The sequence below is a fragment of the Eubalaena glacialis genome, chromosome 1 (assembly GCF_028564815.1).
Source record: "Eubalaena glacialis isolate mEubGla1 chromosome 1, mEubGla1.1.hap2.+ XY, whole genome shotgun sequence".
Lineage (NCBI taxonomy): Eukaryota > Metazoa > Chordata > Mammalia > Artiodactyla > Balaenidae > Eubalaena > Eubalaena glacialis.
In genome coordinates this window covers 107,952,599-108,022,254 of record NC_083716.1, presented here as the reverse complement: position 1 = coordinate 108,022,254, position 69,656 = coordinate 107,952,599, and positions in this window count along the sequence as shown.

Below are 69,656 nucleotides of genomic sequence, written 5' to 3'. Positions count from 1 at the left end.
ATATGTTCCCGAGGTGTTTGTACGCTGTGTCAACCTGGTTCTCCAAGGAAGGGAGCCGTGTGTCGCCCTGGATTCTGCACGCCCAGAAGTGTTCCGAAGGGCCTACACGGCTGTCTGTCGATCAGCAGGCAGACAGGACACTTGGGGTACTCAGTGTATTTGCACGGGAAGCGGTGCCGACGCGAGAGCCCTAGGAGACCCGAAAGGCCTCCTCGCCTTCCTTTTAAGCGGAACAACGACCGAGACCTCATGGAAACTGCTGCACGCAGAGCTTGCCAGGGGGACAAGTGGGTCCTTACCATGAGACTAGTGGTCACCTTGTGGCTTCCCAGAACACACGAGGGCTGTGGGATTAGCTCCCCCTAAGAATTGAGAGCACCTGACTTCTCTGGGCAAAGTACTCGTTCCCCTCACAGGCGTGCCTGCAGTGAAAAGCCGCTGGGCAATTCCACACTTCTGCACACAGGTTCTAGGCCGCCAAGAATCCAGCTTTCGAAAAGGGAAAAAAGACTGCTTTGGTGCGCTGATGCTAGGGGTCACCTTGCGATTGCCCAGAACGAACGTGGGCCGCAGCTTAGCTCTCCTCTGAAAGGGCAGGCACCCCGTTTGTCTGGGGGACATACTGGTTTCCTCCCCAGCTGTGCCTGCAGTGAGTAGAAGCTGGACATAGTTAGCGTTTCAGAAACAGCTCCGAGGCTACCTGTATCCAGCTTTCCAAAGGGGGAAAACACTGGTTTTCTAAGCAGTGCCACCTACCCTCGTTAAACCCACCAGAAGTACGTGCAGAACTGGACGTGCAAAGGGAGACCGTCGCGACACACTGGGCCCTTGGCTAAATAGTTTTCACTGCGCAGGCGTCTGCGTGTGGCAAGATCCCTAACCGAGTGAAGGCCTGAGGCACTGCACCTTCCAAGGGCCTGCCAGTGTAAAGTGAGGAATTGTGCTCTTGGCTCAGGTTGGATCTCACCTCGACTTCCTGCTTGAGGCAGAGAGCGGGGAGGTATGAGTTCCAAGAAGGAACGCGGGGGAGACGTTTCTCTCAGGGTAAGTCCCTTTTCCGCACTGAGTCCAATTGGCCCAGCCCAGGAGACCGTGTAGGACTGTGTTCCGGGGCTCTTTGCAAGCTGTGTCAACCTAGGTTTCTAAGGAAGAGAACGGTGTGTCGCTTGGACTCTGCATGCCAAGGAGTGTTCCGAAGGGCCTACGCGGCTGTCTGTTGCTCAGCAGGCAGAGAGGAGGCCCGGCGGACTCAGTGTAGTTGCCCGGGAAACGGTGCGGACGCGAGAGCCCATCGCGTCCTGAAAGGCATCCTCGAGTTCCAGCTAGGCAGCACATCGACGCACACTTCCTGGAAACTGCTGTATGCCCCCACATGCCCGTTGGCGAAAGTGGAACTTACGGGGAGCCCAGTGATCACACCTGCGGTTTCCCCGAACGAACGAGGGCCGCGGCATTAGTGCCCCCCCAAGGATTGCAAGCACCCAGTTCCTCTGTGGAAATGAGTCCTTTACTCCCAAGGCGTTGCTGCAGTGAAGAGACGCAGGGCCTTTTCAGGGTTTGGCCGAGAGCTCCGTGGTTGCGAGGATGCAGCTTCCAAACGGTAAAAGACTGCTTTTCTGAACAGGGCCCCCTATGGTAGCTACCAGCAGCGTAAGTACCTGCAGTATTTGAGGGGCGAAGGCAGACAAACGCGGCACACTGGGCCCTTCGCTGAATCCGTTTGAATGAGCGGGTGTCGAAGTGTGGCAAGCTCCCTAACCGAGTGAAGGCCTGAGGAAGGCCTTGCTGGCCCTGCATCTCCCAGAGGCCTACCAGTGTAAAGTGGTGACTTGTGGTCTTCTTTGAGCAGGTTGGATGTCACGTCGAGTGCCTGCATGAGGTAGAGGCCCGGCAGGTGTGAGTTCCCAGAAGGAACGCGGAGCCGAGGGTGTCTCTTATGGCACGTCACTGCTCTGCACTGAGTCAAAGTTGCCCAGCCCATTAGACCGGCTAGGAATATGTTCCCGAGGTGTTTGTACGCTGTGTCAACCTGGTTCTCCAAGGAAGGGAGCCGTGTGTCGCCCTGGATTCTGCACGCCCAGAAGTGTTCCGAAGGGCCTACACGGCTGTCTGTCGATCAGCAGGCAGACAGGACACTTGGGGTACTCAGTGTATTTGCACGGGAAGCGGTGCCGACGCGAGAGCCCTAGGAGACCCGAAAGGCCTCCTCGCCTTCCTTTTAAGCGGAACAACGACCGAGACCTCATGGAAACTGCTGCACGCAGAGCTTGCCAGGGGGACAAGTGGGTCCTTACCATGAGACTAGTGGTCACCTTGTGGCTTCCCAGAACGCACGAGGGCTGTGGGATTAGCTCCCCCTAAGAATTGAGAGCACCTGACTTCTCTGGGCAAAGTACTCGTTCCCCTCACAGGCGTGCCTGCAGTGAAAAGCCGCTGGGCAATTCCACACTTCTGCACACAGGTTCTAGGCGCCCAGAATCCAGCTTTCGAAAAGGGAAAAAAGACTGCTTTGGTGCGCTGATGCTAGGGCTCACCTTGCGATTGCCCAGAACGAACGTGGGCCACAGCTTAGCTCTCCTCTGAAAGGGCAGGCACCCCGTTTGTCTGGGGGACATACTGCTTTCCTCCCCAGCTGTGCCTGCAGTGAGTAGAAGCTGGACATAGTGAGCGTTTCAGAACAGCTCCGAGGCTACCTGTATCCAGCTTTCCAAAGGGGGAAAACACTGGTTTTCTAAGCAGTGCCACCTATCCTCGTTAACACCCACCAGAAGTACGTGCAGAACTGGACGTGCAAAGGGAGACCGTCGCGACACACTGGGCCCTTGGCTAAATAGTTTTCACTGCGCAGGCGTCTGCGTGTGGCAAGATCCCTAACCGAGTGAAGGCCTGAGGCACTGCACCTTCCAAGGGCCTGCCAGTGTAAAGTGAGGAATTGTGCTCTTGGCTCAGGTTGGATCTCACCTCGACTTCCTGCTTGAGGCAGAGAGCGGGGAGGTATGAGTTCCAAGAAGGAACGCGGGGGAGACGTTTCTCTCAGGGTAAGTCCCTTTTCCGCACTGAGTCCAATTGGCCCAGCCCAGGAGACCGTGTAGGACTGTGTTCCAGGTCTCTTTGCAAGCTGTGTCAACCTAGGTTTCTAAGGAAGAGAACGGTGTGTCGCCTTGGACTCTGCATGCCAAGGAGTGTTCCGAAGGGCCTACGCGGCTGTCTGTTGCTCAGCAGGCAGAGAGGAGGCCCGGCGGACTCAGTGTAGTTGCCCGGGAAACGGTGCGGACGCGAGAGCCCATCGCGTCCTGAAAGGCATCCTCGAGTTCCAGCTAGGCAGCACATCGACGCACACTTCCTGGAAACTGCTGTATGCCCCCACATGCCCGTTGGCGAAAGTGGAACTTACGGGGAGCCCAGTGATCACCCTGCGGTTTCCCCGAACGAACGAGGGCCGCGGCATTAGTGCCCCCCCAAGGATTGCAAGCACCCAAGTTCCTCTGTGGAAATGAGTCCTTTACTCCCAAGGCGTTGCTGCAGTGAAGAGACGCAGGGCCTTTTCAGGGTTTGGCCGAGAGCTCCGTGGTTGCGAGGATGCAGCTTTCCAAACGGTAAAAGACTGCTTTTCTGAACAGGGCCCCCTATGGTAGCTACCAGCAGCGTAAGTACCTGCAGTATTTGAGGGGCGAAGGCAGACAAACGCGGCACACTGGCCCTTCGCTGAATCCGTTTGAATGAGCGGGTGTCGAAGTGTGGCAAGCTCCCTAACCGAGTGAAGGCCTGAGGAAGGCCTTGCTGGCCCTGCATCTCCCAGAGGCCTACCAGTGTAAAGTGGTGACTTCTGGTCTTCTTTGAGCAGGTTGGATGTCACGTCGAGTGCCTGCATGAGGTAGAGGCCCGGCAGGTGTGAGTTCCCAGAAGGAACGCGGAGCCGAGGGTGTCTCTTATGGCACGTCACTGCTCTGCACTGAGTCAAAGTTGCCCAGCCCATTAGACCGGCTAGGAATATGTTCCCGAGGTGTTTGTACGCTGTGTCAACCTGGTTCTCCAAGGAAGGGAGCCGTGTGTCGCCCTGGATTCTGCACGCCCAGAAGTGTTCCGAAGGGCCTACACGGCTGTCTGTCGATCAGCAGGCAGACAGGACACTTGGGGTACTCAGTGTATTTGCACGGGAAGCGGTGCCGACGCGAGAGCCCTAGGAGACCCGAAAGGCCTCCTCGCCTTCCTTTTAAGCGGAACAACGACCGAGACCTCATGGAAACTGCTGCACGCAGAGCTTGCCAGGGGGACAAGTGGGTCCTTACCATGAGACTAGTGGTCACCTTGTGGCTTCCCAGAACGCACGAGGGCTGTGGGATTAGCTCCCCCTAAGAATTGAGAGCACCTGACTTCTCTGGGCAAAGTACTCGTTCCCCTCACAGGCGTGCCTGCAGTGAAAAGCCGCTGGGCAATTCCACACTTCTGCACACAGGTTCTAGGCCGCCAAGAATCCAGCTTTCGAAAAGGGAAAAAAGACTGCTTTGGTGCGCTGATGCTAGGGGTCACCTTGCGATTGCCCAGAACGAACGTGGGCCGCAGCTTAGCTCTCCTCTGAAAGGGCAGGCACCCCGTTTGTCTGGGGGACATACTGGTTTCCTCCCCAGCTGTGCCTGCAGTGAGTAGAAGCTGGACATAGTGAGCGTTTCAGAAACAGCTCCGAGGCTACCTGTATCCAGCTTTCCAAAGGGGGAAAACACTGGTTTTCTAAGCAGTGCCACCTACCCTCGTTAACACCCACCAGAAGTACGTGCAGAACTGGACGTGCAAAGGGAGACCGTCGCGACACACTGGGCCCTTGGCTAAATAGTTTTCACTGCGCAGGCGTCTGCGTGTGGCAAGATCCCTAACCGAGTGAAGGCCTGAGGAAGACCTAGTTGGCACTGCACCTTCCAAGGGCCTGCCAGTGTAAAGTGAGGAATTGTGCTCTTGGCTCAGGTTGGATCTCACCTCGACTTCCTGCTTGAGGCAGAGAGCGGGGAGGTATGAGTTCCAAGAAGGAACGCGGGGGAGACGTTTCTCTCCGGGTAAGTCCCTTTTCCGCACTGAGTCCAAGTGGCCCAGCCCAGGAGACCGTGTAGGACTGTGTTCCAGGGCTCTTTGCAAGCTGTGTCCACCTAGGTTTCTAAGGAAGAGAACGGTGTGTCGCCTTGGACTCTGCATGCCAAGGAGTGTTCCGAAGGGCCTACGCGGCTGTCTGTTGCTCAGCAGGCAGAGAGGAGGCCCGGCGGACTCAGTGTAGTTGCCCGGGAAACGGTGCGGACGCGAGAGCCCATCGCGTCCTGAAAGGCATCCTCGAGTTCCAGCTAGGCAGCACATCGACGCACACTTCCTGGAAACTGCTGTATGCCCCCACATGCCCGTTGGCGAAAGTGGAACTTACGGGGAGCCCAGTGATCACCCTGCGGTTTCCCCGAACGAACGAGGGCCGCGGCATTAGTGCCCCCCCAAGGATTGCAAGCACCCAGTTCCTCTGTGGAAATGAGTCCTTTACTCCCAAGGCGTTGCTGCAGTGAAGAGACGCAGGGCCTTTTCCGGGTTTGGCCGAGAGCTCCGTGGTTGCGAGGATGCAGCTTTCCAAACGGTAAAAGACTGCTTTTCTAAACAGGGCCCCCTATGGTAGCTACCACGCAGCGTAAGTACCTGCAGTATTTGAGGGGCGAAGGCAGACAAACGCGGCACACTGGGCCCTTCGCTGAATCCGTTTGAATGAGCGGGTGTCGAAGTGTGGCAAGCTCCCTAACCGAGTGAAGGCCTGAGGAAGGCCTTGCTGGCACTGCATCTCCCAGAGGCCTACCAGTGTAAAGTGGTGAATTGTGGTCTTCTTTGAGCAGGTTGGATGTCACGTCGAGTGCCTGCATGAGGTAGAGGCCCGGCAGGTGTGAGTTCCCAGAAGGAACGCGGAGCCGAGGGTGTCTCTTATGGCACGTCACTGCTCTGCACTGAGTCAAAGTTGCCCAGCCCATTAGACCGGCTAGGAATATGTTCCCGAGGTGTTTGTACGCTGTGTCAACCTGGTTCTCCAAGGAAGGGAGCCGTGTGTCGCCCTGGATTCTGCACGCCCAGAAGTGTTCCGAAGGGCCTACACGGCTGTCTGTCGATCAGCAGGCAGACAGGACACTTGGGGTACTCAGTGTATTTGCACGGGAAGCGGTGCCGACGCGAGAGCCCTAGGAGACCCGAAAGGCCTCCTCGCCTTCCTTTTAAGCGGAACAACGACCGAGACCTCATGGAAACTGCTGCACGCAGAGCTTGCCAGGGGGACAAGTGGGTCCTTACCATGAGACTAGTGGTCACCTTGTGGCTTCCCAGAACGCACGAGGGCTGTGGGATTAGCTCCCCCTAAGAATTGAGAGCACCTGACTTCTCTGGGCAAAGTACTCGTTCCCCTCACAGGCGTGCCTGCAGTGAAAAGCCGCTGGGCAATTCCACACTTCTGCACACAGGTTCTAGGCCGCCCAGAATCCAGCTTTCGAAAAGGGAAAAAAGACTGCTTTGGTGCGCTGATGCTAGGGCTCACCTTGCGATTGCCCAGAACGAACGTGGGCCACAGCTTAGCTCTCCTCTGAAAGGGCAGGCACCCCGTTTGTCTGGGGGACATACTGCTTTCCTCCCCAGCTGTGCCTGCAGTGAGTAGAAGCTGGACATAGTGAGCGTTTCAGAAACAGCTCCGAGGCTACCTGTATCCAGCTTTCCAAAGGGGGAAAACACTGGTTTTCTAAGCAGTGCCACCTATCCTCGTTAACACCCACCAGAAGTACGTGCAGAACTGGACGTGCAAAGGGAGACCGTCGCGACACACTGGGCCCTTGGCTAAATAGTTTTCACTGCGCAGGCGTCTGCGTGTGGCAAGATCCCTAACCGAGTGAAGGCCTGAGGCACTGCACCTTCCAAGGGCCTGCCAGTGTAAAGTGAGGAATTGTGCTCTTGGCTCAGGTTGGATCTCACCTCGACTTCCTGCTTGAGGCAGAGAGCGGGGAGGTATGAGTTCCAAGAAGGAACGCGGGGGAGACGTTTCTCTCCGGGTAAGTCCCTTTTCCGCACTGAGTCCAAGTGGCCCAGCCCAGGAGACCGTGTAGGACTGTGTTCCAGGGCTCTTTGCAAGCTGTGTCAACCTAGGTTTCTAAGGAAGAGAACGGTGTGTCGCCTTGGACTCTGCATGCCAAGGAGTGTTCCGAAGGGCCTACGCGGCTGTCTGTTGCTCAGCAGGCAGAGAGGAGGCCCGGCGGACTCAGTGTAGTTGCCCGGGAAACGGTGCAGACGCGAGAGCCCATCGCGTCCTGAAAGGCATCCTCGAGTTCCAGCTAGGCAGCACATCGACGCACACTTCCTGGAAACTGCTGTATGCCCCCACATGCCCGTTGGCGAAAGTGGAACTTACGGGGAGCCCAGTGATCACCCTGCGGTTTCCCCGAACGAACGAGGGCCGCGGCATTAGTGCCCCCCCAAGGATTGCAAGCACCCAGTTCCTCTGTGGAAATGAGTCCTTTACTCCCAAGGCGTTGCTGCAGTGAAGAGACGCAGGGCCTTTTCAGGGTTTGGCCGAGAGCTCCGTGGTTGCGAGGATGCAGCTTTCCAAACGGTAAAAGACTGCTTTTCTGAACAGGGCCCCCTATGGTAGCTACCAGCAGCGTAAGTACCTGCAGTATTTGAGGGGCGAAGGCAGACAAACGCGGCACACTGGGCCCTTCGCTGAATCCGTTTGAATGAGCGGGTGTCGAAGTGTGGCAAGCTCCCTAACCGAGTGAAGGCCTGAGGAAGGCCTTGCTGGCCCTGCATCTCCCAGAGGCCTACCAGTGTAAAGTGGTGACTTCTGGTCTTCTTTGAGCAGGTTGGATGTCACGTCGAGTGCCTGCATGAGGTAGAGGCCCGGCAGGTGTGAGTTCCCAGAAGGAACGCGGAGCCGAGGGTGTCTCTTATGGCACGTCACTGCTCTGCACTGAGTCAAAGTTGCCCAGCCCATTAGACCGGCTAGGAATATGTTCCCGAGGTGTTTGTACGCTGTGTCAACCTGGTTCTCCAAGGAAGGGAGCCGTGTGTCGCCCTGGATTCTGCACGACCAGAAGTGTTCCGAAGGGCCTACACGGCTGTCTGTCGATCAGCAGGCAGACAGGACACTTGGGGTACTCAGTGTATTTGCACGGGAAGCGGTGCCGACGCGAGAGCCCTAGGAGACCCGAAAGGCCTCCTCGCCTTCCTTTTAAGCGGAACAACGACCGAGACCTCATGGAAACTGCTGCACGCAGAGCTTGCCAGGGGGACAAGTGGGTCCTTACCATGAGACTAGTGGTCACCTTGTGGCTTCCCAGAACGCACGAGGGCTGTGGGATTAGCTCCCCCTAAGAATTGAGAGCACCTGACTTCTCTGGGCAAAGTACTCGTTCCCCTCACAGGCGTGCCTGCAGTGAAAAGCCGCTGGGCAATTCCACACTTCTGCACACAGGTTCTAGGCCGCCAAGAATCCAGCTTTCGAAAAGGGAAAAAAGACTGCTTTGGTGCGCTGATGCTAGGGGTCACCTTGCGATTGCCCAGAACGAACGTGGGCCGCAGCTTAGCTCTCCTCTGAAAGGACAGGCACCCCGTTTGTCTGGGGGACATACTGGTTTCCTCCCCAGCTGTGCCTGCAGTGAGTAGAAGCTGGACATAGTGAGCGTTTCAGAAACAGCTCCGAGGCTACCTGTATCCAGCTTTCCAAAGGGGGAAAACACTGGTTTTCTAAGCAGTGCCACCTACCCTCGTTAACACCCACCAGAAGTACGTGCAGAACTGGACGTGCAAAGGGAGACCGTCGCGACACACTGGGCCCTTGGCTAAATAGTTTTCACTGCGCAGGCGTCTGCGTGTGGCAAGATCCCTAACCGAGTGAAGGCCTGAGGAAGACCTAGTTGGCACTGCACCTTCCAAGGGCCTGCCAGTGTAAAGTGAGGAATTGTGCTCTTGGCTCAGGTTGGATCTCACCTCGACTTCCTGCTTGAGGCAGAGAGCGGGGAGGTATGAGTTCCAAGAAGGAACGCGGGGGAGACGTTTCTCTCCGGGTAAGTCACTTTTCCGCACTGAGTCCAAGTGGCCCAGCCCAGGAGACCGTGTAGGACTGTGTTCCAGGGCTCTTTGCAAGCTGTGTCCACCTAGGTTTCTAAGGAAGAGAACGGTGTGTCGCCTTGGACTCTGCATGCCAAGGAGTGTTCCGAAGGGCCTACGCGGCTGTCTGTTGCTCAGCAGGCAGAGAGGAGGCCCGGCGGACTCAGTGTAGTTGCCCGGGAAACGGTGCGGACGCGAGAGCCCATCGCGTCCTGAAAGGCATCCTCGAGTTCCAGCTAGGCAGCACATCGACGCACACTTCCTGGAAACTGCTGTATGCCCCCACATGCCCGTTGGCGAAAGTGGAACTTACGGGGAGCCCAGTGATCACCCTGCGGTTTCCCCGAACGAACGAGGGCCGCGGCATTAGTGCCCCCCCAAGGATTGCAAGCACCCAGTTCCTCTGTGGAAATGAGTCCTTTACTCCCAAGGCGTTGCTGCAGTGAAGAGACGCAGGGCCTTTTCCGGGTTTGGCCGAGAGCTCCCTGGTTGCGAGGATGCAGCTTTCCAAACGGTAAAAGACTGCTTTTCTAAACAGGGCCCCCTATGGTAGCTACCACGCAGCGTAAGTACCTGCAGTATTTGAGGGGCGAAGGCAGACAAACGCGGCACACTGGGCCCTTCGCTGAATCCGTTTGAATGAGCGGGTGTCGAAGTGTGGCAAGCTCCCTAACCGAGTGAAGGCCTGAGGAAGGCCTTGCTGGCACTGCATCTCCCAGAGGCCTACCAGTGTAAAGTGGTGAATTGTGGTCTTCTTTGAGCAGGTTGGATGTCACGTCGAGTGCCTGCATGAGGTAGAGGCCCGGCAGGTGTGAGTTCCCAGAAGGAACGCGGAGCCGAGGGTGTCTCTTATGGCACGTCACTGCTCTGCACTGAGTCAAAGTTGCCCAGCCCATTAGACCGGCTAGGAATATGTTCCCGAGGTGTTTGTACGCTGTGTCAACCTGGTTCTCCAAGGAAGGGAGCCGTGTGTCGCCCTGGATTCTGCACGCCCAGAAGTGTTCCGAAGGGCCTACACGGCTGTCTGTCGATCAGCAGGCAGACAGGACACTTGGGGTACTCAGTGTATTTGCACGGGAAGCGGTGCCGACGCGAGAGCCCTAGGAGACCCGAAAGGCCTCCTCGCCTTCCTTTTAAGCGGAACAACGACCGAGACCTCATGGAAACTGCTGCACGCAGAGCTTGCCAGGGGGACAAGTGGGTCCTTACCATGAGACTAGTGGTCACCTTGTGGCTTCCCAGAACGCACGAGGGCTGTGGGATTAGCTCCCCCTAAGAATTGAGAGCACCTGACTTCTCTGGGCAAAGTACTCGTTCCCCTCACAGGCGTGCCTGCAGTGAAAAGCCGCTGGGCAATTCCACACTTCTGCACACAGGTTCTAGGCAGCCAGGAATCCAGCTTTCGAAAAGGGAAAAAAGACTGCTTTGGTGCGCTGATGCTAGGGCTCACCTTGCGATTGCCCAGAACGAACGTGGGCCGCAGCTTAGTTCTCCTCTGAAAGGGCAGGCACCCCGTTTGTCTGGGGGACATACTGGTTTCCTCCCCAGCTGTGCCTGCAGTGAGTAGAAGCTGGACATAGTGAGCGTTTCAGAAACAGCTCCGAGGCTACCTGTATCCAGCTTTCCAAAGGGGGAAAACACTGGTTTTCTAAGCAGTGCCACCTACCCTCGTTAACACCCACCAGAAGTACGTGCAGAACTGGACGTGCAAAGGGAGACCGTCGCGACACACTGGGCCCTTGGCTAAATAGTTTTCACTGCGCAGGCGTCTGCGTGTGGCAAGATCCCTAACCGAGTGAAGGCCTGAGGAAGACCTAGTTGGCACTGCACCTTCCAAGGGCCTGCCAGTGTAAAGTGAGGAATTGTGCTCTTGGCTCAGGTTGGATCTCACCTCGACTTCCTGCTTGAGGCAGAGAGCGGGGAGGTATGAGTTCCAAGAAGGAACGCGGGGGAGACGTTTCTCTCAGGGTAAGTCCCTTTTCCGCACTGAGTCCAAGTGGCCCAGCCCAGGAGACCGTGTAGGACTGTGTTCCAGGGCTCTTTGCAAGCTGTGTCCACCTAGGTTTCTAAGGAAGAGAACGGTGTGTCGCCTTGGACTCTGCATGCCAAGGAGTGTTCCGAAGGGCCTACGCGGCTGTCTGTTGCTCAGCAGGCAGAGAGGAGGCCCGGCGGACTCAGTGTAGTTGCCCGGGAAACGGTGCGGACGCGAGAGCCCATCGCGTCCTGAAAGGCATCCTCGAGTTCCAGCTAGGCAGCACATCGACGCACACTTCCTGGAAACTGCTGTATGCCCCCACATGCCCGTTGGCGAAAGTGGAACTTACGGGGAGCCCAGTGATCACCCTGCGGTTTCCCCGAACGAACGAGGGCCGCGGCATTAGTGCCCCCCCAAGGATTGCAAGCACCCAGTTCCTCTGTGGAAATGAGTCCTTTACTCCCAAGGCGTTGCTGCAGTGAAGAGACGCAGGGCCTTTTCAGGGTTTGGCCGAGAGCTCCGTGGTTGCGAGGATGCAGCTTTCCAAACGGTAAAAGACTGCTTTTCTAAACAGGGCCCCCTATGGTAGCTACCACGCAGCGTAAGTACCTGCAGTATTTGAGGGGCGAAGGCAGACAAACGCGGCACACTGGGCCCTTCGCTGAATCCGTTTGAATGAGCGGGTGTCGAAGTGTGGCAAGCTCCCTAACCGAGTGAAGGCCTGAGGAAGGCCTTGCTGGCACTGCATCTCCCAGAGGCCTACCAGTGTAAAGTGGTGAATTGTGGTCTTCTTTGAGCAGGTTGGATGTCACGTCGAGTGCCTGCATGAGGTAGAGGCCCGGCAGGTGTGAGTTCCCAGAAGGAACGCGGAGCCGAGGGTGTCTCTTATGGCACGTCACTGCTCTGCACTGAGTCAAAGTTGCCCAGCCCATTAGACCGGCTAGGAATATGTTCCCGAGGTGTTTGTACGCTGTGTCAACCTGGTTCTCCAAGGAAGGGAGCCGTGTGTCGCCCTGGATTCTGCACGCCCAGAAGTGTTCCGAAGGGCCTACACGGCTGTCTGTCGATCAGCAGGCAGACAGGACACTTGGGGTACTCAGTGTATTTGCACGGGAAGCGGTGCCGACGCGAGAGCCCTAGGAGACCCGAAAGGCCTCCTCGCCTTCCTTTTAAGCGGAACAACGACCGAGACCTCATGGAAACTGCTGCACGCAGAGCTTGCCAGGGGGACAAGTGGGTCCTTACCATGAGACTAGTGGTCACCTTTTGGCTTCCCAGAACGCACGAGGGCTGTGGGATTAGCTCCCCCTAAGAATTGAGAGCACCTGACTTCTCTGGGCAAAGTACTCGTTCCCCTCACAGGCGTGCCTTCAGTGAAAAGCCGCTGGGCAATTCCACACTTCTGCACACAGGTTCTAGGCCGCCAAGAATCCAGCTTTTGAAAAGGGAAAAAAGACTGCTTTGGTGCGCTGATGCTAGGGGTCACCTTGCGATTGCCCAGAACGAACGTGGGCCACAGCTTAGCTCTCCTCTGAAAGGGCAGGCACCCCGTTTGTCTGGGGGACATACTGCTTTCCTCCCCAGCTGTGCCTGCAGTGAGTAGAAGCTGGACATAGTGAGCGTTTCAGAAACAGCTCCGAGGCTACCTGTATCCAGCTTTCCAAAGGGGGAAAACACTGGTTTTCTAAGCAGTGCCACCTACCCTCGTTAACACCCACCAGAAGTACGTGCAGAACTGGACGTGCAAAGGGAGACCGTCGCGACACACTGGGCCCTTGGCTAAATAGTTTTCACTGCGCAGGCGTCTGCGTGTGGCAAGATCCCTAACCGAGTGAAGGCCTGAGGCACTGCACCTTCCAAGGGCCTGCCAGTGTAAAGTGAGGAATTGTGCTCTTGGCTCAGGTTGGATCTCACCTCGACTTCCTGCTTGAGGCAGAGAGCGGGGAGGTATGAGTTCCAAGAAGGAACGCGGGGCAGACGTTTCTCTCCGGGTAAGTCCCTTTTCCGCACTGAGTCCAAGTGGCCCAGCCCAGGAGACCGTGTAGGACTGTGTTCCAGGGCTCTTTGCAAGCTGTGTCCACCTAGGTTTCTAAGGAAGAGAACGGTGTGTCGCCTTGGACTCTGCATGCCAAGGAGTGTTCCGAAGGGCCTACGCGGCTGTCTGTTGCTCAGCAGGCAGAGAGGAGGCCCGGCGGACTCAGTGTAGTTGCCCGGGAAACGGTGCGGACGCGAGAGCCCATCGCGTCCTGAAAGGCATCCTCGAGTTCCAGCTAGGCAGCACATCGACGCACACTTCCTGGAAACTGCTGTATGTCCCCACATGCCCGCTGGCGAAAGTGGAACTTACGGGGAGCCCAGTGATCACCCTGCGGTTTCCCCGAACGAACGAGGGCCGCGGCATTAGTGCCCCCCCAAGGATTGCAAGCACCCAGTTCCTCTGTGGAAATGAGTCCTTTACTCCCAAGGCGTTGCTGCAGTGAAGAGACGCAGGGCCTTTTCAGGGTTTGGCCGAGAGCTCCGTGGTTGCGAGGATGCAGCTTTCCAAACGGTAAAAGACTGCTTTTCTAAACAGGGCCCCCTATGGTAGCTACCACGCAGCGTAAGTACCTGCAGTATTTGAGGGGCGAAGGCAGACAAACGCAGCACACTGGGCCCTTCGCTGAATCCGTTTGAATGAGCGGGTGTCGAAGTGTGGCAAGCTCCCTAACCGAGTGAAGGCCTGAGGAAGGCCTTGCTGGCACTGCATCTCCCAGAGGCCTACCAGTGTAAAGTGGTGAATTGTGGTCTTCTTTGAGCAGGTTGGATGTCACGTCGAGTGCCTGCATGAGGTAGAGGCCCGGCAGGTGTGAGTTCCCAGAAGGAACGCGGAGCCGAGGGTGTCTCTTATGGCACGTCACTGCTCTGCACTGAGTCAAAGTTGCCCAGCCCATTAGACCGGCTAGGAATATGTTCCCGAGGTGTTTGTACGCTGTGTCAACCTGGTTCTCCAAGGAAGGGAGCCGTGTGTCGCCCTGGATTCTGCACGCCCAGAAGTGTTCCGAAGGGCCTACACGGCTGTCTGTCGATCAGCAGGCAGACAGGACACTTGGGGTACTCAGTGTATTTGCACGGGAAGCGGTGCCGACGCGAGAGCCCTAGGAGACCCGAAAGGCCTCCTCGCCTTCCTTTTAAGCGGAACAACGACCGAGACCTCATGGAAACTGCTGCACGCAGAGCTTGCCAGGGGGACAAGTGGGTCCTTACCATGAGACTAGTGGTCACCTTGTGGCTTCCCAGAACGCACGAGGGCTGTGGGATTAGCTCCCCCTAAGAATTGAGAGCACCTGACTTCTCTGGGCAAAGTACTCGTTCCCCTCACAGGCGTGCCTGCAGTGAAAAGCCGCTGGGCAATTCCACACTTCTGCACACAGGTTCTAGGCAGCCAGGAATCCAGCTTTCGAAAAGGGAAAAAAGACTGCTTTGGTGCGCTGATGCTAGGGCTCACCTTGCGATTGCCCAGAACGAACGTGGGCCGCAGCTTAGCTCTCCTCTGAAAGGGCAGGCACCCCGTTTGTCTGGGGGACATACTGGTTTCCTCCCCAGCTGTGCCTGCAGTGAGTAGAAGCTGGACATAGTGAGCGTTTCAGAAACAGCTCCGAGGCTACCTGTATCCAGCTTTCCAAAGGGGGAAAACACTGGTTTTCTAAGCAGTGCCACCTACCCTCGTTAACACCCACCAGAAGTACGTGCAGAACTGGACGTGCAAAGGGAGACCGTCGCGACACACTGGGCCCTTGGCTAAATAGTTTTCACTGCGCAGGCGTCTGCGTGTGGCAAGATCCCTAACCGAGTGAAGGCCTGAGGAAGACCTAGTTGGCACTGCACCTTCCAAGGGCCTGCCAGTGTAAAGTGAGGAATTGTGCTCTTGGCTCAGGTTGGATCTCACATCGACTTCCTGCTTGAGGCAGAGAGCGGGGAGGTATGAGTTCCAAGAAGGAACGCGGGGGAGACGTTTCTCTCAGGGTAAGTCCCTTTTCCGCACTGAGTCCAAGTGGCCCAGCCCAGGAGACCGTGTAGGACTGTGTTCCAGGGCTCTTTGCAAGCTGTGTCCACCTAGGTTTCTAAGGAAGAGAACGGTGTGTCGCCTTGGACTCTGCATGCCAAGGAGTGTTCCGAAGGGCCTACGCGGCTGTCTGTTGCTCAGCAGGCAGAGAGGAGGCCCGGCGGACTCAGTGTAGTTGCCCGGGAAACGGTGCGGACGCGAGAGCCCATCGCGTCCTGAAAGGCATCCTCGAGTTCCAGCTAGGCAGCACATCGACGCACACTTCCTGGAAACTGCTGTATGCCCCCACATGCCCGTTGGCGAAAGTGGAACTTACGGGGAGCCCAGTGATCACCCTGCGGTTTCCCCGAACGAACGAGGGCCGCGGCATTAGTGCCCCCCCAAGGATTGCAAGCACCCAGTTCCTCTGTGGAAATGAGTCCTTTACTCCCAAGGCGTTGCTGCAGTGAAGAGACGCAGGGCCTTTTCAGGGTTTGGCCGAGAGCTCCGTGGTGGCGAGGATGAAGCTTTCCAAACGGTAAAAGACTGCTTTTCTAAACAGGGCCCCCTATGGTAGCTACCACGCAGCGTAAGTACCTGCAGTATTTGAGGGGCGAAGGCAGACAAACGCGGCACACTGGGCCCTTCGCTGAATCCGTTTGAATGAGCGGGTGTCGAAGTGTGGCAAGCTCCCTAACCGAGTGAAGGCCTGAGGAAGGCCTTGCTGGCACTGCATCTCCCAGAGGCCTACCAGTGTAAAGTGGTGAATTGTGGTCTTCTTTGAGCAGGTTGGATGTCACGTCGAGTGCCTGCATGAGGCAGAGGCCCGGCAGGTGTGAGTTCCCAGAAGGAACGCGGAGCCGAGGGTGTCTCTTATGGCACGTCACTGCTCTGCACTGAGTCAAAGTTGCCCAGCCCATTAGACCGGCTAGGAATATGTTCCCGAGGTGTTTGTACGCTGTGTCAACCTGGTTCTCCAAGGAAGGGAGCCGTGTGTCGCCCTGGATTCTGCACGCCCAGAAGTGTTCCGAAGGGCCTACACGGCTGTCTGTCGATCAGCAGGCAGACAGGACACTTGGGGTACTCAGTGTATTTGCACGGGAAGCGGTGCCGACGCGAGAGCCCTAGGAGACCCGAAAGGCCTCCTCGCCTTCCTTTTAAGCGGAACAACGACCGAGACCTCATGGAAACTGCTGCACGCAGAGCTTGCCAGGGGGACAAGTGGGTCCTTACCATGAGACTAGTGGTCACCTTTTGGCTTCCCAGAACGCACGAGGGCTGTGGGATTAGCTCCCCCTAAGAATTGAGAGCACCTGACTTCTCTGGGCAAAGTACTCGTTCCCCTCACAGGCGTGCCTTCAGTGAAAAGCCGCTGGGCAATTCCACACTTCTGCACACAGGTTCTAGGCCGCCAAGAATCCAGCTTTTGAAAAGGGAAAAAAGACTGCTTTGGTGCGCTGATGCTAGGGGTCACCTTGCGATTGCCCAGAACGAACGTGGGCCACAGCTTAGCTCTCCTCTGAAAGGGCAGGCACCCCGTTTGTCTGGGGGACATACTGCTTTCCTCCCCAGCTGTGCCTGCAGTGAGTAGAAGCTGGACATAGTGAGCGTTTCAGAAACAGCTCCGAGGCTACCTGTATCCAGCTTTCCAAAGGGGGAAAACACTGGTTTTCTAAGCAGTGCCACCTACCCTCGTTAACACCCACCAGAAGTACGTGCAGAACTGGACGTGCAAAGGGAGACAGTCGCGACACACTGGGCCCTTGGCTAAATAGTTTTCACTGCGCAGGCGTCTGCGTGTGGCAAGATCCCTAACCGAGTGAAGGCCTGAGGCACTGCACCTTCCAAGGGCCTGCCAGTGTAAAGTGAGGAATTGTGCTCTTGGCTCAGGTTGGATCTCACCTCGACTTCCTGCTTGAGGCAGAGAGCGGGGAGGTATGAGTTCCAAGAAGGAACGCGGGGGAGACGTTTCTCTCCGGGTAAGTCCCTTTTCCGCACTGAGTCCAAGTGGCCCAGCCCAGGAGACCGTGTAGGACTGTGTTCCAGGGCTCTTTGCAAGCTGTGTCCACCTAGGTTTCTAAGGAAGAGAACGGTGTGTCGCCTTGGACTCTGCATGCCAAGGAGTGTTCCTAAGGGCCTACGCGGCTGTCTGTTGCTCAGCAGGCAGAGAGGAGGCCCGGCGGACTCAGTGTAGTTGCCCGGGAAACGGTGCGGACGCGAGAGCCCATCGCGTCCTGAAAGGCATCCTCGAGTCCCAGCTAGGCAGCACATCGACGCACACTTCCTGGAAACTGCTGTATGCCCCCACATGCCCGTTGGCGAAAGTGGAACTTACGGGGAGCCCAGTGATCACCCTGCGGTTTCCCCGAACGAACGAGGGCCGCGGCATTAGTGCCCCCCCAAGGATTGCAAGCACCCAGTTCCTCTGTGGAAATGAGTCCTTTACTCCCAAGGCGTTGCTGCAGTGAAGAGACGCAGGGCCTTTTCAGGGTTTGGCCGAGAGCTCCGTGGTTGCGAGGATGCAGCTTTCCAAACGGTAAAAGACTGCTTTTCTAAACAGGGCCCCCTATGGTAGCTACCACGCAGCGTAAGTACCTGCAGTATTTGAGGGGCGAAGGCAGACAAACGCAGCACACTGGGCCCTTCGCTGAATCCGTTTGAATGAGCGGGTGTCGAAGTGTGGCAAGCTCCCTAACCGAGTGAAGGCCTGAGGAAGGCCTTGCTGGCACTGCATCTGCCAGAGGCCTACCAGTGTAAAGTGGTGACTTGTGGTCTTCTTTGAGCAGGTTGGATGTCACGTCGAGTGCCTGCATGAGGTAGAGGCCCGGCAGGTGTGAGTTCCCAGAAGGAACGCGGAGCCGAGGGTGTCTCTTATGGCACGTCACTGCTCTGCACTGAGTCAAAGTTGCCCAGCCCATTAGACCGGCTAGGAATATGTTCCCGAGGTGTTCGTACGCTGTGTCAACCCGGTTCTCCAAGGAAGGGAGGCGTGTGTCGCCCTGGATTCTGCACGCCCAGAAGTGTTCCGAAGGGCCTACACGGCTGTCTGTCGATCAGCAGGCAGACAGGACACTTGGGGTACTCAGTGTATTTGCACGGGAAGCGGTGCCGACGCGAGAGCCCTAGGAGACCCGAAAGGCCTCCTCGCCTTCCTTTTAAGCGGAACAACGACCGAGACCTCATGGAAACTGCTGCACGCAGAGCTTGCCAGGGGGACAAGTGGGTCCTTACCATGAGACTAGTGGTCACCTTGTGGCTTCCCAGAACGCACGAGGGCTGTGGGATTAGCTCCCCCTAAGAATTGAGAGCACCTGACTTCTCTGAGCAAAGTACTCGTTCCCCTCACAGGCGTGCCTGCAGTGAAAAGCCGCTGGGCAATTCCACACTTCTGCACACAGGTTCTAGGCCGCCAAGAATCCAGCTTTCGAAAAGGGAAAAAAGACTGCTTTGGTGCGCTGATGCTAGGGGTCACCTTGCGATTGCCCAGAACGAACGTGGGCCGCAGCTTAGCTCTCCTCTGAAAGGGCAGGCACCCCGTTTGTCTGGGGGACATACTGGTTTCCTCCCCAGCTGTGCCTGCAGTGAGTAGAAGCTGGACATAGTGAGCGTTTCAGAAACAGCTCCGAGGCTACCTGTATCCAGCTTTCCAAAGGGGGAAAACACTGGTTTTCTAAGCAGTGCCACCTACCCTCGTTAACACCCACCAGAAGTACGTGCAGAACTGGAAGTGCAAAGGGAGACCGTCGCGACACACTGGGCCCTTGGCTAAATAGTTTTCACTGCGCAGGCGTCTGCGTGTGGCAAGATCCCTAACCGAGTGAAGGCCTGAGGAAGACCTAGTTGGCACTGCACCTTCCAAGGGCCTGCCAGTGTAAAGTGAGGAATTGTGCTCTTGGCTCAGGTTGGATCTCACCTCGACTTCCTGCTTGAGGCAGAGAGCGGGGAGGTATGAGTTTCAAGAAGGAACGCGGGGGAGACGTTTCTCTCAGGGTAAGTCCCTTTTCCGCACTGAGTCCAAGTGGCCCAGCCCAGGAGACCGTGTAGGACTGTGTTCCAGGGCTCTTTGCAAGCTGTGTCCACCTAGGTTTCTAAGGAAGAGAACGGTGTGTCGCCTTGGACTCTGCATGCCAAGGAGTGTTCCGAAGGGCCTACGCGGCTGTCTGTTGCTCAGCAGGCAGAGAGGAGGCCCGGCGGACTCAGTGTAGTTGCCCGGGAAACGGTGCGGACGCGAGAGCCCATCGCGTCCTGAAAGGCATCCTCGAGTTCCAGCTAGGCAGCACATCGACGCACACTTCCTGGAAACTGCTGTATGCCCCCACATGCCCGTTGGCGAAAGTGGAACTTACGGGGAGCCCAGTGATCACCCTGCGGTTTCCCCGAACGAACGAGGGCCGCGGCATTAGTGCCCCCCCAAGGATTGCAAGCACCCAGTTCCTCTGTGGAAATGAGTCCTTTACTCCCAAGGCGTTGCTGCAGTGAAGAGACGCAGGGCCTTTTCAGGGTTTGGCCGAGAGCTCCGTGGTTGCGAGGATGCAGCTTTCCAAACGGTAAAAGACTGCTTTTCTAAACAGGGCCCCCTATGGTAGCTACCACGCAGCGTAAGTACCTGCAGTATTTGAGGGGCGAAGGCAGACAAACGCGGCACACTGGGCCCTTCGCTGAATCCGTTTGAATGAGCGGGTGTCGAAGTGTGGCAAGCTCCCTAACCGAGTGAAGGCCTGAGGAAGGCCTTGCTGGCACTGCATCTCCCAGAGGCCTACCAGTGTAAAGTGGTGAATTGTGGTCTTCTTTGAGCAGGTTGGATGTCACGTCGAGTGCCTGCATGAGGTAGAGGCCCGGCAGGTGTGAGTTCCCAGAAGGAACGCGGAGCCGAGGGTGTCTCTTATAGCACGTCACTGCTCTGCACTGAGTCAAAGTTGCCCAGCCCATTAGACCGGCTAGGAATATGTTCCCGAGGTGTTCGTACGCTGTGTCAACCTGGTTCTCCAAGGAAGGGAGCCGTGTGTCGCCCTGGATTCTGCACGCCCAGAAGTGTTCCGAAGGGCCTACACGGCTGTCTGTCGATCAGCAGGCAGACAGGACACTTGGGGTACTCAGTGTATTTGCACGGGAAGCGGTGCCGACGCGAGAGCCCTAGGAGACCCGAAAGGCCTCCTCGCCTTCCTTTTAAGCGGAACAACGACCGAGACCTCATGGAAACTGCTGCACGCAGAGCTTGCCAGGGGGACAAGTGGGTCCTTACCATGAGACTAGTGGTCACCTTGTGGCTTCCCAGAACGCACGAGGGCTGTGGGATTAGCTCCGCGTAAGAATTGAGAGCACCTGACTTCTCTGGGCAAAGTACTCGTTCCCCTCACAGGCGTGCCTGCAGTGAAAAGCCGCTGGGCAATTCCACACTTCTGCACACAGGTTCTAGGCCGCCAAGAATCCAGCTTTCGAAAAGGGAAAAAAGACTGCTTTGGTGCGCTGATGCTAGGGGTCACCTTGCGATTGCCCAGAACGAACGTGGGCCGCAGCTTAGCTCTCCTCTGAAAGGGCAGGCATCCCGTTTGTCTGGGGGACATACTGGTTTCCTCCCCAGCTGTGCCTGCAGAGAGTAGAAGCTGGACATAGTGAGGGTTTCAGAAACAGCTCCGAGGCTACCTGTATCCAGCTTTCCAAAGGGGGAAAACACTGGTTTTCTAAGCAGTGCCACCTACCCTCGTTAACACCCACCAGAAGTACGTGCAGAACTGGACGTGCAAAGGGAGACCGTCGCGACACACTGGGCCCTTGGCTAAATAGTTTTCACTGCGCAGGCGTCTGCGTGTGGCAAGATCCCTAACCGAGTGAAGGCCTGAGGAAGACCTAGTTGGCACTGCACCTTCCAAGGGCCTGCCAGTGTAAAGTGAGGAATTGTGCTCTTGGCTCAGGTTGGATCTCACCTCGACTTCCTGCTTGAGGCAGAGAGCGGGGAGGTATGAGTTTCAAGAAGGAACGCGGGGGAGACGTTTCTCTCAGGGTAAGTCCCTTTTCCGCACTGAGTCCAAGTGGCCCAGCCCAGGAGACCGTGTAGGACTGTGTTCCAGGGCTCTTTGCAAGCTGTGTCCACCTAGGTTTCTAAGGAAGAGAACGGTGTGTCGCCTTGGACTCTGCATGCCAAGGAGTGTTCCGAAGGGCCTACGCGGCTGTCTGTTGCTCAGCAGGCAGAGAGGAGGCCCGGCGGACTCAGTGTAGTTGCCCGGGAAACGGTGTGGACGCGAGAGCCCATCGCGTCCTGAAAGGCATCCTCGAGTTCCAGCTAGGCAGCACATCGACGCACACTTCCTGGAAACTGCTGTATGCCCCCACATGCCCGTTGGCGAAAGTGGAACTTACGGGGAGCCCAGTGATCACCCTGCGGTTTCCCCGAACGAACGAGGGCCGCGGCATTAGTGCCCCCCCAAGGATTGCAAGCACCCAGTTCCTCTGTGGAAATGAGTCCTTTACTCCCAAGGCGTTGCTGCAGTGAAGAGACCCAGGGCCTTTTCAGGGTTTGGCCGAGAGCTCCGTGGTTGCGAGGATGCAGCTTTCCAAACGGTAAAAGACTGCTTTTCTAAACAGGGCCCCCTATGGTAGCTACCACGCAGCGTAAGTACCTGCAGTATTTGAGGGGCGAAGGCAGACAAACGCGGCACACTGGGCCCTTCGCTGAATCCGTTTGAATGAGCGGGTGTCGAAGTGTGGCAAGCTCCCTAACCGAGTGAAGGCCTGAGGAAGGCCTTGCTGGCACTGCATCTCCCAGAGGCCTACCAGTGTAAAGTGGTGAATTGTGGTCTTCTTTGAGCAGGTTGGATGTCACGTCGAGTGCCTGCATGAGGTAGAGGCCCGGCAGGTGTGAGTTCCCAGAAGGAACGCGGAGCCGAGGGTGTCTCTTATGGCACGTCACTGCTCTGCACTGAGTCAAAGTTGCCCAGCCCATTAGACCGGCTAGGAATATGTTCCCGAGGTGTTCGTACGCTGTGTCAACCTGGTTCTCCAAGGAAGGGAGCCGTGTGTCGCCCTGGATTCTGCACGCCCAGAAGTGTTCCGAAGGGCCTACACGGCTGTCTGTCGATCAGCAGGCAGACAGGACACTTGGGGTACTCAGTGTATTTGCACGGGAAGCGGTGCCGACGCGAGAGCCCTAGGAGACCCGAAAGGCCTCCTCGCCTTCCTTTTAAGCGGAACAACGACCGAGACCTCATGGAAACTGCTGCACGCAGAGCTTGCCAGGGGGACAAGTGGGTCCTTACCATGAGACTAGTGGTCACCTTGCGGCTTCCCAAAACGCACGAGGGCTGTGGGATTAGCTCCCCCTAAGAATTGAGAGCACCTGACTTCTCTGGGCAAAGTACTCGTTCCCCTCACAGGCGTGCCTGCAGTGAAAAGCCGCTGGGCAATTCCACACTTCTGCACACAGGTTCTAGGCCGCCAAGAATCCAGCTTTCGAAAAGGGAAAAAAGACTGCTTTGGTGCGCTGATGCTAGGGGTCACCTTGCGATTGCCCAGAACGAACGTGGGCCGCAGCTTAGCTCTCCTCTGAAAGGGCAGGCACCCCGTTTGTCTGGGGGACATACTGCTTTCCTCCCAGCTGTGCCTGCAGTGAGTAGAAGCTGGACATAGTGAGCGTTTCAGAAACAGCTCCGAGGCTACCTGTATCCAGCTTTCCAAAGGGGGAAAACACTGGTTTTCTAAGCAGTGCCACCTACCCTCGTTAACACCCACCAGAAGTACGTGCAGAACTGGAAGTGCAAAGGGAGAGCGTCGCGACACACTGGGCCCTTGGCTAAATAGTTTTCACTGCACAGGCGTCTGCGAGTGGCAAGATCCCTAACCGAGTGAAGGCCTGAGGAAGACCTAGTTGGCACTGCACCTTCCAAGGGCCTGCCAGTGTAAAGTGAGGAATTGTGCTCTTGGCTCAGGTTGGATCTCACCTCGACTTCCTGCTTGAGGCAGAGAGCGGGGAGGTATGAGTTCCAAGAAGGAACGCGGGGGAGACGTTTCTCTCCGGGTAAGTCCCTTTTCCGCACTGAGTCCAAGTGGCCCAGCCCAGGAGACCGTGTAGGACTGTGTTCCAGGGCTCTTTGCAAGCTGTGTCCACCTAGGTTTCTAAGGAAGAGAACGGTGTGTCGCCTTGGACTCTGCATGCCAAGGAGTGTTCCGAAGGGCCTACGCGGCTGTCTGTTGCTCAGCAGGCAGAGAGGAGGCCCGGCGGACTCAGTGTAGTTGCCCGGGAAACGATGCGGACGCGAGAGCCCATCGCGTCCTGAAAGGCATCCTCGAGTTCCAGCTAGGCAGCACATCGACGCACACTTCCTGGAAACTGCTGTATGCCCCCACATGCCCGTTGGCGAAAGTGGAACTTACGGGGAGCCCAGTGATCACCCTGCGGTTTCCCCGAACGAACGAGGGCCGCGGCATTAGTGCCCCCCCAAGGATTGCAAGCACCCAGTTCCTCTGTGGAAATGAGTCCTTTACTCCCAAGGCGTTGCTGCAGTGAAGAGACGCAGGGCCTTTTCAGGGTTTGGCCGAGAGCTCCGTGGTTGCGAGGATGCAGCTTTCCAAACGGTAAAAGACTGCTTTTCTGAACAGGGCCCCCTATGGTAGCTACCACGCAGCGTAAGTACCTGCAGTATTTGAGGGGCGAAGGCAGACAAACGCGGCACACTGGGCCCTTCGCTGAATCCGTTTGAATGAGCGGGTGTCGAAGTGTGGCAAGCTCCCTAACCGAGTGAAGGCCTGAGGAAGGCCTTGCTGGCACTGCATCTCCCAGAGGCCTAACAGTGTAAAGTGGTGAATTGTGGTCTTCTTTGAGCAGGTTGGATGTCACGTCGAGTGCCTGCATGAGGTAGAGGCACGGCAGGTGTGAGTTCCCAGAAGGAACGCGGAGCCGAGGGTGTCTCTTATGGCACGTCACTGCTCTGCACTGAGTCAAAGTTGCCCAGCCCATTAGACCGGCTAGGAATATGTTCCCGAGGTGTTCGTACGCTGTGTCAACCTGGTTCTCCAAGGAAGGGAGCCGTGTGTCGCCCTGGATTCTGCACGCCCAGAAGTGTTCCGAAGGGCCTACACGGCTGTCTGTCGATCAGCAGGCAGACAGGACACTTGGGGTACTCAGTGTATTTGCACGGGAAGCGGTGCCGACGCGAGAGCCCTAGGAGACCCGAAAGGCCTCCTCGCCTTCCTTTTAAGCGGAACAACGACCGAGACCTCATGGAAACTGCTGCACGCAGAGCTTGCCAGGGGGACAAGTGGGTCCTTACCATGAGACTAGTGGTCACCTTGTGGCTTCCCAGAACGCACGAGGGCTGTGGGATTAGCTCCGCCTAAGAATTGAGAGCACCTGACTTCTCTGGGCAAAGTACTCGTTCCCCTCACAGGCGTGCCTGCAGTGAAAAGCCGCTGGGCAATTCCACACTTCTGCACACAGGTTCTAGGCCGCCAAGAATCCAGCTTTCGAAAAGGGAAAAAAGACTGCTTTGGTGCGCTGATGCTAGGGGTCACCTTGCGATTGCCCAGAACGAACGTGGGCCGCAGCTTAGCTCTCCTCTGAAAGGGCAGGCAACCCGTTTGTCTGGGGGACATACTGGTTTCCTCCCCAGCTGTGCCTGCAGTGAGTAGAAGCTGGACATAGTGAGCGTTTCAGAAACAGCTCCGAGGCTACCTGTATCCAGCTTTCCAAAGGGGGAAAACACTGGTTTTCTAAGCAGTGCCACCTACCCTCGTTAACACCCACCAGAAGTACGTGCAGAACTGGACGTGCAAAGGGAGACCGTCGCGACACACTGGGCCCTTGGCTAAATAGTTTTCACTGCGCAGGCGTCTGCGTGTGGCAAGATCCCTAACCGAGTGAAGGCCTGAGGAAGACCTAGTTGGCACTGCACCTTCCAAGGGCCTGCCAGTGTAAAGTGAGGAATTGTGCTCTTGGCTCAGGTTGGATCTCACCTCGACTTCCTGCTTGAGGCAGAGAGCGGGGAGGTATGAGTTCCAAGAAGGAACGCGGGGGAGACGTTTCTCTCCGGGTAAGTCCCTTTTCCGCACTGAGTCCAAGTGGCCCAGCCCAGGAGACCGTGTAGGACTGTGTTCCAGGGCTCTTTGCAAGCTGTGTCCACCTAGGTTTCTAAGGAAGAGAACGGTGTGTCGCCTTGGACTCTGCATGCCAAGGAGTGTTCCGAAGGGCCTACGCGGCTGTCTGTTGCTCAGCAGGCAGAGAGGAGGCCCGGCGGACTCAGTGTAGTTGCCCGGGAAACGGTGCGGACGCGAGAGCCCATCGCGTCCTGAAAGGCATCCTCGAGTTCCAGCTAGGCAGCACATCGACGCACACTTCCTGGAAACTGCTGTATGCCCCCACATGCCCGTTGGCGAAAGTGGAACTTACGGGGAGCCCAGTGATCACCCTGCGGTTTCCCCGAACGAACGAGGGCCGCGGCATTAGTGCCCCCCCAAGGATTGCAAGCACCCAGTTCCTCTGTGGAAATGAGTCCTTTACTCCCAAGGCGTTGCTGCAGTGAAGAGACGCAGGGCCTTTTCAGGGTTTGGCCGAGAGCTCCGTGGTTGCGAGGATGCAGCTTTCCAAACGGTAAAAGACTGCTTTTCTGAACAGGGCCCCCTATGGTAGCTACCACGCAGCGTAAGTACCTGCAGTATTTGAGGGGCGAAGGCAGACAAACGCGGCACACTGGGCCCTTCGCTGAATCCGTTTGAATGAGCGGGTGTCGAAGTGTGGCAAGCTCCCTAACCGAGTGAAGGCCTGAGGAAGGCCTTGCTGGCACTGCATCTCCCAGAGGCCTACCAGTGTAAAGTGGTGAATTGTGGTCTTCTTTGAGCAGGTTGGATGTCACGTCGAGTGCCTGCATGAGGTAGAGGCCCGGCAGGTGTGAGTTCCCAGAAGGAACGCGGAGCCGAGGGTGTCTCTTATGGCACGTCACTGCTCTGCACTGAGTCAAAGTTGCCCAGCCCATTAGACCGGCTAGGAATATGTTCCCGAGGTGTTCGTACGCTGTGTCAACCTGGTTCTCCAAGGAAGGGAGCCGTGTGTCGCCCTGGATTCTGCACGCCCAGAAGTGTTCCGAAGGGCCTACACGGCTGTCTGTCGATCAGCAGGCAGACAGGACACTTGGGGTACTCAGTGTATTTGCACGGGAAGCGGTGCCGACGCGAGAGCCCTAGAGACCCGAAAGGACTCCTCGCCTTCCTTTTAAGTGGAACAACGACCGAGACCTCATGGAAACTGCTGCACGCAGAGCTTGCCAGGGGGACAAGTGGGTCCTTACCATGAGACTAGTGGTCACCTTGTGGCTTCCCAGAACGCACGAGGGCTGTGGGATTAGCTCCCCCTAAGAATTGAGAGCACCTGACTTCTCTGGGCAAAGTACTCGTTCCCCTCACAGGCGTGCCTGCAGTGAAAAGCCGCTGGGCAATTCCACACTTCTGCACACAGGTTCTAGGCCGCCAAGAATCCAGCTTTCGAAAAGGGAAAAAAGACTGCTTTGGTGCGCTGATGCTAGGGGTCACCTTGCGATTGCCCAGAACGAACGTGGGCCGCAGCTTAGCTCTCCTCTGAAAGGGCAGGCACCCCGTTTGTCTGGGGGACATACTGCTTTCCTCCCAGCTGTGCCTGCAGTGAGTAGAAGCTGGACATAGTGAGCGTTTCAGAAACAGCTCCGAGGCTACCTGTATCCAGCTTTCCAAAGGGGGAAAACACTGGTTTTCTAAGCAGTGCCACCTACCCTCGTTAACACCCACCAGAAGTACGTGCAGAACTGGAAGTGCAAAGGGAGAGCGTCGCGACACACTGGGCCCTTGGCTAAATAGTTTTCACTGCACAGGCGTCTGCGAGTGGCAAGATCCCTAACCGAGTGAAGGCCTGAGGAAGACCTAGTTGGCACTGCACCTTCCAAGGGCCTGCCAGTGTAAAGTGAGGAATTGTGCTCTTGGCTCAGGTTGGATCTCACCTCGACTTCCTGCTTGAGGCAGAGAGCGGGGAGGTATGAGTTCCAAGAAGGAACGCGGGGGAGACGTTTCTCTCCGGGTAAGTCCCTTTTCCGCACTGAGTCCAAGTGGCCCAGCCCAGGAGACCGTGTAGGACTGTGTTCCAGGGCTCTTTGCAAGCTGTGTCCACCTAGGTTTCTAAGGAAGAGAACGGTGTGTCGCCTTGGACTCTGCATGCCAAGGAGTGTTCCGAAGGGCCTACGCGGCTGTCTGTTGCTCAGCAGGCAGAGAGGAGGCCCGGCGGACTCAGTGTAGTTGCCCGGGAAACGATGCGGACGCGAGAGCCCATCGCGTCCTGAAAGGCATCCTCGAGTTCCAGCTAGGCAGCACATCGACGCACACTTCCTGGAAACTGCTGTATGCCCCCACATGCCCGTTGGCGAAAGTGGAACTTACGGGGAGCCCAGTGATCACCCTGCGGTTTCCCCGAACGAACGAGGGCCGCGGCATTAGTGCCCCCCCAAGGATTGCAAGCACCCAGTTCCTCTGTGGAAATGAGTCCTTTACTCCCAAGGCGTTGCTGCAGTGAAGAGACGCAGGGCCTTTTCAGGGTTTGGCCGAGAGCTCCGTGGTTGCGAGGATGCAGCTTTCCAAACGGTAAAAGACTGCTTTTCTGAACAGGGCCCCCTATGGTAGCTACCACGCAGCGTAAGTACCTGCAGTATTTGAGGGGCGAAGGCAGACAAACGCGGCACACTGGGCCCTTCGCTGAATCCGTTTGAATGAGCGGGTGTCGAAGTGTGGCAAGCTCCCTAACCGAGTGAAGGCCTGAGGAAGGCCTTGCTGGCACTGCATCTCCCAGAGGCCTAACAGTGTAAAGTGGTGAATTGTGGTCTTCTTTGAGCAGGTTGGATGTCACGTCGAGTGCCTGCATGAGGTAGAGGCCCGGCAGGTGTGAGTTCCCAGAAGGAACGCGGAGCCGAGGGTGTCTCTTATGGCACGTCACTGCTCTGCACTGAGTCAAAGTTGCCCAGCCCATTAGACCGGCTAGGAATATGTTCCCGAGGTGTTCGTACGCTGTGTCAACCTGGTTCTCCAAGGAAGGGAGCCGTGTGTCGCCCTGGATTCTGCACGCCCAGAAGTGTTCCGAAGGGCCTACACGGCTGTCTGTCGATCAGCAGGCAGACAGGACACTTGGGGTACTCAGTGTATTTGCACGGGAAGCGGTGCCGACGCGAGAGCCCTAGGAGACCCGAAAGGCCTCCTCGCCTTCCTTTTAAGCGGAACAACGACCGAGACCTCATGGAAACTGCTGCACGCAGAGCTTGCCAGGGGGACAAGTGGGTCCTTACCATGAGACTAGTGGTCACCTTGTGGCTTCCCAGAACGCACGAGGGCTGTGGGATTAGCTCCGCCTAAGAATTGAGAGCACCTGACTTCTCTGGGCAAAGTACTCGTTCCCCTCACAGGCGTGCCTGCAGTGAAAAGCCGCTGGGCAATTCCACACTTCTGCACACAGGTTCTAGGCCGCCAAGAATCCAGCTTTCGAAAAGGGAAAAAAGACTGCTTTGGTGCGCTGATGCTAGGGGTCACCTTGCGATTGCCCAGAACGAACGTGGGCCGCAGCTTAGCTCTCCTCTGAAAGGGCAGGCAACCCGTTTGTCTGGGGGACATACTGGTTTCCTCCCCAGCTGTGCCTGCAGTGAGTAGAAGCTGGACATAGTGAGCGTTTCAGAAACAGCTCCGAGGCTACCTGTATCCAGCTTTCCAAAGGGGGAAAACACTGGTTTTCTAAGCAGTGCCACCTACCCTCGTTAACACCCACCAGAAGTACGTGCAGAACTGGACGTGCAAAGGGAGACCGTCGCGACACACTGGGCCCTTGGCTAAATAGTTTTCACTGCGCAGGCGTCTGCGTGTGGCAAGATCCCTAACCGAGTGAAGGCCTGAGGAAGACCTAGTTGGCACTGCACCTTCCAAGGGCCTGCCAGTGTAAAGTGAGGAATTGTGCTCTTGGCTCAGGTTGGATCTCACCTCGACTTCCTGCTTGAGGCAGAGAGCGGGGAGGTATGAGTTCCAAGAAGGAACGCGGGGGAGACGTTTCTCTCCGGGTAAGTCCCTTTTCCGCACTGAGTCCAAGTGGCCCAGCCCAGGAGACCGTGTAGGACTGTGTTCCAGGGCTCTTTGCAAGCTGTGTCCACCTAGGTTTCTAAGGAAGAGAACGGTGTGTCGCCTTGGACTCTGCATGCCAAGGAGTGTTCCGAAGGGCCTACGCGGCTGTCTGTTGCTCAGCAGGCAGAGAGGAGGCCCGGCGGACTCAGTGTAGTTGCCCGGGAAACGGTGCGGACGCGAGAGCCCATCGCGTCCTGAAAGGCATCCTCGAGTTCCAGCTAGGCAGCACATCGACGCACACTTCCTGGAAACTGCTGTATGCCCCCACATGCCCGTTGGCGAAAGTGGAACTTACGGGGAGCCCAGTGATCACCCTGCGGTTTCCCCGAACGAACGAGGGCCGCGGCATTAGTGCCCCCCCAAGGATTGCAAGCACCCAGTTCCTCTGTGGAAATGAGTCCTTTACTCCCAAGGCGTTGCTGCAGTGAAGAGACGCAGGGCCTTTTCAGGGTTTGGCCGAGAGCTCCGTGGTTGCGAGGATGCAGCTTTCCAAACGGTAAAAGACTGCTTTTCTGAACAGGGCCCCCTATGGTAGCTACCACGCAGCGTAAGTACCTGCAGTATTTGAGGGGCGAAGGCAGACAAACGCGGCACACTGGGCCCTTCGCTGAATCCGTTTGAATGAGCGGGTGTCGAAGTGTGGCAAGCTCCCTAACCGAGTGAAGGCCTGAGGAAGGCCTTGCTGGCACTGCATCTCCCAGAGGCCTACCAGTGTAAAGTGGTGAATTGTGGTCTTCTTTGAGCAGGTTGGATGTCACGTCGAGTGCCTGCATGAGGTAGAGGCCCGGCAGGTGTGAGTTCCCAGAAGGAACGCGGAGCCGAGGGTGTCTCTTATGGCACGTCACTGCTCTGCACTGAGTCAAAGTTGCCCAGCCCATTAGACCGGCTAGGAATATGTTCCCGAGGTGTTCGTACGCTGTGTCAACCTGGTTCTCCAAGGAAGGGAGCCGTGTGTCGCCCTGGATTCTGCACGCCCAGAAGTGTTCCGAAGGGCCTACACGGCTGTCTGTCGATCAGCAGGCAGACAGGACACTTGGGGTACTCAGTGTATTTGCACGGGAAGCGGTGCCGACGCGAGAGCCCTAGAGACCCGAAAGGACTCCTCGCCTTCCTTTTAAGTGGAACAACGACCGAGACCTCATGGAAACTGCTGCACGCAGAGCTTGCCAGGGGGACAAGTGGGTCCTTACCATGAGACTAGTGGTCACCTTGTGGCTTCCCAGAACGCACGAGGGCTGTGGGATTAGCTCCCCCTAAGAATTGAGAGCACCTGACTTCTCTGGGCAAAGTACTCGTTCCCCTCACAGGCGTGCCTGCAGTGAAAAGCCGCTGGGCAATTCCACACTTCTGCACACAGGTTCTAGGCCGCCAAGAATCCAGCTTTCGAAAAGGGAAAAAAGACTGCTTTGGTGCGCTGATGCTAGGGGTCACCTTGCGATTGCCCAGAACGAACGTGGGCCGCAGCTTAGCTCTCCTCTGAAAGGGCAGGCACCCCGTTTGTCTGGGGGACATACTGCTTTCCTCCCAGATGTGCCTGCAGTGAGTAGAAGCTGGACATAGTGAGCGTTTCAGAAACAGCTCCGAGGCTACCTGTATCCACCTTTCCAAAGGGGGAAAACACTGGTTTTCTAAGTAGTGCCACCTACCCTCGTTAACACCCACCAGAAGTACGTGCAGAACAGGACGTGCAAAGGGAGACCGTCGCGACACACTGGGCCCTTGGCTAAATAGTTTTCACTGCGCAGGCGTCTGCGTGTGGCAAGATCCCTAACCGAGTGAAGGCCTGAGGAAGACCTAGTTGGCACTGCACCTTCCAAGGGCCTGCCAGTGTAAAGTGAGGAATTGTGCTCTTGGCTCAGGTTGGATCTCACCTCGACATCCTGCTTGAGGCAGAGAGCGGGGAGGTATGAGTTCCAAGAAGGAACGCGGGGGAGACGTTTCTCTCCGGGTAAGTCCCTTTTCCGCACTGAGTCCAAGTGGCCCAGCCCAGGAGACCGTGTAGGACTGTGTTCCAGGGCTCTTTGCAAGCTGTGTCCACCTAGGTTTCTAAGGAAGAGAACGGTGTGTCGCCTTGGACTCTGCATGCCAAGGAGTGTTCCGAAGGGCCTACGCGGCTGTCTGTTGCTCAGCAGGCAGAGAGGAGGCCCGGCGGACTCAGTGTAGTTGCCCGGGAAACGGTGCGGACGCGAGAGCCCATCGCGTCCTGAAAGGCATCCTCGAGTTCCAGCTAGGCAGCACATCGACGCACACTTCCTGGAAACTGCTGTATGCCCCCACATGCCCGTTGGCGAAAGTGGAACTTACGGGGAGCCCAGTGATCACCCTGCGGTTTCCCCGAACGAACGAGGGCCGCGGCATTAGTGCCCCCTCAAGGATTGCAAGCACCCAGTTCCTCTGTGGAAATGAGTCCTTTACTCCCAAGGCGTTGCTGCAGTGAAGAGACGCAGGGCCTTTTCAGGGTTTGGCCGAGAGCTCCGTGGTTGCGAGGATGCAGCTTTCCAAACGGTAAAAGGCTGCTTTTCTAAACAGGGCCCTCTATGGTAGCTACCACGCAGCGTAAGTACCTGCAGTATTTGAGGCGCGAAGGCAGACAAACGCGGCACACTGGGCCCTTCGCTGAATCCGTTTGAATGAGCGGGTGTCGAAGTGTGGCAAGCTCCCTAACCGAGTGAAGGCCTGAGGAAGGCCTTGCTGGCACTGCATCTCCCAGAGGCCTACCAGTGTAAAGTGGTGAATTGTGGTCTTCTTTGAGCAGGTTGGATGTCACGTCGAGTGCCTGCATGAGGTAGAGGCCCGGCAGGTGTGAGTTCCCAGAAGGAACGCGGAGCCGAGGGTGTCTCTTATGGCACGTCACTGCTCTGCACTGAGTCAAAGTTGCCCAGCCCATTAGACCGGCTAGGAATATGTTCCCGAGGTGTTCGTACGCTGTGTCAACCTGGTTCTCCAAGGAAGGGAGCCGTGTGTCGCCCTGGATTCTGCACGCCCAGAAGTGTTCCGAAGGGCCTACACGGCTGTCTGTCGATCAGCAGGCAGACAGGACACTTGGGGTACTCAGTGTATTTGCACGGGAAGCGGTGCCGACGCGAGAGCCCTAGGAGACCCGAAAGGCCTCCTCGCCTTCCTTTTAAGCGGAACAACGACCGAGAGCTCATGGAAACTGCTGCACGCAGAGCTTGCCAGGGGGACAAGTGGGTCCTTACCATGAGACTAGTGGTCACCTTGTGGCTTCCCAGAACGCACGAGGGCTGTGGGATTAGCTCCCCCTAAGAACTGAGAGCACCTGACTTCTCTGGGCAAAGTACTCGTTCCCCTCACAGGCGTGCCTGCAGTGAAAAGCAGCTGGGCAATTCCACACTTCTGCACACAGGTTCTAGGCCGCCAAGAATCCAGCTTTCGAAAAGGGAAAAAAGACTGCTTTGGTGCGTTGATGCTAGGGGTCACCTTGCGATTGCCCAGAACGAACGTGGGCCGCAGCTTAGCTCTCCTCTGAAAGGGCAGGCACCCCGTTTGTCTGGGGGACATACTGGTTTCCTCCCCAGCTGTGCCTGCAGTGAGTAGAAGCTGGACATAGTAAGCGTTTCAGAAACAGCTCCGAGGCTACCTGTATCCAGCTTTCCAAAGGGGGAAAACACTGGTTTTCTAAGCAGTGCCACCTACCCTCGTTAACACCCACCAGAAGTACGTGCAGAACTGGAAGTGCAAAGGGAGAGCGTCGCGACACACTGGGCCCTTGGCTAAATAGTTTTCACTGCACAGGCGTCTGCGTGTGGCAAGATCCCTAACCGAGTGAAGGCCTGAGGAAGACCTAGTTGGCACTGCACCTTCCAAGGGCCTGCCAGTGTAAAGTGAGGAATTGTGCTCTTGGCTCAGGTTGGATCTCACCTCGACTTCCTGCTTCAGGCAGAGAGCGGGGAGGTATGAGTTCCAAGAAGGAACGCGGGGGAGAAGTTTCTCTCCTGGTAAGTCACCTTTCCGCACTGAGTCCAAGTGGCCCAGCCCAGGAGACCGTGTAGGACTGTGTTCCAGGGCTCTTTGCAAGCTGTGTCCACCTAGATTTCTAAGGGAGAGAACGGTGTGTCGCCTTGGACTCTGCATGCCAAGGAGTGTTCCGAAGGGCCTACGCGGCTGTCTGTTGCTCAGCAGGCAGAGAGGAGGCCCGGCGGACTCAGTGTAGTTGCCCGGGAAACGGTGCGGACGCGAGAGCCCATCGCGTCCTGAAAGGCATCCTCGAGTTCCAGCTAGGCAGCACATCGACGCACACTTCCTGGAAACTGCTGTATGCCCCCACATGCCCGCTGGCGAAAGTGGAACTTACGGGGAGCCCAGTGATCACCCTGCGGTTTCCCCGAACGAACGAGGGCCGCGGCATTAGTGCCCCCCCAAGGATTGCAAGCACCCAGTTCCTCTGTGGAAATGAGTCCTTTACTCCCAAGGCGTTGCTGCAGTGAAGAGACGCAGGGCCTTTTCCGGGTTTGGCCGAGAGCTCCGTGGTTGCGAGGATGCAGCTTTCCAAACGGTAAAAGACTGCTTTTCTAAACAGGGCCCCCTATGGTAGCTACCACGCAGCGTAAGTACCTGCAGTATTTGAGGGGCGAAGGCAGACAAACGCGGCACACTGGGCCCTTCGCTGAATCCGTTTGAATGAGCGGGTGTCGAAGTGTGGCAAGCTCCCTAACCGAGTGAAGGCCTGAGGAAGGCCTTGCTGGCACTGCATCTCCCAGAGGCCTACCAGTGTAAAGTGGTGAATTGTGGTCTTCTTTGAGCAGGTTGGATGTCACGTCGAGTGCCTGCATGAGGTAGAGGCCCGGCAGGTGTGAGTTCCCAGAAGGAACGCGGAGCCGAGGGTGTCTCTTATGGCACGTCACTGCTCTGCACTGAGTCAAAGTTGCCCAGCCCATTAGACCGGCTTGGAATATGTTCCCGAGGTGTTTGTACGCTGTGTCAACCTGGTTCTCCAAGGAAGGGAGCCGTGTGTCGCCCTGGATTCTGCACGCCCAGAAGTGTTCCGAAGGGCCTACACGGCTGTCTGTCGATCAGCAGGCAGACAGGACACTTGGGGTACTCAGTGTATTTGCACGGGAAGCGGTGCCGACGCGAGAGCCCTAGGAGACCCGAAAGGCCTCCTCGCGTTCCTTTTAAGTGGAACAACGACCGAGACCTAATGGAAACTGCTGCACGCAGAGCTTGCCAGGGGGACAAGTGGGTCCTTACCATGAGACTAGTGGTCACCTTGTGGCTTCCCAGAACGCACGAGGGCTGTGGGATTAGCTCCGCCTAAGAATTGAGAGCACCTGACTTCTCTGGGCAAAGTACTCATTCCCCTCACAGGCGTGCCTGCAGTGAAAAGCAGCTGGGCAATTCCACACTTCTGCACACAGGTTCTAGGCCACCAAGAATCCAGCTTTCGAAAAGGGAAAAAAGACTGCTTTGGTGCGCTGATGCTAGGGGTCACCTTGCGATTGCCCAGAACGAACGTGGGCCGCAGCTTAGCTCTCCTCTGAAAGGGCAGGCACCCCGTTTGTCTGGGGGACATACTGGTTTCCTCCCCAGCTGTGCCTGCAGTGAGTAGAAGCTGGACATAGTGAGCGTTTCAGAAACAGCTCCGAGGCTACCTGTATCCAGCTTTCCAACGGGGGAAAACACTGGTTTTCTAAGCAGTGCCACCTACCCTCGTTAACACCCGCCAGAATTACGTGCAGAACTGGAAGTGCAAAGGGAGACCGTCGCGACACACTGGGTCCTTGGCTAAATAGTTTTCACTGCGCAGGCGTCTTCGTGTGGCAAGATCCCTACCCGAGTGAAGGCCTGAGGAAGACCTAGTTGGCACTGCACCTTCCAAGGGCCTGCCAGTGTAAAGTGAGGAATTGTGCTCTTGGCTCAGGTTGGATCTCACCTCGACTTCCTGCTTGAGGCAGAGAGCGGGGAGGTATGAGTTCCAAGAAGGAACGCGGGGGAGACGTTTCTCTCCGGGTAAGTCCCTTTTCCGCACTGAGTCCAAGTGGCCCAGCCCAGGAGACCGTGTAGGACTGTGTTCCAGGGCTCTTTGCAAGCTGTGTCCACCTAGGTTTCTAAGGAAGAGAACGGTGTGTCGCCTTGGACTCTGCATGCCAAGGAGTGTTCCGAAGAGCCTACGCGGCTGTCTGTTGCTCAGCAGGCAGAGAGGAGGCCCGGCGGACTCAGTGTAGTTGCCCGGGAAACGGTGCGGACGCGAGAGCCCATCGCGTCCTGAAAGGCATCCTCGAGTTCCAGCTAGGCAGCACATCGACGCACACTTCCTGGAAACTGCTGTATGCCCCCACATGCCCGTTGGCGAAAGTGGAACTTACGGGGAGCCCAGTGATCACCCTGCGGTTTCCCCGAACGAACGAGGGCCGCGGCATTAGTGCCCCCCCAAGGATTGCAAGCACCCAGTTCCTCTGTGGAAATGAGTCCTTTACTCCCAAGGCGTTGCTGCAGTGAAGAGACGCAGGGCCTTTTCAGGGTTTGGCCGAGAGCTCCGTGGTTGCGAGGATGCAGCTTTCCAAACGGTAAAAGACTGCTTTTCTAAACAGGGCCCCCTATGGTAGCTAACACGCAGCGTAAGTACCTGCAGTATTTGAGGGGCGAAGGCAGACAAACGCGGCACACTGGGCCCTTCGCTGAATCCGTTTCAATGAGCGGGTGTCGAAGTGTGGCAAGCTCCCTAACCGAGTGAAGGCCTGAGGAAGGCCTTGCTGGCACTGCATCTCCCAAAGGCCTACCAGTGTAAAGTGGTGAATTGTGGTCTTCTTTGAGCAGGTTGGATGTCACGTCGAGTGCCTGCATGAGGTAGAGGCCCGGCAGGTGTGAGTTCCCAGAAGGAACGCGGAGCCGAGGGTGTCTCTTATGGCACGTCACTGCTCTGCACTGAGTCAAAGTTGCCCAGCCCATTAGACCGGCTAGGAATATGTTCCCGAGGTGTTTGTACGCTGTGTCAACCTGGTTCTCCAAGGAAGGGAGCCGTGTGTCGCCCTGGATTCTGCACGCCCAGAAGTGTTCTGAAGGGCCTACACGGCTGTCTGTCGATCAGCAGGCAGACAGGACACTTGGGGTACTCAGTGTATTTGCACGGGAAGCGGTGCCGACGCGAGAGCCCTAGGAGACCCGAAAGGCCTCCTCGCGTTCCTTTTATGTGGAACAACGACCGAGACCTCATGGAAACTGCTGCACGCAGAGCTTGCCAGGGGGACAAGTGGGTCCTTACCATGAGACTAGTGGTCACCTTGTGGCTTCCCAGAACGCACGAGGGCTGTGGGATTAGCTCCGCCTAAGAATTGAGAGCACCTGACTTCTCTGGGCAAAGTACTCGTTCCCCTCACAGGCTTGCCCGCAGTGAAAAGCAGCTGGGCAATTCCACACTTCTGCACACAGGTTCTAGGCCGCCAAGAATACAGCTTTCGAAAAGGGAAAAAAGACTGCTTTGGTGCGCTGATGCTAGGGGTCACCTTGCGATTGCCCAGAACGAACGTGGGCCGCAGCTTAGCTCTCCTCCGAAAGGGCAGGCACCCCGTTTGTCTGGGGGACATACTGGTTTCCTCCCCAGCTGTGCCTGCAGTGAGTAGAAGCTGGACATAGTAAGCGTTTCAGAAACAGCTCCGAGGCTACCTGTATCCAGCTTTCCAAAGGGGAAAACACTGGTTTTCTAAGCAGTGCCACCTACCCTCGTTAACACCCACCAGAAGTACGTGCAGAACTGGAAGTGCAAAGGGAGACCGTCGCGACACACTGGGCCCTTGGCTAAATAGTTTTCACTGCACAGGCGTCTGCGTGTGTCAAGATCCCTAACCGAGTGAAGGCCTGAGGAAGACCTAGTTGGCACTGCACCTTCCAAGGGCCTGCCAGTGTAAAGTGAGGAATTGTGCTCTTGGCTCAGGGTGGATCTCACCTCTACTTCCTTCTTGAGGCAGAGAGCGGGGAGGTATGAGTTCCAAGAAGGAACGCGGGGGAGAAGTTTCTCTCAGGGTAAGTCACCTTTCCGCACTGAGTCCAAGTGGCCCAGCCCAGGAGACCGTGTAGGACTGTGTTCCAGGGCTCTTTGCAAGCTGTGTCCACCTAGGTTTCTAAGGAAGAGAACGGTGTGTCGCCTTGGACTCTGCATGCCAAGGAGTGTTCCGAAGGGCCTACGCGGCTGTCTGTTGCTCAGCAGGCAGAGAGGAGGCCCGGCGGACTCAGTGTAGTTGCCCGGGAAACGGTGCGGACGCGAGAGCCCATCGCGTCCTGAAAGGCATCCTCGAGTTCCAGCTAGGCAGCACATCGACGCACACTTCCTGGAAACTGCTGTATGCCCCCACATGCCCGTTGGCGAAAGTGGAACTTACGGGGAGCCCAGTGATCACCCTGCGGTTTCCCCGAACGAACGAGGGCTGCGGCATTAGTGCCCCCCCAAGGATTGCAAGCACCCAGTTCCTCTGTGGAAATTAGTCCTTTACTCCCAAGGCGTTGCTGCAGTGAAGAGACGCAGGGCCTTTTCAGGGTTTGGCCGAGAGCTCCGTGGTGGCGAGGATGAAGCTTTCCAAACGGTAAAAGACTGCTTTTCTAAACAGGGCCCCCTATGGTAGCTAACACGCAGCGTAAGTACCTGCAGTATTTGAGGGGTGAAGGCAGACAAACGCGGCACACTGGGCCCTTCGCTGAATCCGTTTCAATGAGCGGGTGTCGAAGTGTGGCAAGCTCCCTAAACGAGTGAAGGCCTGAGGAAGGCCTTGCTGGCACTGCATCTACCAGAGGCCTACCAGTGTAAAGTGGTGAATTGTGGTCTTCTTTGAGCAGGTTGGATGTCACGTCGAGTGCCTGCATGAGGTAGAGGCCCGGCAGGTGTGAGTTCCCAGAAGGAACGCGGAGCCGAGGGTGTCTCTTATGGCACGTCACTGCTCTGCACTGAGTCAAAGTTGCCCAGCCCATTAGACCGGCTAGGAATATGTTCCCGAGGTGTTCGCACGCTGTGTCAACCTGGTTCTCCAAGGAAGGGAGCCGTGTGTCGCCCTGGATTCTGCACGCCCAGAAGTGTTCCGAAGGGCCTACACGGCTGTCTGTCGATCAGCAGGCAGACAGGACACTTGGGGTACTCAGTGTATTTGCACGGGAAGCGGTGCCGACGCGAGAGCCCTAGGAGACCCGAAAGGCCTCCTCGCGTTCCTTTTAAGCGGAACAACGACCGAGACCTCATGGAAACTGCTGCACGCAGAGCTTGCCCGGGGGACAAGTGGGTCCTTACCATGAGACTAGTGGTCACCTTGCGGCTTCCCAGAACGCACGAGGGCTGTGGGATTAGCTCCCCCTAAGAATTGAGAGCACCTGACTTCTCTGGGCAAAGTACTCGTTCCCCTCACAGGCGTGCCTGCAGTGAAAAGCAGCTGGGCAATTCCACACTTCTGCACACAGGTTCTAGGCCGCCAAGAATCCAGCTTTCGAAAAGGGAAAAAAGACTGCTTTGGTGCGCTGATGCTAGGGCTCACCTTGCGATTGCCCAGAACGAAAGTGGGCCGCAGCTTAGCTCTCCTCTGAAAGGGCAGGCACCCCGTTTGTCTGGGGGACATACTGGTTTCGTCCCCAGCTGTGCCTGCAGTGAGTAGAAGCTGGACATAGTTAGCGTTTCAGAAACAGCTCCGAGGCTACCTGTATCCAGCTTTCCAAAGGGGGAAAACACTGGTTTTCTAAGCAGTGCCACCTACCCTCGTTAACACCCACCAGAAGTACGTGCAGAACTGGACGTGCAAAGGGAGACCGTCGCGACACACTGGGCCCATGGCTAAATAGTTTTCACTGAGCAGGCGTCTGCGTGTGGCAAGATCCCTAACCGAGTGAAGGCCTGAGGAAGACCTAGTTGGCACTGCACCTTCCAAGGGCCTGCCAGTGTAAAGTGAGGAATTGTGCTCTTGGTTCAGGTTGGATCTCACCTCGACATCCTGATTGAGGCAGAGAGCGGGGAGGTATGAGTTCCAAGAAGGAACGCGGGGGAGACGTTTCTCTCCGGGTAAGTCCCTTTTCCGCACTGAGTCCAAGTGGCCCAGCCCAGGAGACCGTGTAGGACTGTGTTCCAGGGCTCTTTGCAAGCTGTGTCCACCTAGGTTTCTAAGGAAGAGAACGGTGTGTCGCCTTGGACTCTGCATGCCAAGGAGTGTTCCGAAGGGCCTACGCGGCTGTCTGTTGCTCAGCAGGCAGAGAGGAGGCCCGGCGGACTCAGTGTAGTTGCCCGGGAAACGGTGCGGACGCGAGAGCCCATCGCGTCCTGAAAGGCATCCTCGAGTTCCAGCTAGGCAGCACATCGACGCACACTTCCTGGAAACTGCTGTATGCCCCCACATGCCCGTTGGCGAAAGTGGAACTTACGGGGAGCCCAGTGATCACCCTGCGGTTTCCCCGAACGAACGAGGGCCGCGGCATTAGTGCCCCCCCAAGGATTGCAAGCACCCAGTTCCTCTGTGGAAATTAGTCCTTTACTCCCAAGGCGTTGCTGCAGTGAAGAGACGCAGGGCCTTTTCAGGGTTTGGCCGAGAGCTCCGTGGTTGCGAGGATGCAGCTTTCCAAATGGTAAAAGACTGCTTTTCTAAACAGGGCCCCCTATGGTAGCTAACACGCAGCGTAAGTACGTGCAGTATTTGAGGGGCGAAGACAGACAAACGCGGCACACTGGGCCCTTCGCTGAATCCGTTTGAATGAGCGGGTGTCGAAGTGTGGCAAGCTCCCTAACCGAGTGAAGGCCTGAGGAAGGCCTTGCTGGCACTGCATCTCCCAGAGGCCTACCAGTGTAAAGTGGTGAATTGTGGTCTTCTTTGAGCAGGTTGGATGTCACGTCGAGTGCCTGCATGAGGTAGAGGCCCGGCAGGTGTGAGTTCCCAGAAGGAACGCGGAGCCGAGGGTGTCTCTTATGGCACGTCACTGCTCTGCACTGAGTCAAAGTTGCCCAGCCCATTAGACCGGCTAGGAATATGTTCCCGAGGTGTTCGCACGCTGTGTCAACCTGGTTCTCCAAGGAAGGGAGCCGTGTGTCGCCCTGGATTCTGCACGCCCAGAAGTGTTCCGAAGGGCCTACACGGCTGTCTGTCGATCAGCAGGCAGACAGGACACTTGGGGTACTCAGTGTATTTGCACGGGAAGCGGTGCCGACGCGAGAGCCCTAGGAGACCCGAAAGGCCTCCTCGCGTTCCTTTTAAGCGGAACAACGACCGAGACCTCATGGAAACTGCTGCACGCAGAGCTTGCCCGGGGGACAAGTGGGTCCTTACCATGAGACTAGTGGTCACCTTGCGGCTTCCCAGAACGCACGAGGGCTGTGGGATTAGCTCCCCCTAAGAATTGAGAGCACCTGACTTCTCTGGGCAAAGTACTCGTTCCCCTCACAGGCGTGCCTGCAGTGAAAAGCAGCTGGGCAATTCCACACTTCTGCACACAGGTTCTAGGCCGCCAAGAATCCAGCTTTCGAAAAGGGAAAAAAGACTGCTTTGGTGCGCTGATGCTAGGGCTCACCTTGCGATTGCCCAGAACGAAAGTGGGCCGCAGCTTAGCTCTCCTCTGAAAGGGCAGGCACCCCGTTTGTCTGGGGGACATACTGGTTTCGTCCCCAGCTGTGCCTGCAGTGAGTAGAAGCTGGACATAGTTAGCGTTTCAGAAACAGCTCCGAGGCTACCTGTATCCAGCTTTCCAAAGGGGGAAAACACTGGTTTTCTAAGCAGTGCCACCTACCCTCGTTAACACCCGCCAGAATTACGTGCAGAACTGGAAGTGCAAAGGGAGACCGTCGCGACACACTGGGTCCTTGGCTAAATAGTTTTCACTGCGCAGGCGTCTTCGTGTGGCAAGATCCCTACCCGAGTGAAGGCCTGAGGAAGACCTAGTTGGCACTGCACCTTCCAAGGGACTGCCAGTGTAAAGTGAGGAATTGTGCTCTTGGCTCAGGTTGGATCTCACCTCGACTTCCTGCTTGAGGCAGAGAGCGGGGAGGTATGAGTTCCAAGAAGGAACGCGGGGGAGACGTTTCTCTCCGGGTAAGTCCCTTTTCCGCACTGAGTCCAAGTGGCCCAGCCCAGGAGACCGTGTAGGACTGTGTTCCAGGGCTCTTTGCAAGCTGTGTCCACCTAGGTTTCTAAGGAAGAGAACGGTGTGTCGCCTTGGACTCTGCATGCCAAGGAGTGTTCCGAAGGGCCTACGCGGCTGTCTGTTGCTCAGCAGGCAGAGAGGAGGCCCGGCGGACTCAGTGTAGTTGCCCGGGAAACGGTGCGGACGCGAGAGCCCATCGCGTCCTGAAAGGCATCCTCGAGTTCCAGCTAGGCAGCACATCGACGCACACTTCCTGGAAACTGCTGTATGCCCCCACATGCCCGTTGGCGAAAGTGGAACTTACGGGGAGCCCAGTGATCACCCTGCGGTTTCCCCGAACGAACGAGGGCCGCGGCATTAGTGCCCCCCCAAGGATTGCAAGCACCCAGTTCCTCTGTGGAAATGAGTCCTTTACTCCCAAGGCGTTGCTGCAGTGAAGAGACGCAGGGCCTTTTCAGGGTTTGGCCGAGAGCTCCGTGGTTGCGAGGATGCAGCTTTCCAAACGGTAAAAGACTGCTTTTCTAAACAGGGCCCCCTATGGTAGCTACCACGCAGCGTAAGTACCTGCAGTATTTGAGGGGCGAAGGCAGACAAACGCGGCACACTGGGCCCTTCGCTGAATCCGTTTGAATGAGCGGGTGTCGAAGTGTGGCAAGCTCCCTAACCGAGTGAAGGCCTGAGGAAGGCCTTGCTGGCACTGCATCTCCCAGAGGCCTACCAGTGTAAAGTGGTGAATTGTGGTCTTCTTTGAGCAGGTTGGATGTCACGTCGAGTGCCTGCATGAGGTAGAGGCCCGGCAGGTGTGAGTTCCCAGAAGGAACGCGGAGCCGAGGGTGTCTCTTATGGCACGTCACTGCTCTGCACTGAGTCAAAGTTGCCCAGCCCATTAGACCGGCTAGGAATATGTTCCCGAGGTGTTCGTACGCTGTGTCAACCTGGTTCTCCAAGGAAGGGAGCCGTGTGTCGCCCTGGATTCTGCACGCCCAGAAGTGTTCCGAAGGGCCTACACGGCTGTCTGTCGATCAGCAGGCAGACAGGACACTTGGGGTACTCAGTGTATTTGCACGGGAAGCGGTGCCGACGCGAGAGCCCTAGGAGACCCGAAAGGCCTCCTCGCCTTCCTTTTAAGCGGAACAACGACCGAGACCTCATGGAAACTGCTGCACGCATATCTTGCCAGGGGGACAAGTGGGTCCTTACCATGAGACTAGTGGTCACCTTGTGGCTTCCCAGAACGCACGAGGGCTGTGGGATTAGTTCCGCCTAAGAATTGAGAGCACCTGACTTCTCTGGGCAAAGTACTCGTTCCCCTCACAGGCGTGCCTGCAGTGAAAAGCCGCTGGGCAATTCCACACTTCTGCACACAGGTTCTAGGCTGCCAAGAATCCAGCTTTCGAAAAGGGAAAAAAGACTGGTTTGGTGCGCTGATGCTAGGGGTCACCTTGCGATTGCCCAGAACGAACGTGGGCCACAGCTTAGCTCTCCTCTGAAAGGGCAGGCACCCCGTTTGTCTGGGGGACATACTGCTTTCCTCCCAGCTGTGCCTGCAGTGAGTAGAAGCTGGACATAGTGAGCGTTTCAGAAACAGCTCCGAGGCTACCTGTATCCAGCTTTCCAAAGGGGGAAAACACTGGTTTTCTAAGCAGTGCCACCTACCCTCGTTAACACCCACCAGAAGTACGTGCAGAACAGGACGTGCAAAGGGAGACCGTCGCGACACACTGGGCCCTTGGCTAAATAGTTTTCACTGTGCAGGCGTCTGCGTGTGGCAAGATCCCTAACCGAGGGAAGGCCTGAGGAAGACCTAGTTGGCACTGCACCTTCCAAGGGCCTGCCAGTGTAAAGTGAGGAATTGTGCTCTTGGCTCAGGTTGGATCTCACCTCGACTTCCTGCTTGAGGCAGAGAGCGGGGAGGTATGAGTTCCAAGAAGGAACGCGGGGGAGACGTTTCTCTCCGGGTAAGTCCCTTTTCCGCACTGAGTCCAAGTGGCCCAACCCAGGAGACCGTGTAGGACTGTGTTCCAGGGCTCTTTGCAAGCTGTGTCCACCTAGGTTTCTAAGGAAGAGAACGGTGTGTCGCCTTGGACTCTGCATGCCAAGGAGTGTTCCGAAGGGCCTACGCGGCTGTCTGTTGCTCAGCAGGCAGAGAGGAGGCCCGGCGGACTCAGTGTAGTTGCCCGGGAAACGGTGCGGACGCGAGAGCCCATCGCGTCCTGAAAGGCATCCTCGAGTTCCAGCTAGGCAGCACATCGACGCACACTTCCTGGAAACTGCTGTATGCCCCCACATGCCCGTTGGCGAAAGTGGAACTTACGGGGAGCCCAGTGATCACCCTGCGGTTTCCCCGAACGAACGAGGGCCGCGGCATTAGTGCCCCCTCAAGGATTGGAAGCACCCAGTTCCTCTGTGGAAATGAGTCCTTTACTCCCAAGGCGTTGCTGCAGTGAAGAGACGCAGGGCCTTTTCAGGGTTTGGCCGAGAGCTCCGTGGTTGCGAGGATGCAGCTTTCCAAACGGTAAAAGACTGCTTTTCTAAACAGGGCCCTCTATGGTAGCTAACACGCAGCGTAAGTACGTGCAGTATTTGAGGGGCGAAGGCAGACAAACGCGGCACACTGGGCCCTTCGCTGAATCCGTTTGAATGAGCGGGTGTCGAAGTGTGGCAAGCTCCCTAACGGAGTGAAGGCCTGAGGAAGGCCTTGCTGGCACTGCATCTCCCAGAGGCCTACCAGTGTAAAGTGGTGAATTGTGGTCTTCTTTGAGCAGGTTGGTTGTCACGTCGAGTGCCTGCATGAGGTAGAGGCCCGGCAGGTGTGAGTTCCCAGAAGGAACGCGGAGCCGAGGGTGTCTCTTATGGTACGTCACTGCTCTGCACTGAGTCAAAGTTGCCCAGCCCATTAGACCGGCTAGGAATATGTTCCCGAGGTGTTCGTACGCTGTGTCAACCTGGTTCTCCAAGGAAGGGAGCCGTGTGTCGCCCTGGATTCTGCACGCCCAGAAGTGTTCCGAAGGGCCTACACGGCTGTCTTTCGATCAGCAGGCAGACAGGACACTTGGGGTACTCAGTGTATTTGCACGGGAAGCGGTGCCGACGCGAGAGCCCTAGGAGACCCGAAAGGCCTCCTCGCCTTCCTTTTAAGCGGAACAACGACCGAGACCTCATGGAAACTGCTGCACGCAGAGCTTGCCAGGGGGACAAGTGGGTCCTTACCATGAGACTAGTGGTCACCGTGTGGCTTCCCAGAACGCACGAGGGCTGTGGGATTAGCTCCGCCTAAGAATTGAGAGCACCTGACTTCTCTGGGCAAAGTACTCGTTCCCCTCACAGGCGTGCCCGCAGTGAAAAGCAGCTGGGCAATTCCACACTTCTGCACACAGGTTCTAGGCCGCCAAGAATACAGCTTTCGAAAAGGGAAAAAAGACTGCTTTGGTGCGCTGATGCTAGGGGTCACTTTGCGATTGCCCAGAACGAACGTGGGCCACAGCTTAGCTCTCCTCTGAAAGGGCAGGCACCCCGTTTGTCTGGGGGACATACTGGTTTCCTCCCCAGCTGTGCCTGCAGTGAGTAGAAGCTGGACATAGTAAGCGTTTCAGAAACAGCTCCGAGGCTACCTGTATCCAGCTTTCCAAAGAGGAAAACACTGGTTTTCTAAGCAGTGCCACCTACCCTCGTTAACACCCACCAGAAGTACGTGCAGAACTGGAAGTGCAAAGGGAGACCGTCGCGACACATGGGCCCTTGGCTAAATAGTTTTCACTGCACAGGAGTCTGCGTGTGGCAAGATCCCTAACCGAGTGAAGGCCTGAGGAAGACCTAGTTGGCACTGCACCTTCCAAGGGCCTGCCAGTGTAAAGTGAGGAATTGTGCTCTTGGCTCAGGGTGGATCTCACCTCGACTTCCTGCTTGAGGCAGAGAGCGGGGAGGTATGAGTTCCAAGAAGGAACGCGGGGGAGAAGTTTCTCTCAGGGTAAGTCACCTTTCCGCACTGAGTCCAAGTGGCCCAGCCCAGGAGACCGTGTAGGACTGTGTTCCAGGGCTCTTTGCAAGCTGTGTCAACCTAGATTTCTAAGGAAGAGAACGGTGTGTCGCCTTGGACTCTGCATGCCAAGGAGTGTTCCGAAGGGCCTACGCGGCTGTCTGTTGCTCAGCAGGCAGAGAGGAGGCCCGGCGGACTCAGTGTAGTTGCCCGGGAAACGGTGCGGACGCGAGAGCCCATCGCGTCCTGAAAGGCATCCTCGAGTTCCAGCTAGGCAGCACATCGACGCACACTTCCTGGAAACTGCTGTATGCCCCCACATGCCCGTTGGCGAAAGTGGAACTTACGGGGAGCCCAGTGATCACCCTGCGGTTTCCACGAACGAACGAGGGCCGCGGCATTAGTGCCCCCCCAAGGATTGCAAGCACCCAGTTCCTCTGTGGAAATGAGTCCTTTACTCCCAAGGCGTTGCTGCAGTGAAGAGACGCAGGGCCTTTTCAGGGTTTGGCCGAGAGCTCCGTGGTTGCGAGGATGCAGCTTTCCAAACGGTAAAAGACTGCTTTTCTAAACAGGGTCCCCTATGGTAGCTAACACGCAGCGTAAGTACGTGCAGTATTTGAGGGGCGAAGGCAGACAAACGCGGCACACTGGGCCCTTCGCTGAATCCGTTTCAATAAGCGGGTGTCGAAGTGTGGCAAGCTCCCTAACCGAGTGAAGGCCTGAGGAAGGCCTTGCTGGCACTGCATCTCCCAGAGGCCTACCAGTGTAAAGTGGTGAATTGTGGTCTTCTTTGAGCAGGTTGGATGTCACGTCGAGTGCCTGCATGAGGTAGAGGCCCGGCAGGTGTGAGTTCCCAGAAGGAACGCGGAGCCGAGGGTGTCTCTTATGGCACGTCACTGCTCTGCACTGAGTCAAAGTTGCCCAGCCCATTAGACCGGCTAGGAATATGTTCCCGAGGTGTTTGTACGCTGTGTCAACCTGGTTCTCCAAGGAAGGGAGCCGTGTGTCGCCCTGGATTCTGCACGCCCAGAAGTGTTCCGAAGGGCCTACACGGCTGTCTGTCGATCAGCAGGCAGACAGGACACTTGGGGTACTCAGTGTATTTGCACGGGAAGCGGTGCCGACGCGAGAGCCCTAGGAGACCCGAAAGGCCTCCTCGCGTTCCTTTTATGTGGAACAACGACCGAGACCTCATGGAAACTGCTGCACGCAGAGCTTGCCAGGGGGACAAGTGGGTCCTTACCATGAGAGTAGTGGTCACCTTGTGGCTTCCCAGAACGCACGAGGGCTGTGGGATTAGCTCCGCCTAAGAATTGAGAGCACCTGACTTCTCTGGGCAAAGTACTCGTTCCCCTCACAGGCGTGCCCGCAGTGAAAAGCAGCTGGGCAATTCCACACTTCTGCACACAGGTTCTAGGCCGCCAAGAATACAGCTTTCGAAAAGGGAAAAAAGACTGCTTTGGTGCGCTGATGCTAGGGCTCACCTTGCGATTGCCCAGAACGAACGTGGGCCGCAGCTTAGCTCTCCTCTGAAAGGGCAGGCACCCCGTTTTTCTGGGGGACATACTACTTTCCTCCCCAGCTGTGCCTGCAGTGAGTAGAAGCTGGACCTAGTAAGCGTTTCAGAAACAGCTCCGAGGCTACCTGTATCCAGCTTTCCAAAGGGGAAAACACTGGTTTTCTAAGCAGTGCCACCTACCCTCGTTAACACCCACCAGAAGTACGTGCAGAACTGGAAGTGCAAAGGGAGACCGTCGCGACACACTGGGCCCTTGACTAAATAGTTTTCACTGCACAGGCGTCTGCGTGTGGCAAGATCCCTAACCGAGTGAAGGCCTGAGGAAGACCTAGTTGGCACTGCACCTTCCAAGGGCCTGCCAGTGTAAAGTGAGGAATTGTGCTCTTGGCTCAGGGTGGATCTCACCTCTACTTCCTGCTTGAGGCAGAGAGCGGGGAGGTATGAGTTCCAAGAAGGAACGCGGGGGAGAAGTTTCTCTCAGGGTAAGTCACCTTTCCGCACTGAGTCCAAGTGGCCCAGCCCAGGAGACCGTGTAGGACTGTGTTCCAGGGCTCTTTGCAAGCTGTGTCCACCTAGGTTTCTAAGGAAGAGAACGGTGTGTCGCCTTGGACTCTGCATGCCAAGGAGTGTTCCGAAGGGCCTACGCGGCTGTCTGTTGCTCAGCAGGCAGAGAGGAGGCCCGGCGGACTCAGTGTAGTTGCCCGGGAAACGGTACGGACGCGAGAGCCCATCGCGTCCTGAAAGGCATCCTCGAGTTCCAGCTAGGCAGCACATCGACGCACACTTCCTGGAAACTGCTGTATGCCCCCACATGCCCGTTGGCGAAAGTGGAACTTACGGGGAGCCCAGTGATCACCCTGCGGTTTCCCCGAACGAACGAGGGCTGCGGCATTAGTGCCCCCCCAAGGATTGCAAGCACCCAGTTCCTCTGTGGAAATTAGTCCTTTACTCCCAAGGCGTTGCTGCAGTGAAGAGACGCAGGGCCTTTTCAGGGTTTGGCCGAGAGCTCCGTGGTGGCGAGGATGAAGCTTTCCAAACGGTAAAAGACTGCTTTTCTAAACAGGGCCCCCTATGGTAGCTAACACGCAGCGTAAGTACCTGCAGTATTTGAGGGGTGAAGGCAGACAAACGCGGCACACTGGGCCCTTCGCTGAATCCGTTTCAATGAGCGGGTGTCGAAGTGTGGCAAGCTCCCTAAACGAGTGAAGGCCTGAGGAAGGCCTTGCTGGCACTGGATCTCCCAGAGGCCTACCAGTGTAAAGTGGTGAATTGTGGTCTTCTTTGAGCAGGTTGGATGTCACGTCGAGTGCCTGCATGAGGTAGAGGCCCGGCAGGTGTGAGTTCCCAGAAGGAACGCGGAGCCGAGGGTGTCTCTTATGGCACGTCACTGCTCTGCACTGAGTCAAAGTTGCCCAGCCCATTAGACCGGCTAGGAATATGTTCCCGAGGTGTTCGTACGCTGTGTCAACCTGGTTCTCCAAGGAAGGGAGCCGTGTGTCGCCCTGGATTCTGCACGCCCAGAAGTGTTCCGAAGGGCCTACACGGCTGTCTTTCGATCAGCAGGCAGACAGGACACTTGGGGTACTCAGTGTATTTGCACGGGAAGCGGTGCCGACGCGAGAGCCCTAGGAGACCCGAAAGGCCTCCTCGCCTTCCTTTTAAGCGGAACAACGACCGAGACCTCATGGAAACTGCTGCACGCAGAGCTTGCCAGGGGGACAAGTGGGTCCTTACCATGAGACTAGTGGTCACCTTGCGGCTTCCCAGAACGCACGAGGGCTGTGGGATTAGCTCCCCCTAAGAATTGAGAGCACCTGACTTCTCTGGGCAAAGTACTCGTTCCCCTCACAGGCGTGCCTGCAGTGAAAAGCAGCTGGGCAATTCCACACTTCTGCACACAGGTTCTAGGCCGCCAAGAATCCAGCTTTCGAAAAGGGAAAAAAGACTGCTTTGGTGCGCTGATGCTAGGGGTCACCTTGCGATTGCCCAGAACGAACGTGGGCCGCAGCTTAGCTCTCCTCTGAAAGGGCAGGCACCCCGTTTGTCTGGGGGACATACTGGTTTCCTCCCCAGCTGTGCCTGCAGTGAGTAGAAGCTGGACATAGTGAGCGTTTCAGAAACAGCTCCGAGGCTACCTGTATCCAGCTTTCCAAAGGGGGAAAACACTGGTTTTCTAAGCAGTGCCACCTACCCTCGTTAACACCCACCAGAAGTACGTGCAGAATTGGACGTGCAAAGGGAGACCGTCGCGACACACTGGGCCCTTGGCTAAATAGTTTTCACTGAGCAGGCGTCTGCGTGTGGCAAGATCCCTAACCGAGTGAAGGCCTGAGGAAGACCTAGTTGGCACTGCACCTTCCAAGGGCCTGCCAGTGTAAAGTGAGGAATTGTGCTCTTGGTTCAGGTTGGATCTCACCTCGACATCCTGATTGAGGCAGAGAGCGGGGAGGTATGAGTTCCAAGAAGGAACGCGGGGGAGACGTTTCTCTCCGGGTAAGTCCCTTTTCCGCACTGAGTCCAAGTGGCCCAGCCCAGGAGACCGTGTAGGACTGTGTTCCAGGGCTCTTTGCAAGCTGTGTCCACCTAGGTTTCTAAGGAAGAGAACGGTGTGTCGCCTTGGACTCTGCATGCCAAGGAGTGTTCCGAAGGGCCTACGCGGCTGTCTGTTGCTCAGCAGGCAGAGAGGAGGCCCGGCGGACTCAGTGTAGTTGCCCGGGAAACGGTGCGGACGCGAGAGCCCATCGCGTCCTGAAAGGCATCCTCGAGTTCCAGCTAGGCAGCACATCGACGCACACTTCCTGGAAACTGCTGTATGCCCCCACATGCCCGTTGGCGAAAGTGGAACTTACGGGGAGCCCAGTGATCACGCTGCGGTTTCCCCGAACGAACGAGGGCCGCGGCATTAGTGCCCCCCCAAGGATTGCAAGCACCCAGTTCCTCTGTGGAAATGAGTCCTTTACTCCCAAGGCGTTGCTGCAGTGAAGAGACGCAGGGCCTTTTCAGGGTTTGGCCGAGAGCTCCGTGGTTGCGAGGATGCAGCTTTCCAAACGGTAAAAGACTGCTTTTCTAAACAGGGCCCCCTATGGTAGCTAACACGCAGCGTAAGTACGTGCAGTATTTGAGGGGCGAAGACAGACAAACGCGGCACACTGGGCCCTTCGCTGAATCCGTTTGAATGAGCGGGTGTCGAAGTGTGGCAAGCTCCCTAACCGAGTGAAGGCCTGAGGAAGGCCTTGCTGGCACTGCATCTCCCAGAGGCCTACCAGTGTAAAGTGGTGAATTGTGGTCTTCTTTGAGCAGGTTGGATGTCACGTCGAGTGCCTGCATGAGGTAGAGGCCCGGCAGGTGTGAGTTCCCAGAAGGAACGCGGAGCCGAGGGTGTCTCTTATGGCACGTCACTGCTCTGCACTGAGTCAAAGTTGCCCAGCCCATTAGACCGGCTAGGAATATGTTCCCGAGGTGTTCGCACGCTGTGTCAACCTGGTTCTCCAAGGAAGGGAGCCGTGTGTCGCCCTGGATTCTGCACGCCCAGAAGTGTTCCGAAGGGCCTACACGGCTGTCTGTCGATCAGCAGGCAGACAGGACACTTGGGGTACTCAGTGTATTTGCACGGGAAGCGGTGCCGACGCGAGAGCCCTAGGAGACCCGAAAGGCCTCCTCGCGTTCCTTTTAAGCGGAACAACGACCGAGACCTCATGGAAACTGCTGCACGCAGAGCTTGCCCGGGGGACAAGTGGGTCCTTACCATGAGACTAGTGGTCACCTTGCGGCTTCCCAGAACGCACGAGGGCTGTGGGATTAGCTCCCCCTAAGAATTGAGAGCACCTGACTTCTCTGGGCAAAGTACTCGTTCCCCTCACAGGCGTGCCTGCAGTGAAAAGCAGCTGGGCAATTCCACACTTCTGCACACAGGTTCTAGGCCGCCAAGAATCCAGCTTTCGAAAAGGGAAAAAAGACTGCTTTGGTGCGCTGATGCTAGGGCTCAACTTGCGATTGCCCAGAACGAAAGTGGGCCGCAGCTTAGCTCTCCTCTGAAAGGGCAGGCACCCCGTTTGTCTGGGGGACATACTGGTTTCGTCCCCAGCTGTGCCTGCAGTGAGTAGAAGCTGGACATAGTTAGCGTTTCAGAAACAGCTCCGAGGCTACCTGTATCCAGCTTTCCAAAGGGGGAAAACACTGGTTTTCTAAGCAGTGCCACCTACCCTCGTTAACACCCACCAGAAGTACGTGCAGAACTGGACGTGCAAAGGGAGACCGTCGCGACACACTGGGCCCATGGCTAAATAGTTTTCACTGAGCAGGCGTCTGCGTGTGGCAAGATCCCTAACCGAGTGAAGGCCTGAGGAAGACCTAGATGGCACTGCACCTTCCAAGGGCCTGCCAGTGTAAAGTGAGGAATTGTGCTCTTGGCTCAGGTTGGATCTCACCTCGACTTCCTGCTTCAGGCAAAGAGCGGGGAGGTATGAGTTCCAAGAAGGAACGCGGGGGAGACGTTTCTCTCCGGGTAAGTCCCTTTTCCGCACTGAGTCCAAGTGGCCCAGCCCAGGAGACCGTGTAGGACTGTGTTCCAGGGCTCTTTGCAAGCTGTGTCCACCTAGGTTTCTAAGGAAGAGAACGGTGTGTCGCCTTGGACTCTGCATGCCAAGGAGTGTTCCGAAGGGCCTACGCGGCTGTCTGTTGCTCAGCAGGCAGAGAGGAGGCCCGGCGGACTCAGTGTAGTTGCCCGGGAAACGGTGCGGACGCGAGAGCCCATCGCGTCCTGAAAGGCATCCTCGAGTTCCAGCTAGGCAGCACATCGACGCACACTTCCTGGAAACTGCTGTATGCCCCCACATGCCCGTTGGCGAAAGTGGAACTTACGGGGAGCCCAGTGATCACCCTGCGGTTTCCCCGAACGAACGAGGGCCGCGGCATTAGTGCCCCCCCAAGGATTGCAAGCACCCAGTTCCTCTGTGGAAATGAGTCCTTTACTCCCAAGGCGTTGCTGCAGTGAAGAGACGCAGGGCCTTTTCAGGGTTTGGCCGAGAGCTCCGTGGTTGCGAGGATGCAGCTTTCCAAACGGTAAAAGACTGCTTTTCTAAACAGGGCCCCCTATGGTAGCTAACACGCAGCGTAAGTACGTGCAGTATTTGAGGGGCGAAGACAGACAAACACGGCACACTGGGCCCTTCGCTGAATCCGTTTGAATGAGCGGGTGTCGAAATGTGGCAAGCTCCCTAACTGAGTGAAGGCCTGAGGAAGGCCTTGCTGGCACTGCTTCTCCCAGAGGCCTACCAGTGTAAAGTGGTGAATTGTGGTCTTCTTTGAGCAGGTTGGACGTCACGTCGAGTGCCTGCATGAGGTAGAGGCCCGGTAGGTGTGAGTTCCCAGAAGGAATGCGGAGCCGAGGGTGTCTCTTATGGCACGTCACTGCTCTGCACTGAGTCAAAGTTGCCCAGCCCATTAGACCGGCTAGGAATATGTTCCCGAGGTGTTCGTACGCTGTGTCAACCTGGTTCTCCAAGGAAGGGAGCCGTGTGTCGCCCTGGATTCTGCACGCCCAGAAGTGTTCCGAAGGGCCTACACGGCTGTCTGTCGATCAACAGGCAGACAGGACACTTGGGGTACTCAGTGTATTTGCACGGGAAGCGGTGCCGACGCGAGAGCCCTAGGAGACACGAAAGGCCTCCTCGCCTTCCTTTTAAGCGGAACAACGACCGAGACCTCATGGAAACTGCTGCACGCAGAGCTTGCCAGGGGGACAAGTGGGTCCTTACCACAAGACTAGTGGTCACCTTGTGGCTTCCCAGAACGCACGAGGGCTGTGGGATTAGCTCCCCCTAAGAATTGAGAGCACCTGACTTCTCTGGGCAAAGTACTCGTTCCCCTCACAGGCGTGCCTGCAGTGAAAAGCAGCTGGGCAATTCCACACTTCTGCACAGAGGTTCTAGGCCGCCAAGAATCCAGCTTTCGAAAAGGGAAAAAAGACTGCTTTGGTGCGCTGATGCTAGGGGTCACCTTGCGATTGCCCAGAACGAACGTGGGCCGCAGCTTAGCTATCCTCTGAAAGGGCAGGCACCCCGTTTGTCTGGGGGACATACTGATTTCCTCCCCAGCTGTGCCTGCAGTGAGTAGAAGCTGGACATAGTGAGCGTTTCAGAAACAGCTCCGAGGCTACCTGTATCCAGCTTTCCAAAGGGGGAAAACACTGGTTTTCTAAGCAGTGCCACCTACCCTCGTTAACACCCGCCAGAAGTACGTGCAGAACTGGAAGTGCAAGGGGAGACCGTCGCGACACACTGGGCCCTTGGCTAAATAGTTTTCACTGCGCAGGCGTCTGCGTGTGGCAAGATCCCTAACCGAGTGAAGGCCTGAGGAAGACCTAGTTGGCACTGCACCTTCCAAGGGCCTGCCAGTGTAAAGTGAGGAATTGTGCTCTTGACTCAGGTTGGATCTCACCTCGACTTCCTGCTTGAGGCAGAGAGCGGGGAGGTATGAGTTCCAAGAAGGAACGCGGGGGAGACGTTTCTCTCCGGGTAAGTCCCTTTTCCGCACTGAGTCCAAGTGGCCCAGCCCAGGAGACCGTGTAGGACTGTGTTCCAGGGCTCTTTGCAAGCTGTGTCCACTTAGGTTTCTAAGGAAGAGAACGGTGTGTCGCCTTGGACTCTGCATGCCAAGGAGTGTTCTGAAGGGCCTACGCGGCTGTCTGTTGCTCAGCAGGCAGAGAGGAGGCCCGGCGGACTCAGTGTAGTTGCCCGGGAAACGGTGCGGACGCGAGAGCCCATCGCGTCCTGAAAGGCATCCTCGAGTTCCAGCTAGGCAGCACATCGACGCACACTTCCTGGAAACTGCTGTATGCCCCCACATGCCCGTTGGCGAAAGTGGAACTTACGGGGAGCCCAGTGATCACCCTGCGGTTTCCCCGAACGAACGAGGGCCGCGGCATTAGTGCCCCCCCAAGGATTGCAAGCACCCAGTTCCTCTGTGGAAATGAGTCCTTTACTCCCAAGGCGTTGCTGCAGTGAAGAGACGCAGGGCCTTTTCAGGGTTTGGCCGAGAGCTCCGTGGTTGTGAGGATGCAGCTTTCCAAACGGTAAAAGACTGCTTTTCTAAACAGGGCCCCCTATGGTAGCTAACACGCAGCGTAAGTACGTGCAGTATTTGAGGGGCGAAGACAGACAAACGCGGCACACTGGGCCCTTCGCTGAATCCGTTTGAATGAGCGGGTGTCGAAGTGTGGCAAGCTCCCTAACCGAGTTGAAGGCCTGAGGAAGGCCTTGCTGGCCCTGCATCTCCCAGAGGTCTAAGAGTGTAAAGTGGTGAATTGTGGTCTTCTTTGAGCAGGTTGGATGTCACGTCGAGTGCCTGCATGAGGTAGAGGCCCGGCAGGTGTGAGTTCCCAGAAGGAACGCGGAGCCGAGGGTGTCTCTTATGGCACGTCACTGCTCTGCACTGAGTCAAAGTTGCCCAGCCCATTAGACCGGCTAGGAATATGTTCCCGAGGTGTTTGTACGCTGTGTCAACCTGGTTCTCCAAGGAAGGGAGCCGTGTGTCGCCCTGGATTCTGCACGCCCAGAAGTGTTCCGAAGGGCCTACACGGCTGTCTGTCGATCAGCAGGCAGACAGGACACTTGGGGTACTCAGTGTATTTGCACGGGAAGCGGTGCCGACGCGAGAGCCCTAGGAGACCCGAAAGGCCTCCTCGCGTTCCTTTTAAGCGGAACAATGACCGAGACCTCATGGAAACTGCTGCACGCAGAGCTTGCCAGGGGGACAAGTGGGTCCTTACCATGAGACTAGTGGTCACCTTGTGGCTTCCCAGAACGCACGAGGGCTGTGGGATTAGCTCCCCCTAAGAATTGAGAGCACCTGACTTCTCTGGGCAAAGTACTCGTTCCCTCACAGGCGTGCCTGCAGGGAAAAGCAGCTGGGCAATTCCACACTTCTGCACACAGGTTCTAGGCCGCCAAGAATCCAGCTTTCGAAAAGGGAAAAAAGACTGCTTTGGTGCGCTGATGCTAGGGGTCACCTTGCGATTGCCCAGAACGAACGTGGGCCGCAGCTTAGCTCTCCTCTGAAAGGGCAGGCACCCCGTTTGTCTGGGGGACATACTGCTTTCCTCCCCAGCTGTGCCTGCAGTGAGTAGAAGCTGGACATGGTTAGCGTTTCAGAAACAGCTCCGAGGCTACCTGTATCCAGCTTTCCAAAGGGGGAAAACACTGGTTTTCTAAGCAGTGCCACCTACCCTCGTTAACACCCGCCAGAAGTACGTGCAGAACTGGAAGTGCAAAGGGAGAACGTCGCGACACACTGGGCCCTTGGCTAAATAGATTTCACTGCGCAGGCGTCTGCATGTGGCAAGATCCCTAACCGAGTGAAGGCCTGAGGAAGACCTAGTTGGCACTGAACCTTCCAAGGGCCTGCCAGTGTAAAGTGAGGAATTGTGCTCTTGGCTCAGGGTGGATCTCACCTCGACTTCCTGCTTCAGGCAAAGAGCGGGGAGGTATGAGTTCCAAGAAGGAACGCGGGGGAGACGTTTCTCTCCGGGTAAGTCCCTTTTCCGCACTGAGTCCAAGTGGCCCAGCCCAGGAGACCGTGTAGGACTGTGTTCCAGGGCTCTTTGCAAGCTGTGTCCACCTAGGTTTCTAAGGAAGAGAACGGTGTGTCGCCTTGGACTCTGCATGCCAAGGAGTGTTCCGAAGGGCCTACGCGGCTGTCTGTTGCTCAGCAGGCAGAGAGGAGGCCCGGCGGACTCAGTGTAGTTGCCCGGGAAACGGTGCGGACGCGAGAGCCCATCGCGTCCTGAAAGGCATCCTCGAGTTCCAGCTAGGCAGCACATCGACGCACACTTCCTGGAAACTGCTGTATGCCCCCACATGCCCGTTGGCGAAAGTGGAACTTACGGGGAGCCCAGTGATCACCCTGCGGTTTCCCCGAACGAACGAGGGCCGCGGCATTAGTGCCCCCCCAAGGATTGCAAGCACCCAGTTCCTCTGTGGAAATGAGTCCTTTACTCCCAAGGCGTTGCTGCAGTGAAGAGACGCAGGGCCTTTTCAGGGTTTGGCCGAGAGCTCCGTGGTTGCGAGGATGCAGCTTTCCAAACGGTAAAAGACTGCTTTTCTAAACAGGGCCCCCTATGGTAGCTACCACGCAGCGTAAGTACCTGCAGTATTTGAGGGGCGAAGGCAGACAAACGCGGCACACTGGGCCCTTCGCTGAATCCGTTTGAATGAGCGGGTGACGAAGTGTGGCAAGCTCCCTAACCGAGTGAAGGCCTGAGGAAGGCCTTGCTGGCACTGCATCTCCCAGAGGCCTACCAGTGTAAAGTGGTGAATTGTGGTCTTCTTTGAGCAAGTTGGATGTCACGTCGAGTGCCTGCATGAGGTAGAGGCCCGGCAGGTGTGAGTTCCCAGAAGGAACGCGGAGCCGAGGGTGTCTCTTATGGCACGTCACTGCTCTGCACTGAGTCAAAGTTGCCCAGCCCATCACAACGGCTAGGAATATGTTCCCGAGGTGTTTGTACGCTGTGTCAACCTGGTTCTCCAAGGAAGGGAGCCGTGTGTCGCCCTGGATTCTGCACGCCCAGAAGTGTTCCGAAGGGCCTACACGGCTGTCTGTCGATCAGCAGGCAGACAGGACACTTGGGGTACTCAGTGTATTTGCACGGGAAGCGGTGCCGACGCGAGAGCCCTAGGAGACCCGAAAGGCCTCCTCGCCTTCCTTTTAAGCGGAACAACGACCGAGACCTCATGGAAACTGCTGCACGCAGAGCTTGCCAGGGGGACAAGTGGGTCCTTACCATGAGACTAGTGGTCACCGTGTGGCTTCCCAGAACGCACGAGGGCTGTGGGATTAGCTCCGCCTAAGAATTGAGAGCACCTGACTTCTCTGGGCAAAGTACTCGTTCCCCTCACAGGCGTGCCTGCAGTGAAAAGCCGCTGGGCAATTCCACACTTCTGCACACAGGTTCTAGGCCGCCAAGAATCCAGCTTTCGAAAAGGGAAAAAAGACTGCTTTGGTGCGCTGATGCTAGGGGTCACCTTGCGATTGCCCAGAACGAACGTGTGCCGCAGCTTAGCTCTCCTCTGAAAGGGCAGGCACCCCGTTTGTCTGGGGGACATACTGGTTTCCTCCCCAGCTGTGCCTGCAGTGAGTAGAAGCTGGACATAGTGAGCGTTTCCGAAACAGCTCCGAGGCTACCTGTATCCAGCTTTCCAAAGGGGGAAAACACTGGTTTTCTAAGCAGTGCCACCTACCCTCGTTAACACCCGACAGAAGTACGTGCAGAACTGGAAGTGCAAAGGGAGACCGTGGCGACACACTGGGCCCTTGGCTAAATAGGTTTCACTGCGCAGGCGTCTGCATGTGGCAAGATCCCTAACCGAGTGAAGGCCTGAGGAAGACCTAGTTGGCACTGCACCTTCCAAGGGCCTGCCAGTGTAAAGTGAGGAATTGTGCTCTTGGCTCAGGTTGGATCTCACCTCGACTTCCTGCTTGAGGCAGAGAGCGGGGAGGTATGAGTTCCAAGAAGGAACGCGGGGGAGACGTTTCTCTCCGGGTAAGTCCCTTTTCCGCACTGAGTCCAAGTGGCCCAGCCCAGGAGACCGTGTAGGACTGTGTTCCAGGGCTCTTTGCAAGCTGTGTCCACCTAGGTTTCTAAGGAAGAGAACGGTGTGTCGCCTTGGACTCTGCATGCCAAGGAGTGTTCCGAAGGGCCTACGCGGCTGTCTGTTGCTCAGCAGGCAGAGAGGAGGCCCGGCGGACTCAGTGTAGTTGCCCGGGAAACGGTGCGGACGCGAGAGCCCATCGCGTCCTGAAAGGCATCCTCGAGTTCCAGCTAGGCAGCACATCGACGCACACTTCCTGGAAACTGCTGTATGCCCCCACATGCCCGTTGGCGAAAGTGGAACTTACGGGGAGCCCAGTGATCACCCTGCGGTTTCCCCGAACGAACGAGGGCCGCGGCATTAGTGCCCCCCCAAGGATTGCAAGCACCCAGTTCCTCTGTGGAAATGAGTCCTTTACTCCCAAGGCGTTGCTGCAGTGAAGAGATGCAGGGCCTTTTCAGGGTTTGGCCGAGAGCTCCGTGGTTGCGAGGATGCAGCTTTCCAAACGGTAAAAGACTGCTTTTCTAAACAGGGCCCCCTATGGTAGCTAACACGCAGCGTAAGTACCTGCAGTATTTGAGGGGCGAAGGCAGACAAACGCGGCACACTGGGCCCTTCGCTGAATCCGTTTGAATGAGCGGGTGTCGAAGTGTGGCAAGCTCCCTAACCGAGTGAAGGCCTGAGGAAGGCCTTGCTGGCACTGCATCTCCCAGAGGCCTACCAGTGTAAAGTGGTGAATTGTGGTCTTCTTTGAGCAGGTTGGATGTCACGTCGAGTGCCTGCATGAGGTAGAGGCCCGGCAGGTGTGAGTTCCCAGAAGGAACGCGGAGCCGAGGGTGTCTCTTATGGCACGTCACTGCTCTGCACTGAGTCAAAGTTGCCCAGCCCATTAGACCGGCTAGGAATATGTTCCCGAGGTGTTCGTACGCTGTGTCAACCTGGTTCTCCAAGGAAGGGAGCCGTGTGTCGCCCTGGATTCTGCACGCCCAGAAGTGTTCCGAAGGGCCTACACGGCTGTCTGTCGATCAGCAGGCAGACAGGACACTTGGGGTACTCAGTGTATTTGCACGGGAAGCGGTGCCGACGCGAGAGCCCTAGGAGACCCGAAAGGCCTCCTCGCGTTCCTTTTAAGCGAAACAACGACCGAGACCTCATTGAAACTGCTTCACGCAGACCTTGCCAGGGGGACAAGTGGGTCCTTACCATGAGACTAGTGGTCACCTTGTGGCTTCCCAGAACGCACGAGGGCTGTGGGATTAGCTCCCCCTAAGAATTGAGAGCACCTGACTTCTCTGGGCAAAGTACTCGTTCCCCTCACAGGCTTGCCTGCAGTGAAAAGCCGCTGGGCAATTCCACACTTCTGCACACAGGTTCTAGGCCGCCAAGAATCCAGCTTTCGAAAAGGTAAAAAAGACTGCTTTGGTGCACTGATGCTAGGGGTCACCTTGCGATTGCCCAGAACGAACGTGGGCCGCAGCTTAGCTCTCCTCTGAAAGGTCAGGCACCCCGTTTGTCTGGGGGACATACTGGTTTCCTCCCCAGCTGTGCCTGCAGTGAGTAGAAGCTGGACATAGTGAGCGTTTCAGAAACAGCTCCGAGGCTACCTGTATCCAGCTTTCCAAAGGGGAAAAACACTGGTTTTCTAAGCAGTGCCACCTACCCTCGTTAACACCCGACAGAAGTACGTGCAGAACTGGAAGTGCAAAGGGAGAGCGTCGCGACACACTGGGCCCTTGGCTAAATAGTTTTCACTGCGCAGGCCTCTGCCTGTGGCAAGATCCCTAACCGAGTGAAGGCCTGAGGAAGACCTAGTTTGCACTGCACCTTCCAAGGGCCTGCCAGTGTAAAGTGAGGAATTGTGCTCTTGGCTCAGGTTGGATCTCACCTCGACTTCCTGCTTGAGGCAGAGAGCGGGGAGGTATGAGTTCCAAGAAGGAACGCGGGGGAGACGTTTCTCTCCGGGTAAGTCCCTTTTCCGCACTGAGTCCAAGTGGCCCAGCCCAGGAGACCGTGTAGGACTGTGTTCCAGGGCTCTTTGCAAGCTGTGTCCACCTAGGTTTCTAAGGAAGAGAACGGTGTGTCGCCTTGGACTCTGCATGCCAAGGAGTGTTCCGAAGGGCCTACGCGGCTGTCTGTTGCTCAGCAGGCAGAGAGGAGGCCCGGCGGACTCAGTGTAGTTGCCCGGGAAACGGTGCGGCCACGAGAGCCCATCGCGTCCTGAAAGGCATCCTTGAGTTCCAGCTAGGCAGCACATCGAGGCACACCTCCTGGAAACTGCTGTATGCCCCCACATGCCCGTTGGCGAAAGTGGAACTTACGGGGAGCCCAGTGATCACCCTGCGGTTTCCCCGAACGAACGAGGGCCGCGGCATTAGTGCCCCCCCAAGGATTGCAAGCACCCAGTTCCTCTGTGGAAATGAGTCCTTTACTCCCAAGGCGTTGCTGCAGTGAAGAGACGCAGGGCCTTTTCAGGGTTTGGCCGAGAGCTCCGTGGTTGCGAGGATGCAGCTTTCCAAACGGTAAAAGACTGCTTTTCTAAACAGGGCCCCCTATGGTAGCTACCACGTAGCGTAAGTACCTGCAATATTTGAGGGGCGAAGGCAGACATACGCGGCACACTGGGCCCTTCGCTGAATCCGTTTGAATGAGCGGGTGTCGAAGTGTGGCAAGCTCCCTAACCGAGTGAAGGCCTGAGGAAGGCCTTGCTGACCCTGCATCTCCCAGAGGCCTAAGAGTGTAAAGTGGTGAATTGTGGTCTTCTTTGAGCAGGTTGGATGTCACGTCGAGTGCCTGCATGAGGTAGAGGCCCGGCAGGTGTGAGTTCCCAGAAGGAACGCGGAGCCGAGGGTGTCTCTTATGGCACGTCACTGCTCTGCACTGAGTCAAAGTTGCCCAGCCCATTAGACCGGCTAGGAATATGTTCCCGAGGTGTTCGTACGCTGTGTCAACCTGGTTCTCCAAGGAAGGGAGCCGTGTGTCGCCCTGGATTCTGCACGCCCAGAAGTGTTCCGAAGGGCCTACACGGCTGTCTGTCGATCAGCAGGCAGACAGGACACTTGGGGTACTCAGTGTATTTGCACGGGAAGCTGTGCCGACGCGAGAGCCCTAGGAGACCCGAAAGGCCTCCTCGCCTTCCTTTTAAGCGGAACAACGACCGAGACCTCATGGAAACTGCTGCACGCAGAGCTTGCCAGGGGGACAAGTGGGTCCTTACCATGAGACTAGTGGTCACCGTGTGGCTTCCCAGAACGCACGAGGGCTGTGGGATTAGCTCCGCCTAAGAATTGAGAGCACCTGACTTCTCTGGGCAAAGTACTCGTTCCCCTCACAGGCGTGCCTGCAGTGAAAAGCAGCTGGGCAATTCCACACTTCTGCACACAGGTTCTAGGCCGCCAAGAATCCAGCTTTCGAAAAGGGAAAAAAGACTGCTTTGGTGCGCTGATGCTAGGGCTCACCTTGCGATTGCCCAGAACGAACGTGGGCCGCAGCTTAGCTCTCCTCTAAAAGGGCAGGCACCCCGTTTGTCTGGGGGACATACTGGTTTCCTCCCCAGCTGTGCCTGCAGTGAGTAGGAGCTGGACATAGTGAGCGTTTCAGAAACAGCTCCGAGGCTACATGTATCCAGCTTTCCAAAGGGGGAAAACACTGGTTTTCTAAGCAGTGCCACCTACCCTCGTTAACACCCGATAGAAGTACGTGCAGAACTGGAAGTGCAAAGGGAGAGCGTCGCGACACACTGGGCCCTTGGCTAAATAGGTTTCACTGCGCAGGCCTCTGCGTGTGGCAAGATCCCTAACCGAGTGAAGGCCTGAGGAAGACCTAGTTGGCACTGCACCTTCCAAGGGTCTGCCAGTGTAAAGTGAGGAATTGTGCTCTTGGCTCAGGTTGGATCTCACCTCGACTTCCTGCTTGAGGCAGAGAGCGGGGAGGTATGAGTTCCAAGAAGGAACGCGGGGGAGACGTTTCTCTCCGGGTAAGTCCCTTTTCCGCACTGAGTCCAAGTGGCCCAGCCCAGGAGACCCTGTAGGACTGTGTTCCAGGGCTCTTTGCAAGCTGTGTCCACTTAGGTTTCTAAGGAAGAGAACGGTGTGTCGCCTTGGACTCTGCATGCCAAGGAGTGTTCCGAAGGGCCTACGCGGCTGTCTGTTGCTCAGCAGGCAGAGAGGAGGCCCGGCGGACTCAGTGTAGTTGCCCGGGAAACGGTGCGGACGCGAGAGCCCATCGCGTCCTGAAAGGCATCCTCGAGTTCCAGCTAGGCAGCACATCGACGCACACTTCCTGGAAACTGCTGTATGCCCCCACATGCCCGTTGGCGAAAGTGGAACTTACGGGGAGCCCAGTGATCACCCTGCGGTTTCCCCGAACGAACGAGGGCCGCGGCATTAGTGCCCCCCCAAGGATTGCAAGCACCCAGTTCCTCTGTGGAAATGAGTCCTTTACTCCCAAGGCGTTGCTGCAGTGAAGAGACGCAGGGCCTTTTCCGGGTTTGGCCGAGAGCTCCGTGGTTGCGAGGATGCAGCTTTCCAAATGGTAAAAGACTGCTTTTCTAAACAGGGCCCCCTATGGTAGCTAACACGCAGCGTAAGTACCTGCAGTATTTGAGGGGCGAAGGCAGACAAACGCGGCACACTGGGCCCTTCGCTGAATCCGTTTGAATGAGCGGGTGTCGAAGTGTGGCAAGCTCCCTAACCGAGTGAAGGCCTGAGGAAGGCCTTGCTGGCCCTGCATCTCCCAGAGGCCTACCAGTGTAAAGTGGTGAATTGTGGTCTTCTTTGAGCAGGTTGGATGTCACGTCGAGTGCCTGCATGAGGTAGAGGCCCGGCAGGTGTGAGTTCCCAGAAGGAACGCGGAGCCGAGGGTGTCTCTTATGGCACGTCACTGCTCTGCACTGAGTCAAAGTTGCCCAGCCCATTAGACCGGCTAGGAATATGTTCCCGAGGTGTTCGTACGCTGTGTCAACCTGGTTCTCCAAGGAAGGGAGCCGTGTGTCGCCCTGGATTCTGCACGCCCAGAAGTGTTCTGAAGGGCCTACACGGCTGTCTGTCGATCAGCAGGCAGACAGGACACTTGGGGTACTCAGTGTATTTGCACGGGAAGCGGTGCCGACGCGAGAGCCCTAGGAGACCCGAAAGGCCTCCTCGCGTTCCTTTTAAGCGGAACAGCGACCGAGACCTCATGGAAACTGCTGCACGCAGAGCTTGCCAGGGGGACAAGTGGGTCCTTACCATGAGACTAGTGGCCACCGTGTGGCTTCCCAGAACGCACGAGGGCTGTGGGATTAGTTCCGCCTAAGAATTGAGAGCACCTGACTTCTCTGGGCAAAGTACTCGTTCCCCTCACAGGCGTGCCTGCAGTGAAAAGCAGCTGGGCAATTCCACACTTCTGCACACAGGTTCTAGGCCGCCAAGAATCCAGCTTTCGAAACGGGAAAAAAGACTGCTTTGGTGCGCTGATGCTAGGGGTCACCTTGCGATTGCCCAGAACGAACGTGGGCCGCAGCTTAGCTCTCCTCTGAAAGGTCAGGCACCCCGTTTGTCTGGGGGACATACTGGTTTCCTCCCAAGCTGTGCCTGCAGTGAGTAGAAGCTGGACATAGTGAGCGTTTCAGAAACAGCTCCGAGGCTACCTGTATCCAGCTTTCCAAAGGGGGAAAACACTGGTTTTCTAAGCAGTGCCACCTACCCTCGTTAACACCCGACAGAAGTACGTGCAGAACTGGAAGTGCAAAGGGAGAGCGTCGCGACACACTGGGCCCTTGGCTAAATAGGTTTCACTGCGCAGGCCTCTGCGTGTGGCAAGATCCCTAACCGAGTGAAGGCCTGAGGATGACCTAGTTTGCACTGCACCTTCAAAGGGCCTGCCAGTGTAAAGTGAGGAATTGTGCTCTTGGCTCAGGTTGGATCTCACCTCGACTTCCTGCTTGAGGCAGAGAGCGGGGAGGTATGAGTTCCAAGAAGGAACGCGGGGGAGACGTTTCTCTCCAGGTAAGTCCCTTTTCCGCACTGAGTCCAAGTGGCCCAGCCCAGGAGACCGTGTAGGACTGTGTTCCAGGGCTCTTTGCAAGCTGTGTCAACCTAGGTTTCTAAGGAAGAGAACGGTGTGTCGCCTTGGACTCTGCATGCCAAGGAGTGTTCCGAAGGGCCTACGCGGCTGTCTGTTGCTCAGCAGGCAGAGAGGAGGCCCGGCGGACTCAGTGTAGTTGCCCGGGAAACGGTGCGGACACGAGAGCCCATCGCGTCCTGAAAGGCATCCTTGAGTTCCAGCTAGGCAGCACATCGAGGCACACTTCCTGGAAACTGCTGTATGGCCCCACATGACCGTTGGCGAAAGTGGAACTTACGGGGAGCCCAGTGATCACCCTGCGGTTTCCCCGAACGAACGAGGGCCGCGGCATTAGTGCCCCCCCAAGGATTGCAAGCACCCAGTTCCTCTGTGGAAATGAGTCCTTTACTCCCAAGGCGTTGCTGCAGTGAAGAGACGCAGGGCCTTTTCCGGGTTTGGCCGAGAGCTCCGTGGTTGCGAGGATGCAGCTTTCCAAACGGTAAAAGACTGCTTTTCTAAACAGGGCCCCCTATGGTAGCTACCACGTAGGGTAAGTACCTGCAATATTTGAGGGGCGAAGGCAGACAAACGCGGCACACTGGGCCCTTCGCTGAATCCGTTTGAATGAGCGGGTGTCGAAGTGTGGCAAGCTCCCTAACCGAGTGAAGGCCTGAGGAAGGCCTTGCTGACCCTGCATCTCCCAGAGGCCTAAGAGTGTAAAGTGGTGAATTGTGGTCTTCTTGAGCAGGTTGGATGTCACGTCGAGTGCCTGCATGAGGTAGAGGCCCGGCAGGTGTGAGTTCCCAGAAGGAACTCGGAGCCGAGGGTGTCTCTTATGGCACGTCACTGCTCTGCACTGAGTCAAAGTTGCCCAGCCCATTAGACCGGCTAGGAATATGTTCCCGAGGTGTTCGTACGCTGTGTCAACCTGGTTCTCCAAGGAAGGGAGCCGTGTGTCGCCCTGGATTCTGCACTCCCAGAAGTGTTCCGAAGGGCCTACACGGCTGTCTGTCGATCAGCAGGCAGACAGGACACTTGGGGTACTCAGTGTATTTGCACGGGAAGCGGTGCCGACGCGAGAGCCCTAGGAGACCCGAAAGACCTCCTCGCCTTCCTTTTAAGCGGAACAACGACCGAGACCTCATGGAAACTGCTGCACGTAGAGCTTGCCAGGGGGACAAGTGGGTCCTTACCATGAGACTAGTGGTCACCTTGTGGCTTCCCAGAACGCACGAGGGCTGTGGGATTAGCTCCCCCTAAGAATTGAGAGCACCTGACTTCTCTGGGCAAAGTACTCGTTCCCCTCACAGGCTTTCCTGCAGTGAAAAGCAGCTGGGCAATTCCACACTTCTGCACACAGGTTCTAGGCCGCCAAGAATCCAGCTTTCGAAAAGGGAAAAAAGACTGCTTTGGTGCGCTGATGCTAGGGGTCACCTTGCGATTGCCCAGAACGAACGTGGGCCGCAGCTTAGCTCTCCTCTGAAAGGGCAGGCACCCTGTTTGTCTGGGGGACATACTGCTTTCCTCCCCAGCTGTGCCTGCAGTGAGTAGAAGCTGGACATAGTGAGCGTTTCAGAAACAGCTCCGAGGCTACCTGTATCCAGCTTTCCAAAGGGGGAAAACATTGGTTTTCTAAGCAGTGCCACCTACCCTCGTTAACACCCGCCAGAAGTACGTGCAGAACTGGAAGTGCAAAGGGAGAGCGTCGCGACACACTGGGCCCTTGGCTAAATAGTTTTCACTGCGCAGGCGTCTGCGTTTGGCAAGATCCCTAACCGAGTGAAGGCCTGAGGAAGACCTAGTTGGCACTGCACCTTCCAAGGGCCTGCCAGTGTAAAGTGAGGAATTGTGCTCTTGGCTCAGGTTGGATCTCACCTCGACTTCCTGCTTGAGGCAGAGAGCGCGGAGGTATGAGTTCCAAGAAGGAACGCGGGGGAGACGTTTCTCTCCGGGTAAGTCCCTTTTCCGCACTGAGTCCAAGTGGCCCAGCCCAGGAGACCGTGTAGGACTGTGTTCCAGGGCTCTTTGCAAGCTGTGTCCACCTAGGTTTCTAAGGAAGAGAACGGTGTGTCGCCTTGGACTCTGCATGCCAAGGAGTGTTCCGAAGGGCCTACGCGGCTGTCTGTTGCTCAGCAGGCAGAGAGGAGGCCCGGTGGACTCAGTGTAGTTGCCCGGGAAACGGTGCGGACGCGAGAGCCCATCGCGTCCTGAAAGGCATCCTCGAGTTCCAGCTAGGCAGCACATCGACGCACACTTCCTGGAAACTGCTGTATGCCCCCACATGCCCGTTGGCGAAAGTGGAACTTACGGGGAGCCCAGTGATCACCCTGCGGTTTCCCCGAACGAACGAGGGCCGCGGCATTAGTGCCCCCCCAAGGATTGCAAGCACCCAGTTCCTCTGTGGAAATGAGTCCTTTACTCCCAAGGCGTTGCTGCAGTGAAGAGACGCAGGGCCTTTTCAGGGTTTGGCCGAGAGCTCCGTGGTTGCGAGGATGCAGCTTTCCAAACGGTAAAAGACTGCTTTTCTAAACAGGGCCCCCTATGGTAGCTAACACGCAGCGTAAGTACCTGCAGTATTTGAGGGGCGAAGGCAGACAAACGCGGCACACTGGGCCCTTCGCTGAATCCGTTTGAATGAGCGGGTGTCGAAGTGTGGCAAGCTCCCTAACCGAGTGAAGGCCTGAGGAAGGCCTTGCTTGCCCTGCATCTCCCAGAGGCCTACCAGTGTAAAGTGGTGAATTGTGGTCTTCTTTGAGCAGGTTGGATGTCACGTCGAGTGCCTGCATGAGGTAGAGGCCCGGCAGGTGTGAGTTCCCAGAAGGAACGCGGAGCCGAGGGTGTCTCTTATGGCACGTCACTGCTCTGCACTGAGTCAAAGTTGCCCAGCCCATCAGACCGGCTAGGAATATGTTCCCGAGGTGTTTGTACGCTGTGTCAACCTGGTTCTCCAAGGAAGGGAGCCGTGTGTCGCCCTGGATTCTGCACGCCCAGAAGTGTTCCGAAGGGCCTACACGGCTGTCTGTCGATCAGCAGGCAGACAGGACACTTGGGGTACTCAGTGTATTTGCACGGGAAGCGGTGCCGACGCGAGAGCCCTAGGAGACCCGAAAGGCCTCCTCGCGTTCCTTTTAAGCGGAACAACGACCGAGACCTCATGGAAACTGCTGCACGCAGAGCTTGTCAGGGGGACAAGTGGGTCCTTACCATGAGACTAGTGGTCACCTTGTGGCTTCCCAGAACGCACGAGGGCTGTGGGATTAGCTCCCCCTAAGAATTGAGAGCACCTGACTTCTCTGGGCAAAGTACTCGTTCCCCTCACAGGCGTGCCTGCAGTGAAAAGCAGCTGGGCAATTCCACACTTCTGCACACAGGTTCTAGGCCGCCAAGAATCCAGCTTTCGAAAAGGGAAAAAAGACTGCTTTGGTGCGCTGATGCTAGGGGTCACCTTGCGATTGCCCAGAACGAACGTGGGCCGCAGCTTAGCTCTCCTCTGAAAGGGCAGGCACCCCGTTTGTCTCGGGGACATACTGGTTTCCTCCCCAGCTGTGCCTGCAGTGAGTAGAAGCTGGACATAGTGAGCATTTCAGAAACAGCTCCGAGGCTACCTGTATCCAGCTTTCCAAAGGGGGAAAACACTGGTTTTCTAAGCAGTGCCACCTACCCTCGTTAACACCCGCCAGAAGTACTTGCTGAACTGGAAGTGCAAGGGGAGACCGTCGCCACACACTGGACCTTGGCTAAATAGTTTTCACTGCGCAGGCGTCTGCGTGTGGCAAGATCCCTAACCGAGTGAAGGCCTGAGGAAGACCTAGTTGGCACTGCACCTTCCAAGGGTCTGCCAGTGTAAAGTGAGGAATTGTGCTCTTGGCTCAGGGTGGATCTCACCTCGACTTCCTGCTTGAGGCAGAGAGCGGGGAGGTATGAGTTCCAAGAAGGAACGCGGGGGAGACGTTTCTCTCAGGGTAAGTCCCTTTTCCGCACTGAGTCCAAGTGGCCCAGCCCAGAAGACCGTGTAGGACAGTGTTCCAGGGCTCTTTGCTAGCTGTGTCAACCTAGGTTTCTAAGGAAGAGAACGGTGTGTCGCCTTGGACTCTGCATGCCAAGGAGTGTTCCGAAGGGCCTACGCGGCTGTCTGTTGCTCAGCAGGCAGAGAGGAGGCCCGGCGGACTCAGTGTAGTTGCCCGGGAAACGGTGCGGACGCGAGAGCCCATCGCGTCCTGAAAGGCATCCTCGAGTTCCAGCTAGGCAGCACATCGACGCACACTTCCTGGAAACTGTTGTATGCCCCCACATGCCCGTTGGCGAAAGTGGAACTTACGGGGAGCCCAGTGATCACCCTGCGGTTTCCCCGAACGAACGAGGGCCGCGGCATTAGTGCCCCCCCAAGGATTGCAAGCACCCAGTTCCTCTGTGGAAATGAGTCCTTTACTCCCAAGGCGTTGCTGCAGTGAAGAGACGCAGGGCCTTTTCCGGGTTTGGCCGAGAGCTCCGTGGTTGCGAGGATGCAGCTTTCCAAACGGTAAAAGACTGCTTTTCTAAACAGGGCCCCCTATGGTAGCTAACACGCAGCGTAAGTACCTGCAGTATTTGAGGGGCGAAGGCAGACAAACGCGGCACACTGGGCCCTTCGCTGAATCCGTTTGAATGAGCGGGTGTCGAAGTGTGGCAAGCTCCCTAACCGAGTGAAGGCCTGAGGAAGGCCTTGCTGGCCCTGCATCTCCCAGAGGCCTACCAGTGTAAAGTGGTGAATTGTGGTCTTCTTTGAGCAGGTTGGATGTCACGTCGAGTGCCTGCATGAGGTAGAGGCCCGGCAGGTGTGAGTTCCCAGAAGGAACGCGGAGCCGAGGGTGTCTCTTATGGCACGTCACTGCTCTGCACTGAGTCAAAGTTGCCCAGCCCATTAGACCGGCTAGGAATATGTTCCCGAGGTGTTCGTACGCTGTGTCAACCTGGTTCTCCAAGGAAGGGAGCCGTGTGTCGCCCTGGATTCTGCACGCCCAGAAGTGTTCTGAAGGGCCTACACGGCTGTCTGTCGATCAGCAGGCAGACAGGACACTTGGGGTACTCAGTGTATTTGCACGGGAAGCGGTGCCGACGCGAGAGCCCTAGGAGACCCGAAAGGCCTCCTCGCGTTCCTTTTAAGCGGAACAGCGACCGAGACCTCATGGAAACTGCTGCACGCAGAGCTTGCCAGGGGGACAAGTGGGTCCTTACCATGAGACTAGTGGCCACCGTGTGGCTTCCCAGAACGCACGAGGGCTGTGGGATTAGTTCCGCCTAAGAATTGAGAGCACCTGACTTCTCTGGGCAAAGTACTCGTTCCCCTCACAGGCGTGCCTGCAGTGAAAAGCAGCTGGGCAATTCCACACTTCTGCACACAGGTTCTAGGCCGCCAAGAATCCAGCTTTCGAAACGGGAAAAAAGACTGCTTTGGTGCGCTGATGCTAGGGGTCACCTTGCGATTGCCCAGAACGAACGTGGGCCACAGCTTAGCTCTCCTCTGAAAGGGCAGTCACCCCTTTGTCTGGGGGACATACTGTTTTCCTCCCCAGCTGTGCCTGCAGTGAGTAGAAGCTGGACATAGTAAGCGTTTCAGAAACAGCTCCGAGGCTACCTGTATCCAGCTTTCCAAAGGGGGAAAACACTGGTTTTCTAAGCAGTGCCACCTACCCTCGTTAACACCCACCAGAAGTACGTGCAGAAGTGGAAGTGCAAAGGGAGACCGTCGCGACACACTGGGCCCTTGGCTAAATAGTTTTCACTGCACAGGCGTCTGCGTGTGGCAAGATCCCTAACCGAGTGAAGGCCTGAGGAACACCTAGTTGGCACTGCACCTTCCAAGGGCCTGCCAGTGTAAAGTGAGGAATTGTGCTCTTGGCTCAGGGTGGATCTCACCTCGACTTCCTGCTTGAGGCAGAGAGCGGGGAGGTATGAGTTCCAAGAAGGAACGCGGGGGAGACGTTTCTCTCAGGGTAAGTCCCTTTTCCGCACTGAGTCCAAGTGGCCCAGCCCAGAAGACCGTGTAGGACAGTGTTCCAGGGCTCTTTGCTAGCTGTGTCAACCTAGGTTTCTAAGGAAGAGAACGGTGTGTCGCCTTGGACTCTGCATGCCAAGGAGTGTTCCGAAGGGCCTACGCGGCTGTCTGTTGCTCAGCAGGCAGAGAGGAGGCCCGGCGGACTCAGTGTAGTTGCCCGGGAAACGGTGCGGACGCGAGAGCCCATCGCGTCCTGAAAGGCATCCTCGAGTTCCAGCTAGGCAGCACATCGACGCACACTTCCTGG